General features: G+C 42.1%; 2 protein-coding genes across 3 annotated transcripts in view; one reads left to right on the forward strand and one right to left on the reverse strand.

The window, feature by feature from the left end:
• The window catches only part of rdm1 (RAD52 motif containing 1), a 4,984-nt gene extending 375 nt beyond the window's left edge, over positions 1 to 4,609 (forward strand). Inside the window, exons 1-7 of the mRNA XM_080775734.1 lie at positions 1 to 92; positions 618 to 797; positions 1,657 to 1,788; positions 2,051 to 2,207; positions 2,910 to 3,008; positions 3,690 to 3,769; positions 3,940 to 4,609. The exon at positions 1 to 92 is cut by the window's left edge and continues 375 nt beyond it. Of these exons, the coding sequence (XP_080631860.1) occupies positions 1 to 92; positions 618 to 797; positions 1,657 to 1,788; positions 2,051 to 2,207; positions 2,910 to 3,008; positions 3,690 to 3,769; positions 3,940 to 4,011 (812 nt within the window). The 3' untranslated portion in view covers positions 4,012 to 4,609. The remainder of the gene's footprint in view (positions 93 to 617; positions 798 to 1,656; positions 1,789 to 2,050; positions 2,208 to 2,909; positions 3,009 to 3,689; positions 3,770 to 3,939) is intronic.
• Positions 4,610 to 12,758: 8,149 nt separating this feature from the next.
• On the reverse strand, positions 12,759 to 51,591 carry LOC308324105 (retinoic acid receptor alpha-B-like). Of its 2 annotated transcripts, XR_013964880.1 has the most exons (10): positions 50,424 to 51,591; positions 31,101 to 31,255; positions 23,281 to 23,422; positions 22,521 to 22,681; positions 21,908 to 22,084; positions 20,343 to 20,547; positions 19,586 to 19,653; positions 18,766 to 18,856; positions 16,521 to 18,554; positions 12,759 to 16,456 (listed from the first exon to the last, which is right to left on the reverse strand). XR_013964880.1 is itself a non-coding variant. In XM_080776027.1 (9 exons), the coding sequence occupies exons 1-9, from the start codon at positions 50,629 to 50,631 to the stop codon at positions 18,211 to 18,213; spliced, it is 1,551 nt and encodes a 516-aa protein (XP_080632153.1). In that variant the 5' UTR covers positions 50,632 to 51,591; the 3' UTR covers positions 12,759 to 18,210. The 2 variants fall into 2 exon arrangements, 1 of the variants encoding a protein (XP_080632153.1); XM_080776027.1 differs by having other exon boundaries at positions 12,759 to 18,554.
• Between the last annotated feature and the right edge of the window lie 20,498 nt (positions 51,592 to 72,089).

A 72,089-nucleotide genomic window follows, 5' to 3' on the forward strand; every position in this document is an offset into this window, starting at 1 on the left:
TGGATATTATAGAGTTCCAAGTTCCAGTGGAGAACAACAAAACTCTGTTTGTCTGGGACATCCAGCCGTCCTTCACCGAGGCTTTCATCTATGTGAGTTCACATAATCTTCTTAACGACTTAATGCGTTTAGGTCTCATTGTTGTAGTTTAACTATCATTTAACTGACTATCCTGGCACTGTCTAGAACAGCTGTATAGGTTCCAAACGGAACAGCTGATATTCCTAGCCATGGTTCATATCGCTCATGGCGAAACTTCAGCCTGTATTTTGGAAAGGCTACAGAGCAAACGTGTACATACACGTTCATATTTCAAATATAAAGTACTCACCACGGATGCCACTTGTGTTAGAATTGTCCTGGTGCAGCGATTAGCACTGCAGCATTCCACGTTGTTTAATAAAAAGCATTTTTATCCGAGCTGTTTTTGAGTGGTGCAACCACTCCAAGGAACAGCAATGTCCGCGTTGTTCACCTATGACCTATGTGACGTTCACCTATGTATGTATGAGCACGAGTATGACTATTAGTACCAGTAGGGGCGCTGTTGTACCAAACAGAGAGAGAGATAGTGCTGTACTGTTGCCTTCATCATAATGATTCCCTGTGTTATTCAGGAGAGGTTATGGTCGGTCTTTTCGTCCTTCGGTCCGCTGTACCTGCTCAAAGTGTGCCCCAATGCAGCGGTGGCCCGTCCCGGCTTCTACGCCATGGTCAAGTTCTACTCTGCAGTCCAAGCCTCCAAGGCGAAACGGTCCACGGATAAACGAACACTGTTCCAAAGCACCCCAGTAAAGGTAACGACTAGAAAACAAATCATGTCGTTCCTTTAGTGTGTGTATTATGTATCATTAGTGTTTCAGAGCCTCTGCCTGATATCTCCCCCGGTCAGGGGGGAATTCCCCTTGAAGCTAGTGGTGAAGATGTTGGCTTTGCACGCGTGAGACCTGGGTTTTATATGTACATTGTGGCAACCCAGGGGAGAATAGGCAAGATTCACAATAAAATAAGAGGCTCAGAGTCAGATTCAACAAAACGTCAATTTATGGTTCCTCCTGTCAGGGGCTTGGGCTTCTATGCACAGTCCTGTGGGCAGAGCAGAGAGAGAGAGCTAGTGACTAATGTATTTAGGTGGGGGAGTGTGCTGTATGCTCTCCCTTGTGGAGTTCAGTCAGCCTAGGAGGGAGGGAGAGAGAACAAGACCAGGTGAGCCACAATACACGCACAGCACATCCAAGTGGGTCCAAAGGTTTGTGTTAAATCTTGTACTCACTTGTGAGATATCCCTCATACCAGCCTCCTCATGAACAGAGTGATTCCTGCTTCCTCACTCCTCCATTAGTCCAGTTGCTGAGTCTAAGCTACTAGCTCTTGACAAACACACAAGGCCCATTGTCATGTCCCCCTCAAAAAGAACGATAGGATTCCCCATTTAAGTGCTGCACAGGGCAAGATACATAGTAGTTGGGTTTAGGAGAGTTCCCTTGCCCTGGCAAAGGAAATGGTCCGTTGAAGGGTTATTGGGTGATTTCAGAATTTGGGACAGGGACACTTATTAGGGTTAGGGAGGTGCCATCCGGCTCAAGAAGAGCCAGCAAGTTAGCAAAACAACATTTGCACGTTCACTCATAACATTGTGTAATGTGTATGTTTCAGGTCCAGCTGAGCACCACGAAAAACAACCCCTATTCAAACCCTCACAACATCAAGCCACTAGGTCACTCACGCTGCACGGAACTAGCCAATCACTGCCTGGGGTTCAACGGATGGTGCACCCGCATCCTGACCGTAAGCCCGTCTTTGCTGATTGACGCTCATCGTCGCTGTTGAGCATAAACCTTGTATCTCCATATTTCATATTATTTCGTTTTTTCCCTCGTAAATGAAGACATCTAATATCTATGCTATAGATACATTGAAGATTTGCATCTGCAGACACGTTTTGCTCCGCTTAAGAGGGTGGTTCAAATTCACCCTAATATTTAATAAATTAAATATGTCATTGTGCTGAAGAGAGGATGTTAAAAGCCATCACATTTGTCGTCCTCAGCTGAAGGAGCTGTCAAGTGATCCAGAGGATGACCAGGGCAGAAGCCAGGAGGAGAAGACTCTTCGCTACGGATGTCTGGTGGAACTGTCCTTCCCTCAACATTCCTCAGCAACAAGTCGAGGAGTAGCAGTGGTGGAGGAGACCTATAATAACACTGGTAGGCACTGGGCAGAGGGGAAAGCAGGTGACAATAGGAAATAAGTATTGTGGAGGAAGTTTACGTTTTTGAGTGGAAGATCATTTAAAGAGGAGAACGGAGAGGAGGATAATTAGAGCCCGATCAACATATTGGTTTGGCCGATATATCTATTGTAGTGGTTCCCAAACGTTTTCATGTCAAGGACCCCCAAATTGACACTAATTAGCCTGTGGACCCCCATTTGAAAAGATATGCCAGAGACCCCCATAAGAAGATATTTACGTCTCTAGCAGTGATTCTCAACCCATTTAATTTCAAGGAACCCCAGTTTGACATATTAGTCTACCGACCCACATTTAATGGCATTTCTATCTCTGGGACCCCAATTTATATTGTAAAATCAATGTTAATTAACGTGTCCATTTGGTTCTATTTGTACACTCAGACCCATAAGTGTCCATTTGGTTACAAACTGTCATTTAGCTGGGGACCCCCTGGAACTCCCCCAAGGACCCCTGGGGTCCCACTTTGGGAACCACTGATCTAGTGGATGGGCTTTTTCTTTCATCATTCATTTGATTAAAAAACTGATTAAATATGGAAATAGAATGTTTCCAAATGACAGTGACAATATAGTAGGACTGGAATCAAGACTACAGGAGGAAATGTTTGATAGAATGTCTAGTAAACTTGACTGATTTGCGTGCTCTCTCTTTCTAGGTCCTGAGATATGTGGCCAGAAGCATAGTAAGCTGCGGAGATGGGTGAGAGATAAGGCCGTTGTCCAGGCTTTCAGCACTGTGCTAGTGATCATGCTAGGTAGTGATATACCACTATTACTGTACTAATACTACTACTACTACCTCTCACAAACAATTGTCACATTTATGCTATATGGATTATGGAATCATGTGCCAACTGCCAAGGCGTCAGACCGACATGCTAACGCGCCGCAAGTGGCAGCTGTGCCCCTTTGCTCTATAAAATAGAAGTGTGCGGGGCATGATGGTTTTAGTTGCACATGTGTGGCTGACTGTACCATTACGCAAGGTGTGCTTACTGTAGGTGTAAAGATGGGCAGTGTTTCTGGTGGTTCTATCTGTTATGTCTCCGACATTATCCACTTCCGAGTTTAGGTTATTGGGAATAACAGTAACAGAACCTGTCCAATGTAGTTGAACAATGGTAGTTTGAAGCAGGTGGTTACCGCTACCATCTCAGTACTGTACTTATAGTCACTGGGACAAAACAATGTGCAACACGTCGGTCATTACAAAAGACTGACGTGTAGAATCTAGAATGATGTTTTCCTGTGCGATCAAAATAAGCAATTTAGCACAAGACCCAGTGCGCACGGTCAGAGCTGCGCTGCACTCTGGATAGATGTTATGTAATTTTTCACATGTACCACTTGTTATTGGATAATATCAGATTAAGGTAAGAAAACGGTTAATCCTTTAACAATTCTCTGGTTTATAAATTGTGTCTCTCTGTTGCTAGGTAATGGTAAGGTGCTGATTGAGGTGAGAGAGGACAGGGACCAGCTCCAACCCGAAGATAACCCAGAGGGGGAAATTCAGGTCTGTCTCTCTCTTTTTCAGACATATCTCTGCATTTTGAGTCATTAAAACCACTTAAAACCTATACAGTTTGTTGACCGGAATCCCTAGAGCCATTTTTGCCAAATGTTTGCCCTTGCGCTGCAGTGAATGATAGGCTAATGGTTGCTCTCTCGACACCTCTCTCACAGGTAAATGAAGTCTCCTGGAGTGATTTGAACCCAGAGCAGGAAGAAGAAGATTGGGAACTGACGGTGTCCTGAAGAGATTTTATCTTTATTTATTTTAATCAAAATAGGTAACATCCTTCAGCGGTCTGATACAGGAGCCCTCATAAAGTTTACAAAAGAACCATTGCACTGTTTTACGGCATCTCTTGGCTACATTTTGTAGAACTGCCTTTGAAAATGAGGAATATAATTTAACTTAATTCCAATTGGAATTGCTTGTTATTTTTGTCAGGATTGCTTTTTATTAGAAAGACTAATTCAACAATGTTCATTAGTTTTGTCACAAACGTATCTTATCCATTTTATATTTGTATTGTTTTATTTGCAACATGTTTTCTGTATTACTGCAATGTTCTTCTGAAAATTTAATACCATGCTTTACTGTTATATAGTAGTGTAGTTCAGCCTCTTTCCTGAGACAATGGTTTCAAGCAGTGTTCATGTCTGCTTATTATTATGTGACTTTGGGCTTGTTTTTCTGGAAGGTTGCTTGTAAATATTGGTATAGTTGCCAGTTGGTGGTTTAGGGTTTTTGGGCTTTTTTTTTCCAAAGTTGAGTTGCTTCCTAATGTTTAACCCATGGTTATCAAACATTTTCATGTCAAGCAAGGTCCCCCAAATAAATATGTATTTGTCCACGGATGTCTTCAAGAGTTTGTGCCAGGATCCCTTTTTTTCCCCAAGATATCTTTGAAAATGGCAGAAATGGTGCCATAGTGAGGATGGACCAATTTATGAATATAATGTAACAGGCAATACAATCTCACCATGTTTAAATTTACAAATGTGAATTTACCAATTTCAATGTGAAATGGCGTTTGGCCCCTTCCCATCTGAAAACAAAACAAAAAACTTTTTTTTTTGTAAATCAGCCACAATCTATATGTTTTGAGGAATGTTCTACAACCTACAGTACATTACCTCAACATTGACACAAAGATCACCATCAACATGTCTTCTCTTTCGAGTCTGGACGGAATTCTTTCCATATCAACATAATTGACCATACCCCAAATCTCTCTAAACGTTTTAACAGAAATGAATGGAAATTCTACTTTAGCCTGGTGTGTAAGTGTTGATATATCATGTTAAAATGGAAATCTGATCTGAACAGATAACTAGTTTCTGTCACAGTCAGGTTTTGTCTTATGTTGACACAGTTCCAGACTGGACTCATTGCCGAAACACTGGATACTAAACTGACTTTCATGTTCATCACAAGAAATGTGAGTAATCAGGAGTGCTCCGAGTAGGCCTGTCACCATTACATACTCTAATCTCATTATCTCAATCATTTAAAAAAATGGAAATAGCTGATCTATACAAGATATTTCAGCTATTAAAAATACAGCTATTATAAATATATACATTGTAAATATGTCAGTAATTTCTTTGTATATTTCAGTTATTTCTCATATCTGCCCTATGTGAATTGTTTGATTAGGAAGCCTAAAAGGCAAACTGAAAATACATTTGTATTCATATGTTCCAATGTTCAATGCCAAAAACAATTAAATTGGTAGTCACAATTATTTGTATGACAATTAATGGTCAACTAACATTTTGTAATTGAGAGTGGTGGTCCTGGCTCTGAGCTGGTCCACAGCCAACCTCTACAGTACACACCACCTCAGCATCCTTCAGGTCCCAGGCAGTCATCATCACACACTGCCCCCTGCTGGCCATCAAGATACACTTCCACTAGGCCAGAGAGGGTCATAAGATCACATAATTAGTTGCAAAGACTTGTCAACAACAGTAGGCCTAAATGATGAATGGTGTCGCATGCAACGATTAACTAATATCTTACTGTGTGTGTACCAGGCATCTTCCTAAATTAACAATATTTGGCTACAGCGAAGAGGAAGTGATGCCCACATTTCACACAAAGGCTCATGGGATACTGAAAACAGGTGGAGACATTATGACATGCATGAAGAACCCAGGGTAAGTGATACCCTCTAGAAAACTAGACCCTAGCTGTACCAGAGTCTGCCCCCGAATTTCAGAGGCTGAATCAAGAAGACACGACACCACATACAGTGGAACTTATGAACAAGCAGATGGGGCAGATGAGCCCTATACAGATTTTCTGCACAGGGTCCCAACAGAGGAGGGGTGCAGTGCTTAGTTTAGACAGTAGTTTAGACTAGTCATTTGGTTACACCAGTCATTAGTCCTACAACTACATCTCTCACCCTAACCCTAACCTCCCACGGGGCAGCACACCTAAACCACACCTGTCTATAACAATGACTAGTCTGAACTAAGTATGCACCCCCAGAGGAGTCTGCAAATGTTTTTGGCATGAGATCTACTTAGCCATTTTTCCAAGGCTGTTGAGATCTACATTTGTCATTTACCAGACAATTAAAATCAGTACTACTGCTTTTACTGTGTACTGCTATTCAAATAACTCAAACCCAGAATACGTTTCTTTAACATGAGTAATTAAGGTGAGATAAAGTATGCGAAAGTATAGTAACAAATATTTATGTAAACTTGACATAGGACGTGCACATGGTTGAGATTTCTGTTTTCGTTTGGTCAGTTTGTTGTCTGGAAAAGTCTAGTCAAATGATTTGTGGTGTGTCTGAAGGCATCGCTCCAAGTTCCCTTTCATCACCATCACTGTGCAGTTGTTGCCAATAATGCTAATACCTAAAATACTGATGACCGCACTTGCCTTTATTTCTTGTATGGTACACAGTAGTATACTGTACATATGACTGAGATTAAATTTCCAAGGCTGGAGCAGTCTTGTCAAATGTTTGTGGTTTGTCATGAAGTTCCCTTTCTTCACCATCACTGACACGTACATTCCTAAATTCTTATTTCATCTCAGGTCAAAATGGGTTAAAACACCTTATCATGTCATTATTATCTAACTGTTACCCAGAAGTCCTATATGCTATGGTTGTTGAATATCCTGTGTCCATTTTGCACCCTGCAAGTGCAGGAGGTCCTTCACGTCAGTGTAGCCTTTAGGTCTAAAACTATTTAAATGCAGAATACAGACACATTTTCTCATTGCACAGTGTGTGTAAAGTACAATGACAACGTTCACATAGTCATCACCTTTTCCTCTATAAGTTAACATAATCCTCTTCCTCATCCTCATCTTCCATATTGACGTAGTTCTCTTCCTCCTCCTCGTCTTCCTCCCCCACTTCATCCTTCTCATCATCATGTAGATTAACATAATTCTCCTCCATGTTTTCTGTATTGGTGTAGTTATCTTCCTCATCTTTTAAATTGATGTAGCTTTCCTCCTGTTCCCCCTCCTTATTGTCTATATTGATGTAGTCCTCTTCCTCCTCGTCTTCCTGATCATCATTTTCTATATTGACGTTTTCCTCCTCATCACCGTCATTGTCTTCTACATCTACATTGATGTAGTCCTCCTCTTCCTCCTCCTCATCATCATCATCATTTTCTATATTGACGTTTTCCTCCTCATCACCGTCATTGTCTTCTACATCTACATTGATGTAGTCCTCCTCGTCCTCCTCGTCTTCCTTCTCATCATCCAGATTAACATAATGCTCTTCTTTCTCCTCCTTATCTTCTATATTGATGTAGTTTTCCTCCTCCTCCTCCTCATCATCATTTTCTATATTGACGTTTTCCTCCTCATCACCGTCATTGTCTTCTACATCTACATTGATGTAGTCCTCCTCGTCTTCCTTCTCATCATCCAGATTAACATAATGCTCTTCTTTCTCCTCCTTATCTTCTATATTGATGTAGTTTTCCTCCTCTTCCTCCTCCTCCTCATCATCATTTTCTATATTGACGTTTTCCTCCTCATTACCGTCATTGTCTTCTACATTGACGTAGTCCTCCTCGTCAGCTAATACCTCGATGTATTTCTCCTCCTCATCTTCCATATTGATGTAGATCGCCGACGACTCCTCATCCTCCACCACATCTGGCATCAACTCTCCTTTTAGATGTCCCTCCTTTTTCCACTCCTTTGTGTTCATGATGACTTCTTCATAACTGCCTTCAGAAAAGTCCCTTCCTCTGACGGTCACTGAAATACAAGTGTAAATAAATAAATGTAGTTCAGTTTAGTATATTTTCACATTTACAACATGTGATAAAACAAAATGGAAAAAGATAGAGCACTACATTTAAATGGAAATAAACACAAATAAAAATCTAAATATGATGTGCTGGAAAGGCAAAATATATATTTTAGTCTTGAAACTTGCTAGGCATAAATACACACAGTCTTGTGAAAACTACAGTCAGTCCAGGACTGGACTAATACCCTCACTACAATGTCAGTAGATTCTATAATTCTGAACAGATTTCTGTTTAATATTCAACCTAATATATAGGTTGAAATATAAAGTGTTGGGGTTTTTCTGCTGCCCCACATTCGCTGGATAAGTTCTTCATTATTAGGCAACATGGGTCAGTGCCAGTGGACAGTGGACAGTTCACAGTAGGCTTGTCACTAAACAGACATATCATCGTTATAATCTTCACAAGAACAATGTTGATGTACCTTAGGGATTTGCTGACATTTTCATTTACATTATTAATAGTGCAACATTTGATGAAGTGTACGGATGTTTGGGGTTGGATTTTTGAAGCTTATTTAGCCTACTGCACAGTGCACACACAGGCAGACAGACAGTCAATTAGTCAAATAGTCAGCAGCCCCTGAATGAACAGTTCTATAGTCTATAGCACCTATTTCGAAAACGGATGGAATCATGGAATATTTATAGAAAATTACTATATGAAACTAATAAAACGATATATTTGTATATGCAATAATTACTTAGAACCAGACTTTGGGTTTGGTCTTGGTCTTCAACCTGTCTGGTGTGATGTCTTCTCCTGAAGAGCAGATAGATGGCCACCAATGACACCAGGAACAAGCCTGATGTAACCATGGAGACTAACACTGGGACAATGGGACTGGGAGTCCTGTTGTCCTGTTGTCCAGTCCTGTTGTCCAGAGATGTCCGGTTGAACGTAAACTGTGTCACATTGCTCATGTTGTTTGGCATGGATGTGTTGTAGATGAAAACTGTCTGTCCTCCTGGGTAGAAGGCAGAATGATGAGTGCTTTGAGGTCTGGCTTGTCCAGGTTTTGTTCTGTTAAAGGACCACTTCACCACTTTTCAACTTTTCAATCTTCATATAATAGGTCCTCAGTAATAATCTGTCTGTGTCTCGTAGGAGGGCTGTGGGCAGTTCAGAAACCTGTCCACCAGTGACATCATTGATGGGGAATCCAAGCTAATAGAAACTGCAGGCTTTTATAGTCCTGAAAAGTTGCAATGCGAAAAAGGGGTGTTCCCCCACTAAAGTTGGTATTTTGGTTACCTGTCTAAATCCCTAAAACACCTCCGTTACCCATTATATTAAGCATAGGTGTGGTTTGGGAGTTACAATAATCAAACCAAACACCGGTCCACGTGCCATTGTCTTTAAGAGATCCCATATCCGTTGCCCGTTATGCCCAGTTCTATATATTGCTTCATAGCCTTATGGTCTATAGCCCACTGAAGAGTGATGTGTTGCTGCCTTGAAGTCTCACTTGTGCTGCACCGGTGTTGGCAAAACAGACCAAAATACCATTAAGGGATAGAGCAATCTCCTATATTCGTACATTTCGGGCAGCAGCTGAATTGCGGGTTGCGTCGTGGGTAAAGGCGCCGACTTTACTACGGTGTAAGTGTTCAGGTTTTTGAGTGATGCAAGGCTTTACTACTTAGTTCCTAGTGTGTTGCGAGGCATGTGCAGTACTAGGCAGTTGCTACGCCTATGGTAAAGGAAAGGAAAGGTACTATGTTTACCCAGGGTAACTGGACTAAGCTCAAGAACTTGTTTACAGCCAGGCCCTGCTCATATAAACATTTCATGGTAGAGGTTCAATGCCTTGTCCAAGGGCACTTCAGCGGTGGTAATTTTAACGTGCCGGTCCGGGGATACGAACTAGCGACCTTCCGATATCAAGACCACTCCGCAAACCGTTCAGCCACCGCTGCCTAAACCGCTGGTTTAATAGACAGTCAGTATAAGTGTAGCAGGGTGTTGCTAGAAGAAGAAAAAAAGATAACCATGTTCTGCTTTTCTTACCATCTGATATGGTGGTAGACTCGGTAACCAGGCTTTTATTTTCGTTCGCATTCATTATGGAGGCAAACAGCCCACAAGCTGTAGGAGAAATAAAAATTTGGCAAGTTAAAAAAATATATATATATTGTTGATGTTGTTTTAGTGTTTGCATAAAATGAGCAACCAAAAAAGCACATTTGTGCCCCTGCTTGATGCTCTGCTCGATGGAAACTCCAAATGTCACCCACTTCCATGGTTAAACCATGGGGTGTGAACATTTTCACAGGTATTGATTATGTCTATTCCACTCACAGTGCAATTGTTTGGCTTCAGAATACTGTGGTGGAAAAAGTACTCCAATTTACTACTTAAGTAAAAGTATCATTACTGCAATGTAGAAATAGTCAATACAAGTAAAATACCAAAAGTAGAAAGTACGAGTACAATTTTTTTACAAGCTCACAGTCACAACTTGTTGCATCGCAACTCGTTATTAGCTTGTATATTAATTGGCTACTTTCAATTGGCCAAAGTATATACAGTAGGGCGGAAGTGGTTAATGTATGTTTTGTAATAGGCCGCCTAAGGTTAGGGTTAGTTAATACAAATCTGCAAAGTAACTATAGTAACTCAAGTTTTCAAATGATAGTAGAGTAAAAGTAGGTACAATATTTGGATCTAATTTGTAGTGGAGTAGAAGTCAAAATATTTAAACATGAAAGTACCCAAGTAAAGTAAAAAATACTTAACATTTTTTAATGATGTACAATACTTGAGTACATGTAGGCCTACTTTCCAGTTATTTTCAATTTCCACCACTGGTGAGTACTGCAGATAATGACAGAATTATCTTTTTTTAGGTGAACTATTGTCTTGATGCAATCATTCAGCATTCAAGTAGTTATAGTAGTAACTTAACTTGAGTCTAATGTTGGAAAAATGAGAACACTGTAGTCTGCATGCATGATGCATCCCTAATATTATTAGTCCTTCTAAATACTTAGAGAGGCAAAAGTTTATTCATATTACCAGCCATGAGCGTTAGTTATCTCTATACGTATACCACTTCCTCTAGTCTACGCCTACAGAGATCTGTGGTTCACTAGATCCATTCTGTCAATTCAGCAACTCAGTAAGTAAGTAATATAGGGTTGCAGCAAAGAAGAAAAACGCAAAAAACAATATATAATATACAGTAGTCACTTAATTTTCTACATACATTTGGGGACCAATTTAAACTGTATAGTAAAGGTTACTGTATGTTTTAGCATACGGTCCTGTTTTTCATGTTCTATTAACCAACAGTTACTGTAAATCCTCTTTAACCAAAACTAACTTTTGTAAGGCACACAAACTCACCATAGATGACTAGGAACAGCAGCGTCTTCATCCTGGACTGATGTGCAGACAGCTAGAGAACATGTAGTACACTACATGTAGTTCCTGTCACTTATCTGGGTGACACTCTTAAAGCGTGGCTGACTGTGTGAACGAATCAAACTTGCTGCCGTTCTGTGGGCCGTGCAGACTGAGAGCATGCTGTGAGCACAACTCAACCACAACCGCTCAATCCTCCATATCAGCTTTAACCAGTGATGGAAAGTCACTTTCCATCACAAAAATGCTGTACTTTTGGTAACGGTGAGTATATTTCGATGCCAATACTTTTGTAGCCTACAACCGGACAGTATTGATACTTTTACTTAAGTAAAAATGCCAGTACCTTTTCCACCACATTTGTTTCTATAACTCACAACTAAACAAACAAGTACAAAAGAAAATAAATAACAGTTTTTTCTTAAAATAAAAGATTTTTCAGATTCAGCTGACATCATCCTCATCCTCTCAGGGAGGATATAATACGAGAGAGAGAGAGAGAGAGAGAGAGAGAGAGAGAGAGAGAGAGAGAGAGAGAGAGAGAGAGGATATGTCCTAGAACAGAAATTATTAACCACCTGTTATTTACGGTATATGTATAGCATATCTCAGAAATGCTCTGAATGCTTTGTTTCTGCACAAAATCTTCTGACATTTGAGTGGGTGTTAGGTAAAAGACATTTGAGTGGGTGTTAGGTAAAATACATTTGAGTGGGTGTCTTTTGAGTGTGTGTTAGGTAAAAGACATTTGAGTGGGTGTTAGGTAAAAGACATTTGAGTGAGTGTTAGGTAAAAGACATTTGAGTGGGTGTTAGGTAAAATACATTAAGAGTGGGTGTTAGGTAAAAGACATTTGAGTGTGTGTTAGGTAAAAGACATTTGAGTGGGTGCTAGGTAAAAGACATTTGAGTGGGTGTTAGGTAAAAGACATTAAGAGTGGGTGTTAGGTAAAAGACATTTGAGTGGGTGTTAGGTAAAAGACATTTGAGTGGGTGCTAGGTAAAAGACATTTGAGTGGGTGCTAGGTAAAAGACATTAAGAGTGGGTGTTAGGTCAAATACATTTGAGTGGGTGTTAGGTAAAAGACATTTGAGTGGGTGTTAAGTAAAAGCTACTGTGGAATTATGGTTTTTAAAGCTATATACCACAGGAAGAAGTTGAACGGCGGCAGCTCGTCACTAGTAGGCCTACAAATAGGAAACTGGACTTCACACACACACACACACACACACACACACACACACACACAATAACAACAGAGACATGCAGTTAAAAATCACTGAGGTAATTTATTCAGCTTCATTTCTCACATAGTAGCAAAGTGTTGATGTTGGATACATCATGGTTGGATTCAGTTGTGCACTGGGGGTGGGGGGGGGGACAGAGACTATCTACTCTAATGGTCCTTTTTTTTAATAAAACAAAACAATATCCGTCTAGAACATTTTGTAACACCGGGAACATTCTGGAGCATTCTGGTGTAACACAGAGACATTCAGTGTTGATTTCATCGACTAATACTATGACAAAAAATGTTCGTCGACTACCTGTTTTCACTGATAAATTAAATGGAAACTAAGCTACCATGACTAAAACTAAAACTATTGACAATTTCGTCAACAAATTAAAACTAGACTAGAAATGTTAGGAAGGGACTAGTGGACAAGAGATCCAGTATAAGTCATTTTACACATGGTTGCATGCTAAAAATAGCAGATCTACAAGTGAGCTTATAGATCGGCTATTTTCATCAAGTGTAAATCAGTCATTACGACGGCATCAAAGACCGCCAAAATACATTTTAGTCGACTAAATCAACTGTAGATTAAGTCAACTTTAGTCGACTAAAACTAGACTAACACTAAAACATTCCAGGTGACGAAAATGTGACTAAAACTAAATGAAAACTATTCAAGCGACTATGAATAAAACTAAAATCAAAAGTTGCTGTCAAAATCAACACTGGAGACATTCGGGTGTAACACGGGGACATTCTGTCTCCACCACTGTCTCAAGATGGGACAGTTATAACTATAACAATCCATAAATCCATGGTGAGACCACATTATATTATAATAATAACACAATGTGAATGAGGGAAAAGCAACGACCCCTACAGGTATTGAGTTGTGTTGTGATTGTGAAATATTATATTACATATTCTCTCATACACACACACAAACACACACACACACACACACACGCACACACGCACACACACAGAGTGATTGGTCACACATGAAGCCAAGTGCGGTCAAGTAAACTCGCCATTCAGTTCTTGAAACAGAGTGAGGAAAAGTAACTTGTCAAGTCATGATTCAGTTTTAACTGCATAAAAAACCATCCAGTCTGGTTCATGTGTGTGCAGCACGCACGTACACACATGCACACACGCACACACAGCTTCATTCACGCGTTCTGTCTGCATATGGATACACACAGCACAATCCAGAGAGTAACAAAAAGCATGTCATAAATTTGTGATAAGCTGCCACCATGCTCGCGGTTTGCACTTGGAACATTTTGGACGAACTGCATGGATGGCTATCACAGGGTGTGACTGTGAACGTTTAGCCATTTCTGTCATTCGTCGTACAGTTTATTTAAGTTGCATATCGTCTGTCGGGTGGATTCATATTTAAAAACAGCAAAAGTGGCAGATCGACAAGCTCGAGCTTACAGATCCGCTACTCTGATGCTTTTGAGCGACGCTGTAGTATTATCATTCTAGCAGGCCAGGGCATTAAAAAACACAAAAAGTTTAAATATGGACACGAGAGGTTTCTGCCCAACGATATGTAGTTAGTACAGTGTGTGGCTGGTAGACCAACGCTCACATCCGTCTATGTGTCATGATAGTATAGATGTAATTTATATTGAGGCAGTGCTGGTTCTGCTACAGTAACCTGTTACAGTATTGGAGTAGAAACTGTTATACAGTGGCAGTGTTGTTGTTCATATGAAGAGTTTAATTCTAACGTCACATGTCTTCCACTTGGAAGGAACTATTATATACCTCGACTTAAAAAAATTGCTCACAGCACACATTTAAAGCAAATGTCACTTATGTACTGTATGTATAAAGATAGTAAGTCATTTGAGACATCGGAAGCACGATACCAAACTTTGTATAGACTACATCAACCATATTGTAGAAATATTGCATGACAAAGTGTGTGCGTGCGTATGTGTGCGTGTGTTTGCATTTGGTCCAGATGTGGGGTCAAATCACTTTCTGTTCAATCAATTCACAGAGATCTATTTAGCTGGTGTACTGCATATTATTGTGTCAGTATTCAGTGGAAAGACCAAAATCAGTTTGGTTCATCCTCACACAGCACCAATGCAATCCAAATCATGACATTGAGACAGTATGATATCTTGTTTGGGAGTGATGTGCCATATGGACCAACCAACCAACCAGCACCATCCATGTACACTATCTGCAGCTTCACGTCTAACAGGGCTAAAGAACTGTACTGTTATTGGCATAGTCATAGGCTGTTTTTATATCCAATACCTTTGTTACATTAGTGAGGAAAGCTCAACATAAACCAAGCCCTTCTACAAATTCAACAAGGGATTTTCCATTCTTCTGCACTAGGCAGATTCTCCATTCTACAATGATGGAACACCTAAGACATATTACGGTACGTTATATTTTATTTGAACTAATTTACTTGAGATGTACGGACATGTACCTGAAAGCTGTACATTTCCCCTGTCCTTGAGACCTTGACATGAAAAGGTTTGAGAACCACTGTTATAGCAACATATGTTTTCCAGAAAACTGTTTACAGATTTAGAAGACATTTTTAGAATGAGCCTCAGGTCTTAATATAATAGGTTAACACAATAATGTCCCCAGCAGTACGCTGTGGTTCACAAGACCCACAAACAGTCACTTTTCATTGGGGAATTATCATGCCCGAGTTACACCTAGTTGCGTGTGATTGTGCGAAATGTAAATAGCTGATCTACAAGCTAAAAGAAACTTGTAGATCGCCTATTTTCAGTAGATTGGATCAGGCTTAGTTTAGGGCCCATGTGACACTCATACCTGGCTGAATAGATCAGCTAGCTCAGCTGTGGTCTGGAGCAGTGTTTCTCAACCAAAGATCACAGGCGTAGGCGTGGGGCCTTGTCTGTTTTGAGGTAGACAAAAAAAAGTTAACTCACTTTCCTGACAATTTCTAAAAAAAACAAAAAACATCCTCGCTTTCATCCACCGTCACTCATGTGATATAATTAGTCCAACTCCTCATACAGTCATTGCAAAGTACAGTAATAACATGTGTTGTTTAATTGTCTGAGAAACGTGCGTGTGTCCGTGCGTGCATGCCTGCCTGTGTGTGTGTGTGTGTGTGTGTGTGGGGGGGGGGGGTCTCAGCTGTTGGCAGGTGTAAGAAGGCCAAAAGATTGGGAAGCACTGGTCTGGAGACCCAATGAACGATTACTATACTAACAGGAAACTATCTGTGATCTGATCTGGGTCTTTGGGATGGGTGTCGAGAACCACTTGTGAAGAGTAAACATGTCACTTGCACATTCTGTTAACACATTTCGGTGAACAACACTGGAGACATGTGAGTGATGCCCTTTGTGCAGCGTGCTAAGTGTGTTCGTAAAAGGCAGAAGTAAGAAAGATAAACCGACTTGTCGGTTTTGGTGATCAAAAACCACAAAGAGAGCTAATCAAAACAGACAGTTTCACGACTCCGGGTGCGTGTGCGAGTCGTGTTATCACCAAATAATTGCTTTCACTTTGACAAGAGGTGACAAGATGCGCTTTTGTCTGTGTGCACAAACTGAATCTATATAAATTGTAATATATATTCAACTGGACAGAACAACAACAAAACAACCCATTGTGAAGAGAGGAGAGAATAACATAATTAGAAGGCACCTAGTCTCTCGAGCCAGACTGTTGGCTCACACAACTTTAAAAGGCTTTCAGTCTGAAGCAACGAACGGGCCGAAAATGAGACCGGAGTGAAGCGGATGTCTCCTGTACCACCACCTCTGTGTAATATTATATTATTAAAATGAGACCGGAGTGAAGCGGATGTCTACTGTACCACCACCTCTGTGTAATATTATATTATTAAAATGAGACCGGAGTGAAGTCTCCTGTACCACCACCTCTGTGTAATATTTGCAGTTGCGCAAATGTGTCCTAATGTAAATCAAATTAGTCGAAGCCTATACAGCTCGCTGCTTAGTAGAAAAGAAATTTCAAAAATATATTTTTAAAGTTTTGTTTGGCCTCAGGTCTTCTTAATGGGTTAAAATTTGTTTTAAAAAATATTTTAGTGAACACAAAATGACGGACAGGTGACAGCTCCCGCCATCTGCCTTCAGGGAGACCAGATGATTATAGTTACAGACTCTTAGTGTAGCATTTAAAGATTATGAAATGGTGGTCTGGCTTGAGAGACTAGAAGGCACCTAAACCATGGAGGTGAGCTACCTGATGGACTTCCTTGTAACAAGTGAATGAAATGTATACATACTGTATTGTACTGTGCATTTGGGCCATGGCCTTGTTTTTCCCCATATATACAATATATTTCACGTTCTCATATACTTTACATGTTTTGTTTATTTCATAATTTCTTTTTTCTTCTTTTTTTTAAATTGGAAACGAAACCTTTGAGTAAAAGTAGAGGAATGTTGTTTCCGACAACGAAGCTGTCCGTCATTCCTCTTCTAGACAACATCCATTCACTGACTGTATGAGGCCTGCTTTATGATTGGCTGCGTGCAGGAACACAAAACATAGCGGATCTACAAGCCCAACATTCTAGTGGTCTTGTAGATCATCTATTTTTCCGCGTATCACCGCGGCCGGCACGCGACCAAGTATAACAGGGCTTTAACTATGTACAATTCTGTATGCGCAGAAACTGTTCCACTGAAAACGCCCCGTGCAGGGGGGCCTTCCAGCTCTCCGTCTCAACTCCGTCCAACTGACCAGTACAACCAGTCCTCCAGGTCGCAATGGGAGCACTCAACCAACCCAGTGCAGCGCTCGGTCCACCTCAAACAGGACTGTGGCCATTTGGGTTCTGGAGTTTATCAGCAAGGTGGGAAACCGCCACTTTTCCCCCCACTATCCACACACACACACACACACACACACACCTCATGGATTTACCAGCCACTTGTTTGATATGTGACCATCTTTAACGGTGATCTTGTACCGTAACCGTGAAGGGATCTCCACATTGTAGACGGTAAAAAGTTTGAACACACTTTATGGACTAAACTGGGGTCTGGAAAATGATCCACCCGGGTTCAGAACACTCCCAGAGAATCGTCACTTTCCTCGGGCTTCTAGTCAGGTGCTGTATATGAGGTTGAGATCATGACACGTCCAGCGCACGTTCCGGCTGTCAGAATAAACGCCAACAAGAGAATCAGTCGACTGTGGAATTGTTCCAGTGTCACAGTTCCAACGTGTATAGCATCAGCAGTATTTTGAAGTAGGGTTGACATTAACCCTTTCCGGAGGTGCAAGTCCCTGGTTCTCCCTGACTGGGAGCCCGCTCCGGATTCTGGTCCAGTTTTTATTTCATTTTTTTTCCAGTGCCACGTGTCTTCCAGACTGCAGGTCGTATGGGGGACAACTTATTGGTTCTCGTTCAGTTCAGCCCAGGGCTGCGTCTGGGCTGGTGCTCTGGAGCAGGTTACATGTGTTTGGGCGTGCGTGCGTGCGTGTATGTGTGTGTGTGTGTGCGTGTGCATGTATGTGTGTGGTTGTGTGTGTGTGTTTCAGGTGGATGATGACGGGGTGGTGGAAGGAGAGGGCGAGCAGGGCACCGAGCTGGGGCTGGGCGAGGAGGAAACGGGTCCGGGCGACGGGCTGGAGTGGCGGTTTCCGGACTTGGTTTTTTCGCGTTCTCCTCTCACTCCCTCCTCCTTTTTTCCTGCTCCCTCCCCTCCTCCCCCTCCTCCTCCTCCCCCTCCTCCTCCCCCTTCCCCCTTCCCAGCTTTCCCGCCCTTCCCCCCGCCAGCCCCCTGCCCTTCCAGGCCCTCCGAGTTCTCCAGCATCTCCTGGATGAGAGGAGGCATGGAGCCTGGGATCTCCATCTTCAGCGTGATCACCCGCTCCGCTCCTGGACCAACGACGGAACCAATGGAGAGGGAAAAGAAAGTTATTAAACATAAATGTGACTGTGTGTACTGTCAATATGTTTGCGTGCGTGCATGCGTGCGTGCACGTTATAACCCCATTGGCTACAACAGTAAAACGCTGTCAGCGCGGCAAAACTTGTTCACGGAAGTGAAGACGCAGAGAAATTATTGAAATCGCCATGCATATCTCACCCTTCACACTGATGCTTCTGAGGTCGGTAATCTTCATCAGCATCTTAGGAAACATGCTGGGTTTGTCAGGCCTCCGCCTTCTCACGTAGATCTGCACAGATACATATTATTAGCTGTTAGAACATTGAACATGGCCTGGGCCGTGGCTCAGCGTTCCAGGCACCTTGGCTGGTAATCCAGTCTGGCAGTGTGCCGCGGGTTCGACTCCCGATCCCGACGGTCTTTACTGCATGTCTCTCCCCCATCTCTCTCCCCATTTCCTGTCAGCCTACTGTTTGTCCCTCCATAAAATATATAAAATAAAGGCGAAAGCCACAAAAAAAACATTAAAAAAAAGAACATTGAACAAGTGCTCTTCAGTGTAACATAGAAGCAAAAGAATAAATAATAATAAAATAAAGTTCTACTCGAGTGTGGAAACGTGTCAACAGAGGGTCATCCTCTGTTGCCTTGCTGAAAGAAATAGATTGCATTTTTCACCTGAAGACGGAGGAGTGCCTAAGTTACTGTTTTCCCTATACAGTCTGACTCACCAAAAGCAGAACATCAATATTTGTTTGCTTCTATCAACATCTTCTTTAGAGATTTAGTCTATCGATCCCTTTTTCTAATAATCAGATAATCGATATGTATAAAATTGCTAATTTGGAATGTAATCATGCCAAAGAGTTGATAACACAAGAGCAAAAACATGTAACTTCAGGGATCGATTCACAACAATAATTCTGTTTTCTATCGATTCACAACAATAATTCTGTTTTCTAGACTAATACAAACATTTTTCACATTTTTACGATTCGACAAAAAAACTCTGTCCGACCTTCAGGGCTTCCAACAACGGCTCCTGCAGAACGTCCACCTTGTCTGACTCCTCCAGGTCCTGACGGTCTGCACACACACACACACACACACACACACACACACACACACACACACACACACACACACACACACACTTTAGTATTATGAAAAACAACGTCATGGCATTCAACATCGTGCTAGAAGTAGCATAGCATCTCAGTGTAGAAATGACCAGGTCTGTTCTCACACACCGCCATATTGTGATCGTGCTTAATTGACAGTTTGAAACCAAGTTACTGAGAATAAGAACTTAGGGAGTTTATGCATGAACATAGTTCACCTGTATGTGCAATTTCCTAAAGATAACCTGATGAAGGATCGTATTATTTTTCAGGGAACTAGAGCGGTGCCCGTTGGGGCCTCTACAGCGGTGTCCGTTGGAACGATGCAAGTTGGAAATGCATGGCCCACCCAGATATTATGTCTGTGTCCCTTTTATGCCCATAGGCCAGCTCCATATATGTACAGGGCAGGGCTTAAAGCCAAAAACAATCCCAACTGAAAAAGTTTTTTTGCAAATCTGCACTGATCTCATTAAATGACCCCAATGAGATCCTCAGGACTGAGAACTTTAAGCCCTGCGTGCGCACACACACACACACACACACACACACACACACACACACTTGGTGCATTTATAGTTAGATTGGACAGCTGGTAAAATCCCAATTCCTTTTTTTTATGACATTGCCAATTTGCCAGCCAGGTTGCAGTACCTCCACAGAGCAGGCAGATGGCGCTGAGCAGTCCCGTCTCGGCGTCGTCCATCTCCAGAGGCAGCAGCTGGTTGGCGAAGGAGAACACCAGGTCTGTGAGCGGGCCGAAGCCTGCGTTGTGCATCTGGGTCCGGTTCAGGGTCAGGCCGTCCGAGAAGGTCATGGTGTCCTGGTCCGGGGTGTAGCGGGTACAGATCCGCAGGATCTGGGATGGGGACGACAAGGGACACAGTAGAATCACTGTTGGGAAAACAAGCAACCGTAACCCATTTAGACCGGAGGACGATTCTACAAAAATGTCTTCTAAATACTCAAAGTTTTCTGAAACCTATATGTTTCTATGTCAGTGGTTCTCAAACATTTTCATGTCAAGGACCCCAGAAATCTTATGAAATTGGCTGCAGACCCCCATCTGAAAATATGTTGTTCCAGGGATCCCCCCCAGAAGCAAAGATTTGAGTTAAAAATAATAATTTGGGGACACCCCAAAAATAATTTCGAGGCCCCCCCAAGGGGTCGCGACCCCCAGGTTGAGAACCCCTGCACTAGGACACGTTAGGCACTTATGGATGGCTTGGGTTAAGTGTTAAATTACACACATACTGTACACATCACATCACACAACACAATGGAAAAATAAATAAATAAAATAAATTCAGAAACAAGCCCAATAACCTGCAACCCACAAATAAAAAGCAACTTAAAAAAAAAAAAAAAAAAAAAAAAAAACAAGCCCAAAGGCGCTCATAATAAGCAGACATGGCAACACTGAATAGAATACATGTTCCATGTAGAGGAGGAACCCTTTTAAATAAGTAAACAGAACCAAACAATCATAACGTAAACATTGTCATTCTTTACAACAGGACCATAATGGCAAGGGACATAACGGATACAGATCAGTAATCATGCGTGCATAAGTAACTATGTATATACAGTATACTTTATGTGTTGTATAACCCAAGTCATCTATTATTGACCCATGTCAGGCAGAGATGCACATATAGTGTGTGTGCACGTGGCTGTGATCAATAAAATATGACTTATATCCCTTATATTTCACTTAAAAACATGTTTGGGGTCATTTCGATGTCTTCTACACAGGCGCTTGTGAGCACCCACCAGACCCACCAGTTTTTAAGTTGCTTTACTGTAGATTCGATTTTTTGATATTTAGGCAATTTTTTTATCAGACACACCCCACCTTCCTTCCTATACAAACCCACTGTACCTTAAAAGTTAAAACAACATTTTCAACGATTCATTGAAAACACACGTCCTTGGTTCTGGTGGCGTATATTGTCCTTCAATCTAATACATCAGAGGGTGTTTTTATCGATTACTTTTTTAAGCATGTGTGCGTGTAGGTGTAAAGTAAACCCTTACCAGGGTGTACTGTCGAGGCAGGCTGCTTTGAGCAGGGTAATCTGGTGTGTGTGTGTGTGTGCGCGCGCGGCCGCTCGCGCGTGCGTGTGTGTGTGTAAACCACTCACAAGTATGTCGAGGCAGGCTTCTTTGAGCAGGGTGATCTGGTGTGTGTGTGTGTGTGTGTGTAAACCACTCACCAGGATGTCTAGGCAGGCTGCTTTGAGCAGGGTGATCTGGTCGGCGATGCTCAGTGTGGTGAAGCCGGGCAGCTGCTTGGCGAACTCCACCGTCTTGATGATGCACTTGGTGGACAGCTCGCTGAACTTGTCCCACAGGCTGTGGTCCAGAGCCACGCGGTGCTCCGAGCTGTTGTTCTGCAACCACAGGACAGAGAAGACCATATGTTATTCTTTAGACCTGTACACGCTGGATGCACCAGGACCATTCAAACCCCTATAGTCTCTCCACTGTGGTGGGGTAGGAAGTTCCTACCACGCAGCAGGGGTAGTTCCTACTATGGAACACGTACAGTATAGTGGAGTTTGAGAGACAGACAGTTTTCCTAGTCCTCTCAAGAGAAATCGTTATCTTATGGAATCAATTGGCGTAACAACTAATTTAACTAAAATACTTAAAATGACTAGGAATTCTCATATAGTAAATACAAACTGCATCCATGCATGTGCATGGATGTGTGTATGTGTGTGTGTGTGTGTGTGTGTGTGTGTGTGTGTGTGTGTGTGTGTGTGTGTGTGTGTGTGTGTGTGTGTGTGTGCGTGCGTGCATGTGTGCGTGCGTGCGGTTGTGTACCGTTGTGTATTTGCCCAGCTGGCAGAGCGAGGGGAAGGTGTCCTGGTGTGCCCGTCTGACTCTCTCTATCATGCCCTCTTCATCGGCCGACAGGACGTAGCTCTCCACCACCTCCACCCTCCGCTCCTCCTTCTTCTTCTTGGCTCGGTCGTTCCGTACGGCTGAGGGCGGACAGAGGAACACATGCAGAAACCTCTTATCTCCATATTCTGACTTTTAGTGTTTGTTTGTTTGTTTTTCCTCATACATTGTCCTACTTGATCATGCTACGTTTGATGTTTTTGAATTTTAATCCTGAAAAGTAACAGTTTTTGGACAGTTTCCACCCCGCAGAGATGATATATGAATCAAACTTCTTTTGTATTAATCAAGTAATCGGTGTGTTGTTTTTACATATTGCATATTGTTTTTAAATATTGAAATATATTTTTTGATATTTTATTAAGCCCTACTTTGACCTTTTTACTAAAGTAGCTATTCTTTGGAAAATCGCTAGTGTGGGTGTAGCTAGTGACCACCAGTAGAGGGAGACAAATATCAATAGTTTAAAATCAGGGGAGTAACAGAGGATGATCAGAAAGTGAGAAAGTGCTTTGAAGTGAGATCTGAGGACTGATGGCATGTGAACACACACAGAAACACACACACACACACACACACACACACACACGGACAAACACAAAGGCGCGCACGCACAAACACACACACACACACACACACACACACACACACACACACACACACACACACAAATACTCACATTCTTTGGACATGCCGACGTCAAGACATTTCTGCAGCCGACACGACTGGCACCTGTTCCTGGTCACCTTGTTGATGACACAGCCCTTCTCCCTGTGACACGTATACACCATGTTCTTCTGGATGCTACGGCGAAAGAACCCCTGAGAGAGAGAGAGAGAGAGAGAGAGAGAGTCATAAAAATTACTGCCATGAATTCTTTCATTTGTGTTTGTGCCATTAAACATTATCGTCGCTGTCGGGAGCCTCTTATCTCCACATTTTAACTTCACCAGTTTAGGTCACGCAAAACTATCAACAGCAGCACATCACTCAACAAATAATCACCATCATCATAATGGACTAATGAACATCGCTGTCTCCATATTCTAATCTTTTCAGTTTTTTAACGTCCTACTTGATCATACTACAGCATCACACAAAAGTATCAAAAGTAGCAGTTCTGCAAGCTCAACGCGTTTGGTACTTGTAGTTAACCGTTAACCGTTTTGGACATATGAGGTTTCCACCCGACAGAGACGACGTGCAGTAAATAGCCTTTGTAAACACAAATTGCACAAGGCAGATAAGACAATCACTTTAAATATACAATGATATAAAAGACAACAATGGCCAAAATAAACATACACATACAACATACAACATAAATAATGTACTATGGCCAAAACGGGCCATAAGACAACAAGCTATACATGTGGTATTTTGGGTAAAAAGTTTGAATTTAAAGTGTTCTGACATTTCTCGAACTGTTTAAACCCCAGCATCCGTATTGTGGGGAAAGTGTTAGCAGAAAATAGCAGATCGACAAGCTCACAATGCTTCACGATGTGACGTCCTGTGAGCTGCTATTAAAAGGCTTTCCCCCAATACTACAAAACAGAAAACACACTAGCATAATATAGCCCTGACAGACACCCAATTCAACCATATATGGGGGTTCAAGCAGTTCATGTATTTGCCCTATTTGTTCCAAAATAGTGACACTAGGTTGAAAGTGGGTCGAAAGAGCATAGACAACGACGTGGAAACAACGAGGGAAAATGAAATTAATGGAAACGATTATAGCGATTATGCAAAACATATTTGCAATTAGCTCAAATAATTGGGATCAGGCGATTATGTAATAACTGTGACAGAGAGAGAGAGAGAGAGAGAGAGAGAGACATAGGAGACAGAGACGGGGGGGTAGCAGGAAAGTAATGAATTGGGTTGTGACATTGTTACAGTGTGACTCTTGTACACCATGTTCGTTTGCACCAGAAACCATATTTTAACTTTTTGTTTTTTTCCCGTAAATTAGCGCACCCTACTTGACTACAGCGCCACAGAAAAGCATCAAAAAGTAATATTACATTTTCTATTGTGGACGGGAATCCCTTTGTGTTTTAAGCATCATGTTATACTTTAGCTATTGAAAAATAGCAGATCTACAAATCCCTATTTTTGAAAAATCGTGAAAATGTGGCGCAAATCTTTGAATCTATATTCTTTCAGAGCGAAAATGTTTAACTCAAATCTTTGCATCTGGGAGGTCCCTGAAACAACATATATCAGATATGGGTCCACGGCCAAATACAGAAAATTCTGGGGGTCCTCAACCAAAAGGTTGAGGACCACTGATATAGAAAAATAGGTTTTTCAGAAAACGTTTAGGATTTAGAAGACATTTTCTTTAGAATCTACCTCAGGTCTAAATGGGTTAAGGGTGGAGGGGGCTGTGTTTGGGGAAACATAACATTTCAAAGAGTTATGAATCCCTGACGTTTCTGAATGTTATCTGGTTTGGTGGGTGTGTAACAGTCCTGACTCATACATCCTCTTTAACGGTTACCAGGAGATGTGTGGCATTTCTTCTAGTGACATCCCCTCACACGGATGACAACCTCTGTTTAGGAATAACATCAGAACCAATTCGTTGCCGTTGGGCAGAAACCTCTTATCTCCATAACTTTAACTTTGTTTTTCTTCATAAATGAATACCCTACTAACTACCTACTTAGTGCCCTACTTGCATCATACTACAGCATCACAGAACGTGTGATGCTGAACGTGTCGGTCAGCTACTTTTGCCATTTCTGAACATGAATCCGGGCTGAAAAGTAACAGTTTTGGACAGACATATGAGGTTTCCACCCGACAGAGGCGAAAAGTGTCATAATCGCCACAAATGTCACTGGGGCAGACATTCTTTCCCATTGTCATCGCTAGACTTGCATCTCTTGCCAACGGGAGAGCACAGACGGACAGAAGTTCTTGTTTATTGGTGGTCATAGAGACAGTGATAAACATGATGGGATAGTGTGGATACGGTAACTCACTGAGAGACAGAGCATGTACACCAATGAGGAGCTTTATTACTAGAAGTAGAACACAATAACACATGACTTAATTACCCATTATGAATATGAAAACAGATTCACACACCACTCTCCACCACAGCATACAAACGTCAATTGAGCAATATAACTCATATGACAGGTTGCAGTTAGGACTGGGCAATATAACATATTGTTATTATATCAATATCGTGATATGAGACCAAATACCGTCTGGGATTTTGCATATGATAATGTCTTGAATGACAAAAAATATATATTTTCCTTGTTTTAATACATCAGCAAAGATCTACGAGCTCACAATGCATATGTAGACAGGTTATTATTTCCTATGCCCTAGTTGTGCTATATTTTGATTTGCGTAGGACTGAGCAATAGCCCTTAGTGATATAATCAGGATTCGAGATTTTATTCCCACAACAATGATTGATTGCTAGGACTTTGTTTTCGTACATACTCACAAGACAGATAACATTAGCAAAACAAAGCCAGTGCATGTCATCCTTCTACGTGCAAAACTACGCGCAGCGAGTCAGCGACTTCATATAAAGTCAAAGGTGCGCACTGTGCAGGAGGCAAAGATTCATCAAGATTTGTGGAAAAGCGAGTCAAAGCAAAAAAGGCATGTTTCAGATGAGCTGAAAGGCTTGTCAAGTCAGGTTACAGATGGGTTCCGACAATATAGCAATAGATGGTTAGAGTCCCATTTTGAACATCTCTAAAGGTTTTGACATCTTTTTCTGAACATGGCCAAAATAGGGACCAGAGGTAAAGCGAATAGCGAACTTGAAGTTTGCCAATTTCATCTTTCCGCGGCCGTTGTCTTTTATTAGAAAATAAAATGAGGCCCGGACGGTTAGCTCAACCGTCTGGGCACCTAGGCTGTGGAGCGGGTTCTACTCCCGAGCCCGACAGCCTTTGCCACATGTCACTCCCCATCTCTCTTTGCCCCTTTCCTGTCTGACTACTGTTCACTATCAATAAAGGCATTATAAAAGCCCCAAAACAAATCTTTAAAAGATAATAATAATAATTAAAATAAATGACACATGCACTGCTTCACTCCTTCATAGCGGCCATGTCTTTCCGGCACCCCAGAGCTCCTATTTTGAAGGAATCCTGGCACCGATTGTGTTAAAAAAAACGTACAAACAGATTAAATAAAAAAACAATAATGAAGCTTGCACACTAATCTCTAAAGAGTTTTGCAGTAATAATCCACTGACCTGATTTGGTAATAATATTCCTTCTTCTGCGGGTGTCAGTTTTCACCAGGTCATATTATACCTCTACTCTCAAAGCAATTACGGCTGACTTTAAATCATTATCATGATTATTTCACACCAGATCTACAACCTCACAATGTGTCACGCGTAGTGAGCTTGTAAATCAGCAACTAACATTGTGTGTGATTGGAGCTACCTACTTCATAAAGGGACAACAGACAACTCAATATATACAGTCCAATTACAAATACCAGGCCGATATGACCTTTGTGTATAGAAAACTAGTCCTATACAGCCAACAACAACAAGCTCTTGCACACACATTGACAAATGTCCACTGACACAGAATGCAGCACACACACATACACACACACACACATACACACATACACAATCGACATATTCACACACAAAAACATGAACATAGTCGCACACACGCAATTTGTTTACGCATGCACGTCCCTGCATTGACATCATCAGCGTGTGTGCGAGTGATCATGTGTCTGTGTGTGTGTGTGTGTGTGTGTGTGCATCGATCTGTGTGTTTGTGTGTGTGTGCGTGCGTGCGTGCGTGCGTGCGTGCGTGCATGTTGTGTGTGCATTCATGCGTGTAAATGCAAATGCGTGAGAGCAGTGTGTGTGCAGGATTATGTGAACTGCAAAGAGGCTTACAAAGCCTAGGGGAAGTGTAAAGGTTGTGACCTGCTGGTCACTCCATCTCTCTGCTGTTTCTCATGGAATGTTTCTCTCTCTACTGTTCGCTCTATTCTGTTTCTCATGGAATGTTTCTCTCTCTACTGTTCACTCTATTGTTTCTCATGGAATGTTTCTCTCTCTACTGTTCACTCTGTTGTTTCTCATGGAATGTTTCTCTGTACTGTTCACTCTATTGTTTCTCATGGAATGTTTCTCTCTCTACTGTTCGCTCTATTCTGTTTCTCATGGAATGTTTCTCTACTGTTCACTCTAATGTTTCTCATGGAATGTTTCTCTGTACTGTTCACTCTATTGTTTCTCATGGAATGTTTCTCTAGTGTTCACTCTATTGTTTCTCATGGAATGTTTCTCTCTACTGTTCACTCTATTGTTTCTGATGTAATGTTTCTCTCTCTACTGTTCACTCTATTGTTTCTCATGGAATGTTTCTCTCTCTACTGTTTCTCATGGAATGTTCTGCGCAATTTCATCGCATAAAATCAGGTAAATACCTGCATAGTTCATTTCAAAATCAAGGATTTTAGGCCGCATAATCAAGGATTATGAACGGCATAATCAAGGATTATAAACGGCATAATCAAGGATTTTTGCCCGCATTTTTTCTGGAGGGTCTACATTACACACAATACAGAAGATAATCATGTCAATTTCGCTTGAAGTGACATTTTCGGCATGCACGCGCACACACACACACACACACACACACACACACACACACACACACACACACACACACACACACACACACGGATGATCATTACATCATCCATTCATTGTCATTCATTGTCATTGTCAATTTGTGTAGGACAAAAATAACCGATTTGCGCGTCCACATATGATGTAAATTCTCCATTCATTGGCAATTTGTGTAATATGAAAATCTACACTATAGCTGAATAAAAAACAGCAAAAGTAGCAGATCTACAAGCTCGAAACGTGTCATTTTGTGACGGATTTCTAGCTTAAGGATCTTCCACTTTTGATGCTTTTGTGTGACACTGTATTAAAATCAAGTAGGACATTAATTTACTAAAACAAAGTGAACATTTTCTTGGTGTTGCATATGTTGACGTTGACATTTAATAATGTCCCTCAGAAAAAAATCACATCACATCCACAATGGTATGTCTCCTTACTTGTTGCGTTCACAGAATATTTGTCGCTTTGTATATGTGTTGCTCACACGGGTGATGGTGATGTCATCAAGCGTACGTCCGTAGTGACGTGTGTCGGAGGCGCGGTGGCCGACGGGGGAGATTGAGAAAAAAAACCCGACAACAAAGCTTTGTAGCTTTGCATCTGGAAGTTGAACTCAGCTTGGCTTCAATGTGTAGCTTCGTATCTTTTGCAGCAGCTACAAACATCGGATTTGCTCCACGTCGCTTCCCTTGACAATGAATGGTAGACTGTATCCATCTGCCCGTGTGAACGCACCATCTCTGTCTCTCTCAGTATCTCTATGGCTTCCTCTCTCCATTTTCTTTCCGCCACTACTATTACTTTACACACACATGCGTGTGTGTGTCACTCTATTTTTAGCCATTAAATCCAGGTCTTCTAGCAGTGACCTGCATCTGCTGGCCTCGGGCCAGCTTAACCAGAATATACTGTATTTGTGTACGTGTGTGAGACTGTGTGTGTGTGTGTGTGTGTGTGCGTGTGTGTGCGTGTGTGTGTGTGTTTCTTTCATGTCTTTCAGACACTGAAATTACACACGTCTCATTCAAAATCAAGAGTGTCATTGTTGCATGAAGTATATCTAGGTGTGTACTGTATGCGGGTCAGTGTGTGTGTGTGTGTGTGTGTGTGTGTGTGTGTTAGTGTTGATGTGAACGTGTGCAGTTTTTGTGCGAGTGTTCATATACGTACATTATACTGGTACATACTGTACAGTACATATTTACATGTGATCTTGCAGACTTGCATGTGCACACACACACACACACACACACACACACACACACACACACACACACACACACACACTTTGTGCTGTCAGGCAAAAACCTTGTAACGTAATTTTTAAAATGTAAACAAAATCAACCTCACAACATGTCGCATGGCGTCACATTGTGAGCTTGTACATGGTTTTAAACTGGATTAAACGGGATCGCGATTTTTCTTATTTTTTGTAGGTTTTCTGAGCTCAACTGCACCCAAAAAACCTGAACTTTTAACATTCAGTAGATTTTCTGTGGTTGAAATTGATGTCATGAAACCGCGGATAATAAATATTGAACCAATGAAACGTATTAGCACGAGCTTGTGACTAAATAGTTAATACTGTAGTAGTACTGTGGATCCACTGGAACACGGGTTATTTTAAATAGTTAATACTGTAGTAGTACTGTGGATCCACTGGAACACGGGTTATTTTAAATAGTTAATACTGTAGTAGTACTGTGGATCCACTGGAACACGGGTTATTTTAAATAGTTAATACTGTAGTAGTACTGTGGATCCACTGGAACACGGGTTATTTTAAATAGTTAATACTGTAGTAGTACTGTGGATCCACTGGAACACGGGTTATTTTAAATAGTTAATACTGTAGTAGTACTGTGGATCCACTGGAACACGGGTTATTTTAAATAGTTAATACTGTAGTAGTACTGTGGATCCACTGGAACACGGGTTATTTTAAATAGTTAATACTGTAGTAGTACTGTGGATCCACTGGAACACGGGTTATTTTAAATAGTTAATACTGTAGTAGTACTGTGGATCCACTGGAACACGGGTTATTTTAAATAGTTAATACTGTAGTAGTACTGTGGATCCACTGGAACACGGGTCATTTTTTACATGTCCTAAAAAGCAACACTTTTGGACATAGGTTTACACCCGTCATTGACGACTTGTATTTGAGCTCATACCTACCCCCTCCACATGGAGATTGTGGAGCAACTGAGCAGGAGGGGAAATGGTTATGTATCCCGAGGGGAAATACCGTATTGTGCCGGTAGCCATGCAGATTTATAATGAGGCACGCCGTTGGCTGCTCAGCTCGTTAAATAGTCTAATTGGCTCTGAAGTAACAACAGCTCATTGCAGTAAGGACAGATCTGACTTGGTTAGCCTACTTTTTTTCTCTTGTCCTGCATAATGCATACTTTGTTGAGGGTGTATACTGGAAAACCTCATATGTCCAAAACTGTTACTTTTCAAGGTTTAAGTTTTAAAACAGCTAGAAGTAGCAGAACCACAAGTTCAAATAAATCACGTTGTGACATTTCATGCTCTTGTGCATCAAAAGACGGTGTAGTATGATCAAGTACCGTAGGTCGTTAATTTACGGGGGGGGGGGGGGGGGGGAAATATGGAGATAAGGTTTCTGCCCAACAGAAACAATATTATACAGTTGTATATTTACTCCATTATTGATGGTGCTTCTTTTGTGTGTGATGTACTGCTCTGCTGTACAGTACATTTTCTTGCCCAGAAACTGTATCTTAACTGCTGGACTGCCCATGATGACTGGATTTCCCTCGCGGGATCAGGAAAGGTCTCGTCCTATGTTATCTCATCTTATCTTATCTCACCTTGCAGCCCTCACAGGCGCTGACTCCGTAGTGATACCCGGACGACTTGTCCTGGCAAACGAAACAGGGCTTGTAGATGCGAGGAGGGGGAGGCGGAGACGGGGGGCTGGGCACCAACAGGTCCTCCCCCGAGCTGCTGCTTCCTGTCTCGATGGCTGCGAGAGAAGAAGAGAGAGGAAGAGGAGGAGACGTTACTACAGGAAGGACTCGATGGCTGAGAGAGAAGAGGAGAGAGGAGGAGACGTTACTACAGGAAGTAGGGGCCGAACATCCACGTGAAGACCATCCTTCCTGAGGGAGCTAGCTAGCCACCGTTTGTAATTAGACAGACAGACAGACAGACAGACAATTCAATTCAATTCAATTCAAAGGGCTTTATTGGCATGTGAAAACAGACAGACAGACCAATTAAAATATCCAGATATAAAGGGTCGTCTTATGGGATAGCCAAGGAAGGAACCACTCAATGTCTCCTCAAATCTATGCCAAATCTAGGATGTGATCAGCCATAGGATGAGATTGTGTCCTGCGCTTCCTACGGTAATGAGACAGTACGGAGAAGACCAATATTTCCTCCCCAAAATACCAGAATTACCTAGGAAGCTTCTTTGCAAATAAGATATCTTGAGATAACTTTATGAAGGTGCTTTTGCTTGTGCATTTCTTAAATATATATTGTTACGGCGAGTCGGCGACCAGACGTCCTGGATTGGATTAAACTGTCCCGGTTTCAAGCTTGGTGTCACCGAGACGACCCGGCCAATATCTATTAAACACAATAATTGTCCCAGTTTTCACCACGGTTAAAATAATAACACTTGCTGCTTAGAGCTAGATGTTTACCATGTGCTGTTCTGTTGGAAGCTACGGTCACTACAGTTCTAAACAAATGTCAAGAAATTGTCAAAGAAATACAAGCGCTTCACTTTGTGCAGCGCTGTGAGTTTGTACATCTGCTATTTTTGAAACTGTTGAAAAATCTTCCAAGTGTGCAAACTACTGATTTAGAAGGAATTTTGTAGAATCTTCCTCCGGTCTTGATTAGGGGTCCCAGTTTGGATTTTTGAAAACATGTTCACCCTCTGTACTTTTGGGGGGTTTCTACTTAATTACAACAACGTTAACACACACTGATGTCTCCACACCAATAAAGCTCTCCACGTGAACTCAGGGGAGCAGAAGGACATGAAGAATGGTGACATGGACAGAGTGTCCTGTTTACAAAGAGAGAGAAAGACTGACTGAAGGCAGGGGGGAAGGGAAGGAGAGGCAGAGGAGACACAGGGAACGGACATAAACAGAGAAAGGGAGGTGGGGGTGGAGAGAGAGAGAGAGAGAGAGGAGGCCAGGTTTTGTAAGCTGTAAGCAAAGTGACATACAAGTTGCTCTGTCTTTATTTCCTTTACTCGTGCTTACATTTCTTAGTTATGATTGTTATAAGTTGACACTTGCTTTGGCAATGTGAACGTATTTTTTCCTATGCCATTGCCAATAAAGCTTCATTGGATTGGATTGGATTGGAAGGAGTAATGAGAGAGAGGCAGTCAGCTGTGCAGTTTAGTACTAACCTGGACAGGGAAATGTGTGCTAGAGAGTGTGTTGGGGAGGGAGAGACTTATGTATTCTATGCAAGTGTAGGGTATGTGTAAGTACGTGTGCGTGTGCGTGCGTGCGTGTGGAAGAAACTCCCATCAATCCCTGATGTAGAGGCCCCCTGCTGAGCCGTATTTCTCTACTAGCACACACCATCCCTGTAAGCCACCGTTTCTCCTGTTCCCATCACTCCCCCACCACACACACGCACGCACTCACGCACGATAAAATAACACACCAGAGGTGAGGACTTTAGCCTTGTAAACTGTAAAGGACTCACACCTGCAGAGTACAGAATGTGTATAGTGTCAACACTACTACAATATACAGGGTCAGCAGCACGTTAATTAAACAGTGTGACACACAAGCTTGTATGTCTGCTATGTTTGAGTATAAAACAATGATTAAAGTGGCTAAAATGTCAAAGGACACAGATCCGGCTTTAACGTGTTAAATGCTAACATGTAGCTGCTAATTCACAGCAAGTGGATAATAGCTATGTGTCGATTCACTATGGTATTTCTGAAAGACTGGACGTGACATGGTAGCTCAGAGATGCTGCTGAGGGAAAGATCAAAATGCTTGAAGCACTACTTCACTGGGTTTAGTTTGTCCCCTCCATTGTGTTACCCTACCTACAGTACTTACTACACCTGTGGTTGTCAACCTGTGGGTCGGGCCCCACTGGTGGGACATGAGGGCCTTTTAAGTGGGGCAGTGGGGCCCCCAAATATTTGGCAAAACACTACGATTTTAATGATAATAGAGAGTATGCACATGCATGATTTTCCCATCAGGACACGCCCCCCTCATCTAGACTGAGTGTCAAAACATTGAGCAGCATGGAGTGTTGGAGTTTGGAAGTGCTCGTTGGAAATCACTCAACCGTCCTGCGTACCACCTGTACCAAATGTCATATAATGCAGGAGGCAGCAAAATGTTGTGTTATTGAAAACAAGCACTTCCAAACTCTGACACTTCTTATATAAAATAATCAAATGCAGGGCATTTCTTGACAGAAAGTAGTTCATAACGTTTCTATGGTGGATTTGTATGAAACAAAAAGCTTTTCGTACAGCTGCAATGTTGGTGAGTTTAACATTGTTTAATGCAATCAGACAGGACTTTTCTGTTTGGATGAATGGGCAGGCAAGGCCAGAAATTTGTCTTTTGCCACTCAGTGGGCATAACTTCCAGGTACGATGATGCGCATACCCTCTCTATATAACATCAATAGAAAAAAAGTGACAGAGGGCATGCATAAAGTGAGTGGCAAATCTAGTGGCAAAGTGAGAGGGAAAGTGATTTTCTTTTTTTATGCAATCAGATATGACTTTTCTCAAAGCCAGAAAATAGTTCCAAATCCATCCGTGCCAAAGTAGCTGATCAACAAGCGCCACACAAGGTATCGCCGTATGATGCGATGCGTTGTAGATCTGCTGTTTTTCACCTGTTGTGACCAGGACGGGCACGGCAGGGTTAACGTGGTTAACCCATTCTGACCTGAGATCAGATTCATACGAGGTTTCCACTGGACACACACTGGTCTGATTAACCCATTCTGACCTGAGATCAGATTCTAAAAATGTCAGTCGTTCTTCGAATTTTTCAAAAATAGCAGACCTACAAGCTCGTATCGCGCCACTCGGTGGCGCGATATGAGCTTGTAGATCTGCTATTTTTCAATAGCTAAAGCATAACATGATGCAAACACCAAAATGGGTGCCCGGTCAGAATGGGTTAAGTGAGAGATGAGAGCATGGCCTGTGGATAATTCAGGTCAGGTGTTTTCGATGTGGAAATGGGATCATGGGGTTGTTGAGCTACAGTGTAGGGCTGCAACTACATCCATTAGCTCGGCTTAGTGATGATTATATTGATGAGTGATGACCATGATGACCTTGTCGGATAATCGAGAAGTGTGGATTCTTTATGTTTGCATGTCTTAATATTCTATTCCAACCACTTCAGCGTTCGTTTATTATACTGCGAGTGGGGAATGGACTTTGCGTTTGTGTAAGGACACACTGTGATTGGCCAGTGCACTTGTGCAAGGATACGCTGTGATTGGCCAGTAGGGCACTTTGAGTGGCAAACGCAAATGGGTGACGGCCAATCAGATTCGTCTGGAATATGGTGCGGGACATTGAGGGAAAATAATTGAACACTGAGAGGGACGAGACTAATGTCCACGCAGTGATATTAGTATTGCTAGACGAGGCTAGGTGACAGCGCCACCAGGGGGATGTGGCGAGGGCTATGGTGGCTGTGGTTGATATTAGTATTGCTAGACGAGGCTAGGTGACAGCGCCACCAGGGAGATGGAGGCGAGGGCTATGGTGGCTGTGGTTTTATTCTGGAACAGACATATTCCTCTCACTCTCTGTCGTCGTGTGATGAAAGGAAGGAAGGGACCCTGGAGAAATAATCCCATGACCCACTTTAGAGTCCTCTGTTCAAGGAACCAGGTTCTTAACAGCATCTCTCCATCCGCCACCCCTCCTCCTCCTCCTCTCTCTCTCTCCCCCCCCCCCTCTCTCTCTCCCCCCCCTCTCTCTCTCCCCCCCCTCTCTCTCCAACCCCTCACCTCTAACCTCACATACATTACACACAGGCAAGACATGCACACGCACAAACACACACACACACACACACACAATACAGGCACGTACGCAAACACAAATCACAGGCACATGAGTGCACGCCGCACGCACACACACACACACACACACACACACACACACACACACACACACACACACACACACACACACACACACACCTCCCTTCCCCCATGTGCTAGTATCCATACCAGACATTCCTCAGTTCAGGAGAATCAGCTCTACTCTACTGCACTCCTCTGTTTAGAGAGAGAGAGAGAGAGAGAGAGAGAGAGAGAGAGAGAGAGAGAGAGAGAGAGAGAGAGAGAGAGAGAGAGAGAGAGAGAGAGAGAGAGAGAGAGAGAGATAACGAGGGGGTTGAGAGACAAACTGAGAGAGAGAGAGAGAGAGAGAGAGAGAGAGAGAGAGTTGGCTTAGATTTAGTAAATATGGTGTCAGTCGTATAGACTAAGCCTGTCTTTCTCTCTTTCACTATCTCCATTCTCCAATGTATCCTTCTGGTTTGTCATCCATATATCACTGTTCTGCTAAGCCGTCGCTCTCTTGTTCCTTCACTCCCCCTCCCTCTCTCTCACCCTGCCTCTCCCCCCCCTCCCTCCCCCTCTCTCTCTCTCTCTCTCTCTCTCTCTCTCTCTCTCTCTCTCTCCCCATTTCGTACACTCTCACCCTCCCTCTGTCAGTAGTGGAAGACGTACTATGATTATTTTAAAGTAAAAGTAGCAATACCTAACAACTTACATCTTACATACTGCAAAGTAACCGTTATCTAAAGTTCTAAAATGATTGTAGTACAGTTAAAAGTACAATATTTTCCTCTGAGATGTAGTTGAGTAGAAGTATGACCACCGTGGGTCCCCGAGTGCCCACCCTTAAGTATCAGGAAAAGTTTACTAAAGTAAACTGGGGAAAAAAAACCCTAAAACATGTACTTGAGCAGTAGTAGAAAAAGTACTACATATTTTTACTGCAATATAGAAGCACTCTGTTACAAGTACAAGTCCGGCAATCAAAATCTACTTTTGAAATCTAGTTAGAAAGTAATGGCATGAAAATAAACTTAAAGTACCAAAAGTAAAAGTACTCATTATGCAGAATGCCCCGTTTCAGAAGGTACCATTATGTATATAAAATGTATTAAAATCTGTAGAGTGGCTATTTTCAAATAGCCAAAGTTTAAATAGGCCTGAAGTGGTTAATTGCGCCTGTAGGTTGCAGTTTACTATGACAACCTGCATTTCATGTCAGTCACACTTCATGTCAGTCAGTCCGTCAGTCACACCTCGTGACACACTCCATATATGGCCGTCTCCATTATGAAGATCACGACACAGACCTCATCAAACCCTGGATAGCCATACATGGAGAAGACTGGATCATCACCTAGATCTGCATATATGGAGCCGGCCAGGAACTCTACATCTGACCTCACGGACACCATATTGATCTCCATATATGGGGCTGACCTGTTCTCCATATGTTTATCCTATCCCACCCGTGCTTCCTCTTCGATGTCTTCCTTTTGACCGATACCTGTCCATTCAAACTCTAGATGCCGGCGAAAACTAGAGTTCTCAACAGGCCCGAAAATGAAGGCCTAGCCATACCTGGGCTGGCCGAGGCCCCGCTTGGACTTACTAATTAATTAGCACACATTTTACGCCCTATCCGGCCCGAAAAACATAAATAAAAAGAAAAGAAGACAAATAAAGTCCATATATGGGCATTCCCAGACCTGTTGTTTTAGCGAGGTGGCTTCTTTCCCTCAGGGCGTCTTACTGGTCTATGTTTTGTGATAGTAATCCAAATCTACAAAGTTGTACTTTGTAGTGGAGTGAAAAAGTACAATATTTGACTCCAGAAATACCCCAGTAAAGTACCTCAGAATTGTACTTAAAGTACAGTTTACTTGCCACCACTGTACTAGAGTACAGTGCTTGAGTAAATGTACTTAGTTACTGTGCGTCTCTGTGGTCTGTTCTCACTGACACACTAGCCAACAGTTCCCCGAAGCACTGTCTGACCTCATTTATACTCATCTCATCCCCCTCCATATCAACACTCTTATGATCTCTCTCTCACACACACGCAATCTCTCTCTCTCTCTCTCTCTCTCTCTCTCTCTCTCGATAGTTTCTCTCTAGACACCCAAACCGCGACTCTTACCACTTATAAGAAAATAGTAGATCACAACACGTTGCCTGGTATATTGGCCATTTTCACTATTTCATTTTTAAACTTTTTATTTTATTTTTTAAACACAATTACGCATGATATTTTGATGGGAGACAATTATTTGTGTGCTTAGCAAGCACACTATAATGACTGCACTTTGCATGATATATATACGTCACAACAAGTACTATTTTCATCGTGGTGAAAACCGGCCGGGACATGCTTAGAAGTGACTGTTGAAAACCGGGACATGTGTTGGGCCTCGGGACACCTTGCTTGAAACAGAGACAATTCCAGAAAAACTGGGACGTCTGGTCACCGTATCTCTCTCTCTCCCTCTCTCTCCTCTCGGGTCTCACAAAATTAGCCACTTGAACCCCAGCATCCGTATTCTGGGGGAAAATAGGGATTGCCTTGCGACGCGTTGTGAGTTTATAGATCGACTACTTTTGGTGAAGTCGTTTGGCATCCAGTGAGAAAAGGAAAAAAGGTACAGTTGCATCTCATCATGTCCGTTTGACTAAGTATAGAGGGTTTAAGTCAGTGGTTAACCACTTAAGCCCTATATACTTTATGGTACGACACATAGTAGAGATAGTGGATCTACAGGAGAATATGTTGCAGCTTGATCGTTTGGGGGCTTGCAGATCTGCTATTTTTAAATTAAACATACATGTTATGTTATCAAACATAAATATCAAACATATCAGATTTCCAAAAGGCAATGCATGTATTTAATCATATCCCCACCAGGCCATGACCAGAAGATGATATTAAAAGCAGAGATATGGATACGTCCCCTGTCCCCCTAGCAAATCATATGAGTGATTGTCATAACTCATGGAATGAGTATATAAATAAATACATTCGAATGCATGGTTGTACATGTTGACTGGGACAACAAGGTTACAGCTTCGGCATACAGAGGACACAATGAAAGTGGGACCTGCTTTTGTCTATAATAAAACTTGAGCACTTGCACCTGCAGGGTTTGATGTCAAATTAAGCTTTCATGGCTATATTTACCGGTATTTAACCCATCCTAGCTAATCATCATCATCATAGATTATTTTGGCTGTTATTTTTGATCATTTATCTATATACGCCATCTATCTAGCCGCCGTTCGTTCATGTAAAATGAAACTGATGGATAGGTTCATATTTACCCATCGCACACTGTCATTTATTTTAATAGTTCAGAATGTATTTATTAATCCGCCTGACCTCTGTGTAAACAAAGGCCATACTGGGGCAAAACGCTCCAATTACAGATTAAGCCATAATCCGTTTAAGGATTAAGACATGCCACTTTTTACCCCCCTTCACCTTTCTGTCTCATTTCATTTATTGCATAACAATTTTATTTCAGCCAGGGGCCGTTTCCATTAACAAGGTTTTGACATTCTGATATGGAGTCCCATTTCCCTTCAAATGACTGAGTCAGAAAGGTCACCTCCTGACATCATACACCTTAGTGAAGCCCAAAGAAGAAGAAGGAGTGTGACAGAGTGACAGAGTCACAACCACAGAACACTGGGGGTATTGGTCAGCATGACTGGACCTGTAATGATGGGAAGGTTACGGCAAGAGCTAAAGTGCACTCACTCACATACAAGTCTTTGGGTACGCTTGAACGGAATATGGATGATATGTTAGGGCTGGGAAATATGAATATTGATATCGACAGCGATATCGTGACTGATCGTCTGGGATTTGTAATATTGTGAAATGGCAAAAGTGATGCCTTTTGCTGGTTTCAATCATTATTTATATATACTTTCTAAAATTGTTTAAAATTGTCCAAAACTTTTGAAATTCATACAAGTATTTGGTCAAACACATGATAGTTGATTTTGCTCATATAGCCCAGGCATATGATAAGAAATGAATAAAAAAAAGCAGCAGAACTGTACTATCTCTCACCCATTCTCAAAACCGCAACAGCTGTGAAAACACTGAGCTCTTAAATTGTTCCAGGTAGGCCATATAGGCTCGCATGCTTGCTATGACAACATTTCAAAGGATATCGTATGACGTTTTGAATTGCATTATTAGTCTGTCCTCAATTTTTTGAATCTAGGTTGTTATTCCATCTCGATGAAACCGGCAGCAGCCTGATTCAGCAGCAGCTGTGTGTGAGTTCAGGCGTACTGTAGCTTAGTTTGAATGTACAGTAAGGGTAGAGACTATGCTACAGTATGAACCGGTTACACCAGAGTGAGTTCCAATGTAGAGATAAGATATAACGTAAACTTCACATCCACCCTCTACCAAGTATAAAATCATTCCTAAATCAACTGTTGACATATCCAGAGCAGTTATACAATGGGGCGGCGCGCCAAAAATAGCTGATCTACAAGCTCTCATTAACTTGTCACAATGCGGTCAGTGGTGACAAGTTGACATATTACACTGGCCCCACTGAAAAGTTTTATTTTTATTTTTCATGATTATCAGTGCTTTAAATGAGAAAGACCAGCCTCAAAGTATGTTACTCATTATGAATTGAAAGACTATTAAGGGGACATTCCTAAATTCTTGTAGGCTACTGTATGAATACCAGGCTAATAAATTGATGTGAAACAGATTATTGTATAACACACATTCATACACATTCATACACAGAAATATAAAATATTAATAACTGTAATTATAACCCCTTAATGTCATTGCTAGGATAGCAAAGAAGTTGTTAATAACCTGCTACTTGATGTCAAAATGTTTTGACGAGGAGCCCTGGAGAGCCCCTAGCTTCACTTGAGGGCACGAGTTTCATTTTAACCACATGAATGAACCCTAGCGTGACAGCGTCCCAAATTCTCTGCATGCCATAATGGGAAACCACAGGCAAAAATAGCAGATCTACAAGCTCACAATGCTTTTGCAAACGTAAAATAAAGGGGACCAAGTACTGACCCCGGTCATCCAAGTAAAGGGTTTAAGCGGATTCAATGCACGTCGCCCACAGACAAAAGGATCATGTCAAGTGTCACCATTTTGATTCTAGAGAGTCATTAATGATGGTCCAAGTAAATAACGTTACCAAAGGGGATAGCTATAGCTATAGTTAAAAATAATAAGTTACAACCTTTGCTTTAGCGCCGTTGACATAACAACACCCTCCCAAACTTACACATACACTACATTGCAACAGGCTGCTGGGTTGGGTCATTGATAACAAGGGTTGTGGTCAACAATGTGGAAGTACACAAACACTGGTGCGCTCAATGGGACCAGCACTCATTACCAATATAACAACCACACATCAAAATCACTGGCAATCACTGCTCACCCTGTGGTTGCCAGATGGCCACACTGGAGTTGAGGAGACGTGGTCATTGTCTTCGGCTCGGTATCTAGTAACAACCGTCACCGAATTGAGGAAGTTGTTGGGTAATTCAACAATGTTTCTTTTATTTGGAAATCGTAGAAAATTCTTAGAAAATACTACATAGGCTAGAGTAAAAGACGTCAAAAACATTGTGTAATATAGTGTGTCAACTGTACGTTTACACTGCTTTTAAAAGCAGCCTGTCCAGGAATTCAGTTGGTGTTATTCATATTACTGTTCAGAATCACCATTTTAAAGATGAAGTTAGTCAACTATGTTTAGGGGCCACGTCATAATGGTAGAAATTCGTCTCCGTCAGGTGGAAACCTCCAAAACTGTTATTTTTCAGGATTCAACTTCAAAAGCATCAAAAGTGGTCAAAATGTGTCGCTCTGCGTTTCGATCTTGTGGATCTTCTACTTTTGATGCTTTTGTGTAATGCTGATCAAGTAGGGCGCTAATTTACTCAAAAACTGTAGTGATAATTGCAAAGGTGTTATGTTGCGTTTATGTAGCTTTGTATCTTCATGTCTCTGAGCTTCCATTGATAATGAATGGTAGACTGTATCTTTGTATCTTCATGTCTCTGAGCTTCCATTGATAATGAATGGTAGACTGTATCTTTGTATCTTCATGTCTCTGTGCTTCCATTGATAATGAATGGTAGACTGTATCTTTGTATCTTCATGTCTCTGTGCTTCCATTGATAATGAATGGTAGACTGTATCTTTGTATCTTCATGTCTCTGTGCTTCCATTGATAATGAATGGTAGACTGTATCTTTGCATCTTCATGTCTCTGTGCTTCCATTGATAATGAATGGTAGACTGTATCTTTGCATCTTCATGTCTCTGTGCTTCCATTGATAATGAATGGTAGACTGTATCTTTGCATCTTCATGTCTCTGTGCTTCCATTGATAATGAATGGTAGACTGTATCTTTGTATCTTCATGTCTCTGTGCTTCCATTGATAATGAATGGTAGACTGTATCTTTGCATCTTCATGTCTCTGTGCTTCCATTGATAATGAATGGTAGACTGTATCTTTGCATCTGCCCGTGTGAACGCACCTTTACGCTGTAGGCCTAGTCTGAGTAATGTCCAACATCACAGAGTCTCGGCTGTCAAGGAGATTTAAGCTTCATGTTTACAAACATTGCCGGGTGCGCACTTTAGGGGGCAAAACCGCTTTGACTGAACCGCACACGACACACTCTAATCAGCTGTGTGTGATTAGAGCCGCCTAGAGCTGTGAGCCGCAGTGCGTGACCACGTGACCTTAAGTACAAGTCTGTCTCTCAGACTAGAAAGATGTGTTCCAGATAACGATGTAAAGACTGCTGCGTTGTGAGTGTGACCCCCCTAGTTGAGCAGGAATCCCAGTTTGATCCCAAATTGCAAAGAAAGCACAACCTGCTTTGTAATATTGCTTTTGATGTGTGTTTGAGAATATCACTGAGGCCGATTGGATACTAGTGTTGGCAATCAGAAATCGTTATTTTCATTTAAGAACGAACGGCACAAATTATGGTATGTACTGTAGACTCAGAGACATTCATCTCTATCCCTTTTAGCTCTACTGACTAGGCCTAAGATATATAGTTTAGAATAGTGGTTTTATCTCTACTGACTAGGCCTAAGATATATAGTTTAGAATAGTGGTTTTATCTCTACTAACTAGGCCTAAGATGTATAGTTTAGAGCAGTGGTTTTCAACCCTTTTATCTTTACTAACTAGGCCTAAGATACCGGTATATAGTTTAGAGCAGTGGTTTTCAACCATTTTATCTCTACTAAGTAGGCCTAAGATGTATAGTTTAGAATAGTGGTTTTATCTCTACTAACTAGGCCTAAGATATATAGTTTAGAGCAGTGGTTTTCAACCCTTTTATCTGTACTAACTAGGCCTAAGATGTATAGTTTAGAGCAGTGGTTTTCAACCCATTTCATATCAAGGTCCATTATTTATTCAGCTTTTGAGCCACGGACCGCCCTGATGACATTTAGCCTCTCAGACCCAAAACTAAAGAATATGTTGTTCTCGTTGGATAAGATTTTGTCCACAATTCCATGCTGCATTGATGTTGGTACCATTAGGAGAGATAACAGGCAAACGTTGATCAAAAGACCAATTCTTCTACATTCTCTTTGTGTCGACTTCTTGTAAATTCAGTAATGCAGATGTTTAACAATAATGTAACTCTTGAGAGCATCGAATTAAACTCAAAAGTTAAATACTTACAAGGGTCCATTTGGTTATCAAATCAGTCCATCATTTAGTTGGGGACCACCTGGAACCTTCTCAAGGACCACTGGTTGAAAACCACTGGTTTAGAGTAATGCATTCTTAATAAGAAACAAAATGATTGCATGTGTGCAGTAAAAAGAAAGAAAATTATACATATAACCAACAATATAAGACAGGCGCTCATGTGGTCCCTTTTCACCATGAGGAAAACATCCCTATGCAGAGTTTATGACCTTTTGAGTGCTGAGGAAGGTCTCTTCTTACACGTGTTGATAACATTAGCCCACTCAGAGATAAGACCTTGAGGAACTCAACAAAGCATAGATCTGCCTTGCATTTAAGCCCCAGGCTAAATTTAGCGCAGAAAGCAAATTAGCCGGGCTTCCTCGTGCTATCTTTATACCAGTAATTAGTCCATAAATAGATAGCGGCGTGGACGACGCCAACACTACTTACACAAGGGGGGATCTTTCAGTTACGTTGATGGTAATTATTGATTGTAGTCGGTACTCAAGATTATTGAGGAGGAGGGCTAAAGGTTGGTTTGAGATTTAGAGTGGACTTGTTTCACCTCTCTATCCCTATCTGTGACATCTGCGTACAGTTGGCAATATCAAATCAGGATTGCAAAACAGGTGGTTTCAGTCCAGGAATCTGAGTGGCCGCGATACTCATCTGAAGACATATTGATAAGGCCTCCAAAGCACTACTAGCCTTTAGTTGTTGCACGTACTCATATTCATGGAAATCGATAGATAACTTCATTGATCCCGTGGGAGAAATTCAGGCGCTAGAGATAGCACACAGCAGTAAAAAGTTACAGATACAACAGGGCAAAGAAGTAAAATCACTAGACACGCTCAAACTAATGTGAATAAAGGCCACGGGTGCTACATCTAAGTAGCAAACTACAGTATGTTTCTGCTCTCTTTTTTTTGAAACTTTTTGAAACTTTCACTTTTCAACTATCTAACAAAGAAGAGACGAATAATGAAGAAAAACGTTTCAGTCGGTGGCCTACACGTGTTGGCGTGTTAGCTGAATACAATCCAATATACCCTTAAGGAGGTTCTTTATTGTTATTATCAGCAGCACACTAGTAATGACAACATATGCACAAAGTAGAGTACTTTGTTCTACTTAAGTAGCACTGGCATGTCAAGAACTTAAACTGCACAACTTAACCACTTGCTTGGTATTGGTTATTTTTGGCTAATGTTAACCGCAGACAACATGGCTGATGGGGTTCAAGTGGCATTAGCATTAATTATACAAGTCCACCTAAGCTACAATACGTAAGCTTCATGTCCGTTGTTGTCTCACACTCGCCTGATGATGGAGAGGTGTTTGCAACAATGTCCGAACTACTAATACGGCATATCTAGTGTCGGGAGTGTATCTATGTTCCCCGCTTACCTAACCCTAAACCTAAGGTAATTGGGGAACATAGAACAGGAGGAGCATGGGGATGAGCTGTCTAGTGTCCAGTCTGATGCCTTTGACATGGTCAACCCGTCGGTCTGTGACATCCGTCTACATTTCTCAATTGAAGTGTGTGCACCTCTGCAGATGTTTTTGGTTATGCTGTACAATATGCTCTATACAGATTGGTTAAAATAACCTTTTATTCATTCATGTTGTTGCTTTAAAGGAACTACCCTATTGGCCTGAATATAAGACTACGTTTTTTTCTAATGGATAAAAACGGGGTCATATAATCATATTATAATCGGGGACTAAACTATTTGATATTCATTCATGTTCTTTTTCCACAAATGAAAAATGGGAGTCAACTTATAATCAGAGTCGTCTTATAATATTCGGCACAATACGGTATTATCCAAGTATTAAGTACCACTTAATTTGGATTTCTGCCTAGATGTGGACTTTAGCTCAGTTTGCACACACACACACACACACACACACACACACACACACACACACAGTGATAGGCAGACAAAGGCATGCCTTTCCAGAGGACTCTGTCTAGGACATATGAATTAATAAGCAGTTTTCCAGGCCTGCTGTTTTAGCATTTAATTATCTGATGACACTGCAGAGTGTGTAACGCATACAGGTGAATGTACACCAACACACACACACACACACACACACACACTCACGCACGTGCACGCACACACAGAGGCAGCTCCGTTCCCCTTTATACACACTCACTCTCAGGTCAAACTTAGCCAGTAGACCCTGACATTCCCAGACAAAGTGTGTGTTGGTATGTGACAGAAATGTGTGTGTGTATATGCGTGTGTGTGTGTGTGTGTGTGTGTGTGTGTGTGTGTGTGTGTGTGTGTGTGTGTGTGTGAGAGAGAGAGAGAGAGAGAGAGAGACAGAGGTCAGTCAGTGTGCAGAACTGATGACTGGGCAGCTGACACTGGAGAGGAGAGGAGAGGGAGGGAGAGACAGAGATATAGGTCAGTTCCCAAATGTCTGTGAGTCATTGCTCTGGATCACACCCAATCACACACACACTCACGTCGTACACACACACACACACACACACACACACACACACACACACACACACACACACAGCTATCCCCAAACCCACCCCCTGCCTGAATGCCGGTGGAGCAATAGCTGAGTGTGTATGTCCGTCCTGTGTCCATCTGGCCTATGTGTGTGTGTGTGTGTGCGTGCGTGCGTGCGTGCGTGTGTGTGTGTGTGTGTGTGTGTCTGGGTACATGGAAGGCCTTTTTATTGCAGTTTGACCCTTGAACCTGTTCCACTCTCCATTCCAGTGAGGCACACACACACACACCCAGGGTGGGGGGGGTATAGGGTCTCCCTATCTTTACAACCATAGTTTATGAGCACTCTCCTCTGTGTTTCTGTCTCTATTTAACTTCCTCTCTGTTTCTTTCTCTTCTCTGGCTGTTGAAGGAGGGTCTCTCGCCCAGCTTCCCAGTCACCCCCCCCCCCCCCCCTCCCACCCCCCTCTCTCTCTCTCTCCCAGCTATTTCTTCCTCCCAGACTGATACAGTCAAATACGAAGTTACGAACACACATTCGCAAACAAGCAAACAAAACAAACCAAATCAACACAAGAATGGCTTTCTGTCACGCTACATTTACTGTAGCTGAAGCTGAGATTGGGATCAGAACTCTACTCTACAGAGATACAACCGGGCCACAGTGTGTGCATGCAGGCCAGGCATGGAGGGCTCGACAAACTAACATGGACACAGCTTTCTTTCACCCTGGTGTGTGTCCCCATTTGATGCATGTCATTATAGGCTTTCCTATACTATATACTGTATGTGTACATCGTCTCTGTCGGGTACAAAACTGTTACTTTCCAGGATTCAATTTCAAAAACAGCAAAAGTAACAGATCTACAAGCTCAAAACGCACCGCTTCGCACCGCGTTTCAAACTGGCAGATCTGCTCCTTTGGATGCTTTTGTGTGACACTGTAGTATTATGGAGCGTTAATTTAGTAAAAAACAATCACATAAAGTCGAACATGGAGATAAGAGGTTTCTGCCCAACAGCAACAATGATTGTTGATACTTTGGCTCTTTATTTTACTATTTTAGCTTGTATTATTCTTTTCCTATACCATCTTATTTAATGTTTTATTTTATTTTGCTATCATCCACACTGATGTGGAAGCTTGAAGCACCAGACTGTCAGTCTATAATGCTGTGTTGTGTGTATATATGTGACAATGAACACCTTTCCCATGAACAGACCACAGTTGTGTGATAAATGCTGGTGAATGGTGCATTTATATAGCACCTTTATCCAAGGCGCTTTGTGCATTGTGCATTACATTCACCCATGCACACACACTTTCACACACCGATGCTGGAGGAAACCATGCAAGGCACCAACCTGCACATCGGGAGCAATTTGGGGTTCAGAATCTTGCTCAAGGACACTTCGACAGTCGACACTAACTCTGGGGGAGCCCGGGTTCGAACTGGGAACCTTGTGGTTCCCATCCGGTCACTCTACCCCTGAGCCACTGCCGCTCAGGGGTGTGTATTACATTCACTATGTGTTACACACACCTATGCGGTTTCATTGGGTTGGTTAGAATCGGTGCGCAAGATTACGAACAGTGCAAACTATTGTTCTCTCACACTAGTTAATACCACGTTAGGCAAATTATAGGCTATGTTGAGATATCGTCTGACGCAACCATGCTGAATGAAAACAAGAGGAAATACAGAGACCCAATGGATAAAAATGTAAACGAAGGGGTCAAGAACAACAAGATGAGAAGTTAACATTTCATGCTAAATGACAATCAGGTCCGAGAGTGGCATCTTTGACCCAGAACTGGTGTGTGATGTGTGGGACCGGGTTCTATCATATGCATACTGTTACACTTCCAAAACATGTTTTGTGATTTATAGGGAAATATAGCCTAGTATAATTTAGTCCGTTAATTGGCAAGCCTGTTTTATACCTGGTGCTGTAATGTAGCAGTGAAGAGACTAAATGCTTCGCCTCTGCCAACAGAGTTTAGCCTGTGTTTTCACCCCAATTGATTTGTTTGTCTGACTGTTGGCAGGGTATATCCAAATGTTGTTATCAGATTAAACTTAGTGGACAGTTTGGTCATGAGGCAAGGAAGAGCTGAAGGAACTTTCTGCACTGATTCCATTCAGAAATGTATCATCAGGTATTCATGGTCAACTGGTGGCCCCCCACCATCACTTAATGCGGCCCGCAGATTAATATCAGAATACTGATATAGTATTATTATTATTACAATTCAAAACATGCAAACATGACCTGCTTTAATTACTTCAGTCTATGTAGCTTAATAGAGTATTAAAATGTTATTGTTTTTTTTATGTCCAATACGTTTCGTTCATAAAATTAACATAACTACAGTATAACTACGCATTTGAAATTAAATAAAAAGGTTACTTTTCAGGATTCCATTTAAAACAAAACAGCAAAAAATTATTCAGGATTTGAATTCAAATATAGCAAAAATTGCTGATCTACAAGTTCAAAATGCATCTCAGTGCGACGCGTTTTGAGCTTGTATAGATGTTTGCCACGACAGAAATATGCAATGTGGCCCTCTGCCAGTGAGTATGCATGTACAGGTATAGTGGACCTTTTGGAGTGAGTGTGGGAGTATAGTGTCCCTCTCCATCTTCAAAGTTTCCCACCCCTGAGGTAGGACACCTTCTGGTTGACCATATTAGTACAATAATATGAATGATTACATATATTTGGAGCAGAAAGTGCAACGGAATGGACACTACTGTGAGCTTATACTGCACAGTCTGCACTGCCATCTTTATTCTACTACATCTTCAGAGAGAGTACCGACATAAAGCTTACGGATTGTACCTTTAATGGCCTCATAAAAACAAGATGCGTTTCCAGCAACTGAACAAATAACCAAACCGTGTAATGCCCAACTATTCGACACAGTATACAAATTACATAATCTTGACAACTGCATAGGACTGGCAGATGAACTCTTGGGTGTAATACAATTTCTCTAATAATCAGATATTTTTCCAAGAGTGGCTGATAACTTTAACCCATTAAAAGCACAAAATCATCAGATTCTGTCATTTTAGATTTTAGCGTTGGCCAAAATAGCAGATCTACAAGCTCACAGCGTAACACGAAGTGCCAGACTGCAGGTTTGCACATGTGCTATTTTTCAACATTTTTGAAAATGTTGTGTCTGATTTAGAAGGCATTTTGTAGAAATGGTCTTAATGGGTTCAAATCTGGTAGACACGTGCATTGGCAACAACAGTGTTTCCCAAACTTTTTCATGTCAAGGACCCCCAAATTGACACTAATTAGCCTGCGGGCCCCCATTTGAAAATATATGCCAATATATGATTTTCAATCATTTTAATTTCAAGGGCCCCCGGTTTCACCTGAATTAGGCTACGGACGCCTATTTCATGGCATTTCTATCTCTGGGACCATAATGTACACTACAGGTACATTGTAAAATCACTGTTAATTTAACTCTGAGTGTACAGAGTACAAATGTACAGAACCATAAGGGTCCATTTAGTTCCAAATTATCATTTAGCTGGGGACCCCCTGGAACTCCTTCAAGGACCCCTGGGGCCGGGTCCCCGGACCCCACTTTGGGAACCACTGGGCTACAAGAACAAGTAAATGTCAAGCCCAGCTGACAGTAGCACACAGACAGCTGTGTAAAGATGTTATGTCACTCCAACGGCATCAACTCAATCAGCATGTCTCCAGTCACATCAGGTGACTTTGGGCGGCTGTTTTATAAGGTCTGGGTGTCGTAAACACGACCCTATTGAACAGTGTTGCCATGTCTGCTTATTATAAGCATCTTTGGGCTTGTTTTTCTGTAAAGTAACAAATTGCTTGTAAATATTGGTAGTTGCGGGTGGTGTTAAGGCTTGTTTTTATAGTGTGCTAACTTATTTGGGCTTGCTTCCAATGTTTTTAATTATTGTTTAAAACAGTTCTAAAACATTTGCATGTCGAGGACACACTAAATGAATGGATTTCTCCACGGACCCCCATCCTGAAAAAAACAATATGTTTAAAATATATTCCAAATATTTCACTCTTTTCAAGAAGTATGGGTTTCAAGTGCTCATGTAGTTTTTGTATTTCGTAAACCTAGCTGCTTATTTCTCTCTGCCAACAGTGCTATTGAACCGTTGAAAGTACTACAATGATTTCTAGAAGAAGATCCATCTGAGGTCTGTCTCTGTCCACTCCTCCCATGCAGCCCCCACTCCCACTCCCACTGAGAAGCCCAGCTCCAGTGCAGCTTGCAGTGGGGTCTGACCCCACTGTCACCTTTGACCTACAGTGGGCCTGATGACACATTGCCGGAATCACAGTTGGGGTGGCAGCTCCCTCAATTAAAATGTAAATGGAAGCAGTAATTCACATGCTCTCCCTCTCCCCCCTCCCCCTTCTCTCTATAATATCCCCCTCTCTCTCCCTATCTCTCTCGGATTAATCTATTACTTTGGACCGGTTAAAAGAAACTTAAGAAAGTCCACTTTCAAAGCATTACATGTTTTAAAGTGAACACATAATATGTCATGGTGTTGTTGTTGTCAAGTTTCCAATTGCAACAAGTTGATAAAACAGTCTGAAAAAGCAGGTGTCAGATGGAGGGTGAATGACACTCTTGGTTGTCAACAGTGCTAAATGCTCCTCTACTTCTGGGGTCTGGGGTGCACTGCCACTGTGCCACAGTGCCACTGCTGGGAGCTTGGTAGCTAAATATGGGGTATCGTTTTTTATAGGCACCCTTAACCCACTGTTAATAGAAACATAATGTATGCATCTCCACAGTGAATCTATAGTGCGTTATAAAGTGACATAAAAAAGGCTATAGTACTACTCACAGTGGTTGGATCCGCTCCAGTGTCTAGCGCTCACCAGGGACCCTCCGAACGGCCTGCCGGGGAGACCTCCTCCGGACATGGACACCAGGCCCTTCTCCGGCCCGAGGCAGGAGCCCAGCCCCGGGGGTCTGTGGTAGTAGTCCATGCTCAGGAAGGAGCTGGGGCTCGGGCTGGGGCTCAAACCCACCACGTCCACGCTTTCGTACATCCCCAATCCCACGGGGAGAAAGAATTAGAGAGAGAGCAGAGAGAGAGAGAAAGAGAGAGAGAGACTCGCAACCCTCTTTGATCTTTTTTTTCTGTCAAAAGAACGAGAGGATCAAAGCAGCCCAGGCGGAGAGAGGGAGGGAAGATTTCACATCTTCATAACAGCCCGTCTCGTAGGATGGGAGAGAGGGGGGGGGGGGTGACCGGTCAGTCAGTCCGTCCTGAATGATGACCTCCCAGGGAACGTAGCCTACTGTGACAACAACTAGTTTGTTTACCAACTTTTTGCAGCCTGCGTGTCCGTAGCTGGATAAACAACAAAAACAGCCTAGTAGTAAGATGTGTTGGCGATTATGTTTGAGGGATAAACACAACGTGCCCCTGTGTGCTACAAGTCCATTCTGACCAGGCAGTGACCACTACTAGAACGCCCGAATCCGAGTGTCATTTAAGGGCGAATTAAACGTTAAAAAAAAGAAGAAAAAACGCCGCCGGGGTCAATTCAAATTATATTAATTCTAATTAAAAAGGTTATTCAATACGGTAGCTCAATGGCGCTTGTCGGCAAAACGCATACAAATGTATGTTCACTATGGTTGTGTTGCTAGACACTTCAATGTGTCAGAAACAACAACAGCACAATAATAATAATGTCCAATCCTATGGGAGCAGCAGAGCAGAGCTAAGCAGATCACTGTGGACTGGAGGATCCAGTGATCCACTCACTCAGCCAGTGAACAACTGAAGCTGTGCGGCAGAACGAATGGAGCCGCAACGCTACGAGTAAATCCCGTTTAGAGACAGAACAGAACCCCCCCTCCCCGGACACAAAACAGCCGTCAAAACGCTTCTCTCCACTTCAACTTCCCGACGATATCTTCCTTTCTGTCTGTCGCTGTCTGTGAACGTTCTTCACGATGAGGCAGATGGACTGAATATCAACACATAGTTTCAACTTCCCTCTCTGTCTTCTTGTTGTGAGTGAGTTGTTTAAGAGAGCGCGAGAGAGAGACTGAGAGAGAGATCCAACGAGGTTGTGTCGATGTCCTGTATTAACCTCTACCCTGCACTCGTTGGCTTCCCCCCACCTCTCTCTCTCTCTCTCTCTCTCTCTCTCTTTCTCTCTCTCTCTCTCTCTCTCTCTCTCTCTCTCTCTCTCTCCCTCTCTCTCGCTGACGACAGACGGTATCTGCACTCTAGCTCCACCTACCTGCTGCCTGTCATGCCTTTTAGTCAACCTTCTAAAATCTAAATACTGCTGCTGCTGCTACTAGAGTAGACTGTAACTGTTACTATTAAATATATTTAGTAATATTGCTAGTTCAATACAATGCAGATATTGACCTACTTATTTTACTCGCACATCAGGAGCCATTACCTTTACTAACACTATTGCTAATGTCACTGCTATTAATATCACTGCTATATTAGCCTACTAGTATTGGTTACTACTAGGTATTACAAACATTATTGCTATTGCTACTAATATTACAATTGACATAATTATACTAGGCTAGAGTTATTACTGCTATATTAACTTTGCTGTTTTAGTTTCTATATTAGTGCTACTATTACATAAATAATTGTTACAATTATTTTTACTATCTTGAGGACCCAAAATATAACATGGCACCATGTTATATAAAATATAACATGTCACCATGTTATATTCGCTTTTGAATGGTGTTCTCGTTCTCGATGACATATTAATTACTATTATGTACGAGGCCTATGGTTTTTGAAGGACCATAGCCCCTCCTATGTCCAGCTTTTAGTGTATGTAACCCACATTTTGTCCTAACACAAACATGAAATGCCATTGAAAATTAATGGATAATTTTGAGTGTTTGTGTACACACAAACATTGTGTAACACAAACGTTGATGACGAAGGTGACAAATTCAGATTTTCTGGAATTAGAGGATGTATGATGATGTACAATGATATATAAATATATATATATATATATATATATATATAAGAGCGCCCCTCACTTCACATGGGTGTGATTTTTACAATTAGGCCTACTAATATCACTGCTAGTACTAGGCTATACCTACATTTACTTACATCACAGATACTAGGATATCTATGCTGCCATTATTAATATTACTACCATTACAGTTACTAATATTACTACTATTACTCATTCTATTACATTCCTTACAGTACTGTATGTCTATTGTCTACCAATAGCCACAACTACTGTCACTATTAATACACCATGTAGCCTCTGCAGCTTTTCTAGACTGTAAATGTGTGCCTGTGTGTGCGTTATTATCTCCTAATACAACGCTCGCCCTAGGCGCTCGCACCAAACACTAATTTATTCTTACTAAGATGAAAGGACTGCACACACCACAAGACTATGCAATACTTTAATATATTTGGTGACTCTTTAGAACAGTGAGTGGTTCCCAGGCCTTTTATCCTTAGAACACCCCCTTCTTATACACAGTAAGATTCAAGGAGATTTTTTAAGGGTGGGTACTCGGGGCCAACCGGTGCGCCTGGTGCCCTGGGAGTATAGACCTATGTAATTTCCAGTATTCTGGTGCATTTAGGAAGTTTATTAGTTTTACCAGGCTTTACTAGCATAGGATCCATTAAAAGCTAAAAGTAGGTCTACAGAAATTGATCTGATGACTGAAGCAATTAAAGGGCCATCATTAATAATGACCACTAATTAGGCTACTTAAACGTGACTGTCTTTATGATTGCATTCGATTAAAATGTATCATATAAATCATTATATATACATGGGTGTATGTGTATCCTTTATATGGGACTGGACTTCATCCAAAAATACATAAAGTGACAGTATGGCAAGAGAGAGAGAAAAAAAAGAGAGAGAGAGAGAGAGAGAGAGAGAGAGAGAGAGAGAGAGAGAGAGAGAGAGAGAGAGAGAGAGAGAGATGGCATGCGAGTTATTTCAGCAAATAATTGCCTATTTTCACCTATAATGTTCCCCCATCATCATGGCATGCTCAGAATAGGGATGCTATCGTCGTCATGTGGTTTCATTTAGCTGCGTTATTACAGTACTTTACAAATTAGCTATGTAAAAAATTAAATTGTAGAATAATATATACTGCATGCATGGTGATAACACACAGGCAGAGACAGTGGGTGACAGCAAGGACTTATTTAGAAATGCTCAGGAAAATGTATGATGGTTTCATAAAACACGTTTTTGACTACCTTTACTCTAAACTCTCCATGTTATCTTTAGTGACCTCCCAGGGGACCCAGACCCTAGGTTGGGAAAAACTGCTTTAAAAGAGCAGAAGTAAACAGTTTAGTCTTAACGTAGATGTTGTGGTATGGTTAAATAAGGTTCAATGGGTGTTAACCTGTTAGCCGAGTAGTAGCCTGGGAGGCATACATTTGGGGTTCATGATCCGGTCGGGAGCGGATGATAACCTGCGTCATTTTGTAGTCTAAAGTTCGTAGTCATGGCCGGAAACCCAAACCCCAATCATAAATACCCCAAAGAATTCCCTGCATCATAATTTTAGAGCCTACCCTATAAAGAGCCTTGATGTGGCATATGAATCCAAATAGTTTCTTCAAGTACATCTTGGAATAGTTTGTTTGGTATTCCCATCTTTTATTCCAACTCGTAGCAACGGGTGAGACTAAAAACAAACAGGGGGGACCATAACTTTATTATTTCTTATCATCCGGTCTAAACCACGCCTATAGACCGGATCACACATTTAGGAACACAGACCAGGCGTGGAAAGTCTGGTGACGTGAGGTTGGCCTAGTAGAGAGTGAACTCTGTACGACCCGAGTCACCTGACACGGTGTGGTCTTGGGCTTCACCTGTACACACCATCACACCTTTACATCACCACACGCACGCACGCACGCACGCACGCACGCACGCACGCACGCACGCAAGCACGCACGCACGCACACACACACACACACACACACACACACACACACACACACACACAGTAGCGTATAGCAACTAATACCATATATGCTCCTACATACGGTAGTATTCCATACAGAGATTGAATCCTCTGGTAAGTGTGTCTGCGTCCTTGACATGAGGTCTACGCTGTATTGATCAGCCGCTGTTTAAAATATGAGCGGAGCGGCTTGAAAGAGCAGCCGTCACATTCATCGCCTGTACTTAATCAATACAGGACATTAAATCTATAGAAACCACACAGGGAGAGAGAGAGAGAGAGAGCGGGGGGGGGGGGGGGGGGTACTGGGGATGAGAGGAGGTGAGGGGAGATGAGAGAAAATAGCAAGAGAGGAGAAACGCAGAGAAAAGAGAGATGTTGGGAGTAAAGGTGGATGTGGAGGTAAAACAAGAGGGCTAAAGAGAGAACGAGTGAAGGAATGATGGAGATTAGGAGAGAGAGAGAGAAAGAGAGAGAGAGAGAGAGATGATGATGACAGAAGGTACGTAAGGATGAAGAATATGACACACATCATCACTAATGTCTACACATTAAATGATTGTGGTCGCCACAGAACGTACAGCACGTGTGCACAGTCTGCACACACACACAAACACACACACACACACGCACACACACACACACACACACACACACACACACACACACACACACACACACACACACACACACACACACACACACACACACACACACACACACACCATTGTGCTAATTTATCAACACAGAGTATCACGTAGACGTTGTGAATGATGTATACTGTGTCATACGATGGTGTCATGTCCAAAAATAGCAGATCTACAAGCTCCCACTGTGTCGGCATTAGTTATACTGTCAGAGGGACTCACACAGCTCATCTAGGAGTGTTAATTTTAGATGTGGGACCGTACCATGCACGCAAGCCCTAACACGGTTCTGAAACATTTTCATGTCAAGGACTCCCAAATTAATATGTAGTTCATGACTGGAGGACCCCCATCTGAAAATATTTGTGCCAGGGACCCTCATACAAGATTTGTGTTGTAAAATATTTCCCAATTTCCAGATTTAGTTAAAATGGCAATCTTGTATAGGTCAGCTATTTGAAAAAGAAAACGTTGAAAGAAGAAGAAAACATTAAACAACGCTCACTTTTGAGCTGCTTGAAGAATTTCAAATAGCTGATGTATAAACCACTGAACACACACACTTGCACACCCCGATACCCCCTCCCACACACACACACACACACACACACACACACACACACACACACACACACACCCCTCCCTTTTTCAGCTATCATTTCATTTACGCAAACCTCAAGATAAACAGCCTGATTACATCATTGAGCAAGTACACATCAATCCTGTGTGTGTGTGTGTGTGTGTGTGTGTGTGTGTGTGTGTGTGTGTGTGTGTGTGTGTGTGTGTGTGTGTGTGTGCGTGCGTGCGTTGCACGTGCGTGCGTGTCACTGGCAGAACAGGAACACTTGTTATAGGGCAGTTGTGGTTGATGATCCGCCCATCTCCAACGCCACCAGCTTGACTCAACTAGTAACTACTGTAACTACTGTAACTACTGTAACTACTGTAACTGCATCTGTACAGCCGGTCTCCCGGCCTCAACTGTAGGGATGCAGTTCAACTGATTGATCCTTTTAGGGCCTAGTTGATCAGATCAGATTAATTCAGAACGCTGCTGATCAAGTCCTTACCAATACCAAGAAAGTGGACCACATCATTCCAGTTCTTAGATCTTTATACTGGTTCCTTCTGTCAAAGAATTAATTGACTTCAAAATACAGTACTACCATTGTTTATAAAGCATTGATTTAACCGAATGCCCAATATACAGTAGGAAACAGGCATGTGTGTGTGCTGGTGCTCTGCATGTGCTTGAAGCCACGTTTTGATCACACCATCACAACAAAACAGTAGATTAAGGTAAACCCGGTTCATTGACTATTCGGTTTCGGCTCTAAAATCAACCGAACCTAATATGCATGTTTTGCCAGTATTTGGTCGAATAGTTTCGGTGACCGAATATTCGGTGCATCCCTAAGCTATGAACCGTCCCGACATCTCATGTCATCAGGGACAGGTGTGCTTTCTGTACCCAGAATCAGGACTAAACATGTTGAAAAAGGTTTAACGTTTCAGCTTTTATGCACCACATACTGTAGATCTGTGCATTTATGTCTTAATGCTTAACGTTTTCCAATTTAAAGCACTTTGAATGGCATTGTTGAAATGTACTACTATGCAAATGATGCCATACTAGTACACTAGCCATATGCCATATGGAGAGTAGACATCCATCAATATCTATCTAGTATTTATGTCAGTCAAGTCAGGAGGAACTGTGCAGGAATGAGGATCACATTAACTTCACTTTATGAACAATACAGATTAACATACAAATGATACAAAAAATTACACAAGACACCCACAGTATAGGCTACACTCAGAACATATTTTAAACAACCACTCATGTAACAAACTGAGACTGAACTCCAACATAACACCCACAACAAAGAACGTGACACACAACTTATGAGTGACCCAGCACCGAGCTGCAGCACATAAGAATGCAGTCTTTATAGTCTCAGGAGATCATCACCCAACCAGCCTCAGCTGGTCCTCACAGGTGACGGCATTCAGGGCAATCATACTCAGTTACATCAGGGACTAAACAAGCCATGATCATGACAGACAGTCAGCCAGGCAGCCAGCCAGCCAGCCAGACAGACAGACAGACAGACAGACAGCCAGACAGACAGACATACTGTGCAGACTGTGGCTGTGTGTGGCTGTGTCTGTGTGTGTGTGTGTGTGTGTGTGTGTGTGTGTGTGTGTGTGTGTGTGTGTGTGTGTGTGTGTGTGTGTGTGTGTGTGTGTGTGTGTGTGTGTGTGTGTGTGTGTTTCAGAGCTGCTCAGTAGGCAGGGATACAGGTCACTGGTGAAGGAATGTGTGAATGAGTGAGACAGGAAGGAGAGATCGACAGATCATGATGGACTGGTAGAGGGAGGAGGGGCCGGTGGGACAGAGCGAGGGAGGGAGGCAGGAGGCCGGGGGAGGGGGAGAGATTAATGAACAGGGGGAGAAAGGAGGTGTGAGAGAGGGAGGGAGGGAGAGAGAGATTGAAGTAAAGAGTGAGGCGGTGGGGAAGGAAGTAAAAGACAGAGGAGAGGGAGGTATTAGAGGCCTAAAAAGAAAATGAAGAGGAGGGAGTGGGACACATGATGGAGGGAGGAGAAGACAGATGGCCAGATAGGCCAATGAAAGAGAGGTGGAGGAAGGGAAAGACGGCGAGGTGAATGTATGATGAAGACATGCAGCCAGGAAAGGAAGAGATGACCAGGAGAGGAGAGGAGGGAAGAGTGAGGGAAGAGGAGAGGAGGCACTAATCACATGGTTGGAGGAATAGAAGTGAGAAAAGAAGACTGATGTGAAAGTGTGATTTAGAAGAGACAGACGATCGAAGGTTTAAAGAAGTGTGAAGGGAAGAGAGAGAGGGAGCGAGTTGGAGAAGAGAAGGTGGGAATAAAAGAGAGAGCAACCAAACTATCAGCAAGAGAGAGAGAGAGAGAGAGAGAGAGAGAGAGAGAGAGAGAGAGAGAGAGAGAGAGCAGTGGTAGAAGAAGTACTCAGATGTAAATGTATAAGCAATACCACAAAATAAAAAAGACACTTTAAAAGGCCTGTATTAATAATTCTACTTTAGAAGTATTGGCATCAAAATATATTTTACAGTAGCCTACCAAAAGTTAAAAAAAAAAAATCTTTCAAAATGTATAAAACCTTTACGAATACAGATCTACAAGCTATTTCATGAGCTTGAATAGTTGAAGTATAGGGCTTACATCTTATTTTGAAATTGGCTAATGGGAGGACCATTTATTTGGCCGGCCGGGAAACCATGTCATTACGATCATGTCACTATGACTCAGCCATAACCATATAAGGACTGCCCAATGCGGCTATACGACCAAATATGGAGAGGGGTTGTCTAATCATAACGTGTCATCAGGGCATCAGAGGAAAACACATCAGGCAGCTCCCCATTATGGCCACAAAAGGGGGCATGTCCTAATATGGGCATGCAGGGACAAGGACTGACAGATACGGATATCTCCATAATACAGTATGGGCATATCGGTCGGATCGGAATGTAGGCGAACCTCTAGTTATCTAAATCTGCAAAGTAACTTAGTAACTAGATACTTGGTTACTCTCCACCACTGAGAAAGAGACAGAGAGAGAGAGAGAGAGAGAGAGAGAGAGAGAGACTGAGACTGACTGACAGGCAGATAGTTTATGTCCAGGTCAGAGAGTTTCACATCTAATAAGGGCTTCTCACAGGAGATTACAGCATTAAGAGCCAGAACACCCTGCGGATACGAGACACCTTCAAGATGCAGCTGAGAGATAAAGATAAGATCAAACTTTAATGAAGCCAGAGGGGAAGCCCGTAAAATGAAACGCAACACAGATAGAGCTAGAGACCGTACAGTATAGCTTTTTACCATCAGAACATAATGATACCATTCACGCCTTCATGAGCAAAAGAAAATGGTTTAAAAAACAATGAGAAAACAAATGCCTATTTGGCCAGGACTTCCAAATAGCTATAGCTTCTGGCTGTGGGCCCCTTATTGCAAAACAAAAAAGAAGAAGGAATAATATTAAAATAGAAAAGCTCACAATGCATCACATCATTGCGACACAATTTCAAATGTTTGGCAGGTTGGACGGACGTAGTCGAAACTGGCACAATAATGTTAGGAACTTGTATATTTTATGATTTATCCTGATCTTTCCAATTGCCCTCCTCATCACCTCCTGGTGGCTCCCCTGGGGTCCATTCCCCCCATTTTGAAAACCTTGCTGTGGCAGTACAGTATGTGCCTATGCGTAGATGAGAGTTTTAAAAATAGCATGTATATATAATGTGCATGTACAATGTTTTCCAGCGAGGAGAGGAGAAGAAAGAAATGGAGATGCGAGCGTTGAAGAAAAGTTCAAATGAGAGGCAATGAGGCAACGGCAGAGACGAGAGGGATACAGGGAGAGTGGAAAAGTTGAGGGGGGTAGGAGGGAGGGATGGAACGAGAGACAGAGAGAGAGAGAGAGAGAGAGAGAGAGATGGGGGAGATGAAAGGCGGTACCCTGATGATGGAGACGTTGATAGTAACAGTCTCTCCTCCATTATTCAACAGCCAGCTGTGCTCTAAGTAGGTTAAACTTTACGCAGAGATGGAGAAGAGGTGAAAGGCTTCGTTCTGTGACCGTGTCCCTCGCTGAAAATAACAGATTTCCGGAACGGTCACAGCCATAGCATAGGCTGACACGGAACGCTAAACAAAAATGCTGCTGAATAGCTCTAAAAGTGGTTCTTTGGTCCATAATCATATAGGGGAAACGTCTTTTAGTGACATAAATAGAACCCATCTTAATAGCCATTAGAGGTGCCTATATTCTGCGGCTGAACCATGAAGAACCTCTAAAGAGGCATACAGGGGATTAAACCTGCATTGTCCTCCTCAACCACCCCAAGAACCATTGAAGAACCGCCGAAAAACTAAACATTGTTGTGAAGAAGTAAATTAAAAGTAATCCACACCATTCATTGTTCGTTCATTCAATCTGTCATTCACTTCAGTTAGAACTGTTAGAATTTCTAGATATTCTAGATAGAACTAGATATCACACTATTACGTTCTCAGCGTATACAGTATGTATGATTCATGATTCAACGACTTATGTATATGATGTATTGCCATGCTTATTGTTCATGCTTAATGTAAATCGCTCTGGATTAAGTTGTGCCTAAATTGGCACAACTTGCCTAAATGCCTAAATTGTAAAGACAAGGAAAAAGGGAGGTATAGAAACGGCTGATCTAGCCAACCGTGACTGAAGCGGGACGGTTCAAAGTGTCGCTGCGGGGGTGAATAGATGATGTGAATGTCAAACAGGAACTGAGAAATGAGCGCCTGCACTATGAATTTAGCCGATCTGCAAGCTCACAACGTGTCACATGCGCAATGCGTTATGAGCTTGCAGATCGCCTATTTCCATCGTACAGCAGAGCTTAAATTAGGCCTACGGCTGACATCGTGCATAATGGACGCCGGAGAGTTGAACACATGAGTGAGTTCAGTGGGAGGCTGAACACGTATATGGCTACAGTTAACTTTCACACTTGGCATGCGAAACTTAAAGCAAACATATACAGTACGGTGTACAGTGTCACGCAACACAGGCACTGACACGCAAGCAAACAAAATCTGTCATGCACACGCCATGTGGAGATGGTGATGTGTAACCATCCGTGATCCAAGCACATCTTGGCATGTTTTGTAATATGGCAGTTTGTTTTTCTGTTTTATTTATTTTAGTTTGTAGTAAATCTATTTTTGTTTTGTGGCTTTACATCTTTTTTGAGAAATACAATAAAAATAAAAACTTTGAAACTACTGATTTACAAGGCATTTGTAGAATCGTCCTCAAGTCTTTGGGTTAAATAAACAACACATCGTTTTGTTCATCACTTGTCTTCTCTCTGAAAGTAACAGAAACGATGCGATGGAGATTGCATAAAAATGAATTTCACACATAGCTGTAGACTGTGATGTGATTCTGATTCTGAACTTCTGCATTCTCATCTAAGGGCAACAGATCACATCTGTAAGAGGACAACGTTGTCAGAGTGGATTTGACTGCAAAAGAAAAGACTAGTTGTACTGTTGTACAGTAGGCCTACAAAAGGTTGTTTAGTGGCCATAGCGCATACTGTATCTAAACTTTATACAACATTCACAAGAGTAGCCTATATTTAGTACTAACAGTGAACAAAGATTTGACATGACATTATACAGTAACTTACAAAGGGTTGACTTATGTTAATAAGATACGATGTAGCAGGGCATATGAAATGTAGCAGGAATTGGACTAATGCGTGTGTGTGTGTGTGTGTGTGTGTGTGTGTGTGTGTGTGTGTGTGTGTGTGTGTGTGTGTGCACGCCTGACATTCCACAGCAAACCACAACCACACAGCATGATGCGGAAAGTATGTCACAGCACATGCAGGACAGTTGTTGTGCATGTCTCTGTGTGTGTGTGTGTGTGTGTGTGTGACTGTGTGTGTGTGTGTGTGTGTGTGTGTGTGTGTGTGTGTGTGTGTGTTTGTGTGCGTGCGTGCATGCGTTCGTGCATGCGTGCGTGCGTGCATGCGTGTGTGCATGCGTGTGTGTGCGCGATTGCACAATAAGCCACTCAGTGTATACAGCAGTGTGTGGAATGTGTGTCAGTGTGGGGTGTATTCATGCATGTACTGTATGTGTATGCATTGTTTATTTATAGCATGTGATGTTGATGATGGTGGTGCTTCCAACCTCTCCAGCCCCCCCCCCCCCCCCCCCCTCCATGGATGATGTGGGTGTGTGTGTGTGTGGGTGTGTGTGTGTGTGTGTGTGTGTGTGTGTGTGTGTGTGTGTGTGTGTGTGTGTGTGTGTGTGTGTGTGTGTGTGTGCGTGTGCGTGCTACGTGCATGCTGCGTGCGTGCATTTGTGCGTGCGTGTGTGTGGTGAAATGTGTTTTGAGAAAAGGGCTGGTGTGAGAAGGTGTATTGTGTGGTCAGATATTTTGTGCGTGCATGTGTGCGTGCGTGCGTGCGTGTGGCCTACGTGCCTGTGTGTGCGCGTGAGTGCGTTCCGCGCTGCGCTGGTGGAAAATCCCATTGTTCTAATCAGTCATGGGTCAAAGACAGACAAGTCCCAGGGGCAGACAGAATACAACATGCAGCGACACACACAGGGCCGCAGCCTGGCATCAACATGCAATTAAAAACCTCATCCTGTTAGAGACGCGGCAATGAGGCGTCCATGGCGGCTCAGAGCGCTTTGTGCATTGACCGCGCAGGCAGCGTACAGGCACCGACATCCTAAGTTCACATCTGACGTGCGTGGAGCTTAGTGTTGCGTGTCGTGTCCACTCTCTCTCTCTCTAGCCTCCTATGGTTTCTTGTGTGTGTCTACTCTCCATCTCCAAAGACTGCATGGACATGGTCAAATGAAGCTTAGATGCTTTCCGTTCACACTGGCAGATGCATAAGATTCAAATATACAAAGCTATACAGCATATTTGTAGCTTTGTATCTTTGTAGCTGAAGTTGAAACCAGCTCAACTTTTTGGTATAGCTCTGTAGCCTAGCTGTTATAGCTTTTGCAGCAGCTCCAAACATCAGATGTATCTTTGTTTCTATGTTCATGTCGCTGGCTTCCATTGGAAATGAATGGTAGACTGTATCTTAATCTTCCCGTGTTATGATCTATCCAGTGGTTCCCAAAATGTTAAGGTCGTGACCCAAAAGCGAGATTAGACCTTTTACCCCAAACTAGTGAAAACAGCAGATCTACAAGCTCACAATGTGTCGCTTCACGCTGCGTGTGAGCTTGTAAATCGCTTCTATCACAAAATGAACGATTGGTTTAGCTATGCTACCAATGCCGCCCCACTATCACTCTGTAGTCAACTGACATCATTTTTATACACAGCTGAACGAATGAACCTGGACTCTACAATGTCAAGGGGTGTCTTAAAGATACAACATGCAATAAATACATACACATACATATAGCATAGTATGATACCTTTAACCTACATACAATTACATAAGAAATCTCCATGAACTACCCACAGGTAAGTAATGATTCTTCACAGTACAACATCCTCAGCAATCAAAGACCATCACAACCCTGCACCCCATCCCGACTATGGTCTTAGCTCTAGCCCAATTACACTGGAAGACACAGAACAGGCAAATGTTAAAGGACCACTTCACCACTTTATAACCTATCTTCATATAATAGGTCCTCACTAATAATAATCGTGATAAAATTGCACCATTTCTTTCTACTCAGTCTGTGTCTCATAGGAGGCTGTGGGCAGTGCAGGAACCCGTTCACCGCAGTGGTCATTTAAGCATTTAAGAAATAAACCAAAATTAACATCATTATATTGCACTTCTCCATATCGCATATTGCATATTACACTTACAGTATTGCACTCAGGTGTAATTTGTATAATTGTATGATCTCTCTCCACAGGTGGACCGGCTGATTTGCCAATTCAGCTATAGATGGGAAAGCAAACTTAAATGTTCAGTTACAATGTATTCAATACATAATTGAAATAATGACTGGGCATTTATTAACTGCATATACAACTGTGCAAATTATGCTGGGCAAATAATCGATACTTCAATCAATCACTCTCAGGTTGCAATATGCAAGGGATAATCGATGGGGAGTGGGTCATTATTGAGAACTAAACCTTGACAGGGTGATTATCACCCTGAAGGGGTTTATTTCTCAATAACGACCCGCTGCCCACTGATTATCCCACATATTACTCCACTACTTAATAAATAATACATTGACCCAAAAGTAACAACAAAGGATTTCATTGCTTACGGTAATGAGAGTATAGCCTACCAGTATTCCATTAGTGCGTCCAGATTAGTTAGTGCCCCGCCCCAAATGTTTAGCTGTAAATGACATTGTGTGTTTTTTGCACGGCATTAAGCAGCGCAGATTGATATGAGTCAGTTGCTCTGAGCCTTTGATTAGACAGCGGCCTGTCATTGAGTTCAGTGGTCAAATTAGGCTATTCAAAAATAACACACCGCTGAATTCAGTGATTGATCAATCAGAAAAGCATTCAACCAACTGAACCAAGCCGTCTACTAAACGTGTAAAGGATCGGTAATGATTCGAAGGACGATCTTGGTTACATATAGTAACACATATAGACTCAACAAAGCACGTGGTGGATTCGAACACCAGACCATGCAGTGCTCCTCAACCTGCTGCTTCATGTATCTGCGGCCTGTCACGGTCATACCAATAAAGATACACTTTATTTGTATTGTATAGGTGTTTTATTGTTTGTTCCAAGAGAGCTGATATGGTCTGATTTCACTTACTTACTTACTTACTTACTAATAACATTTGGCCTTATAGTTGGAAATGTGGCTTTTTACTGTGTTTCCTTAGTTTTTAGACTAGTGATGTAGTCTGTTACAAAATACATTTGCAAATGTCCAAAATAGGACTTAGCTTGTGGCCCTTGGACTTTTGGTATTGCAGAGTGGCCACTGAGCCATCTTAAGTTGAGCTCTGGCCTAGATTTAGCCACTGTCACCCGAACAGCTTCCCCCCCAACGAATAAAAACTCTTTATAAAGACCAGTAAGACGCGCAAACGCGGGAAGCGAACGCAGCTCGTACATATTTGGGTTTTGGACGTATAGCTGCTTTGGGGACTCCTTATATGGTTATGGCTGAGTCATGGTGACGTAATCACTCAGCTCCATATATGGGCACAAAAGCGGGACAGACAGACACACAGACAGACATGATCTGCTAGGTCTCATAGTAAGTGCTCACTGCGTTCGCAATCACTGCGTTCGCAATAATTCTGTTCTGTGCTGTTAACTTAGTACTGTGAAGAGATCAGGATGGCCATAGTTGACATATGGTCACCCATGACGTCACAGATGTATGTAAGTGACAGAACAGCTGACCCACTGAGCCAGCCAGCAGGACTAAGTAACCAGTGGTATAAAGTCACTAAGTACATTTACTCAACTGTTAAGTACAATGTTGAGGTATTTTTACTTTTACTACACTACATCTCAGAGACAAAATAACTTTTATTACAATTATTTGAAAACCTTATATTAGTTACTATAATAGACTTTGAATATTAAAACATATAGGCTACATGAATCACTTCAGCCCTACATTTTGGCCATTTGAAAATAGCCGATCTACAAGCTCACAATGTGTCGTGATATAACATTGTGATCTTGTTGATCTGCTATTTTCAAAATATTATTAAACATTTTATAGATTTGTGAAATAGCACCTATTGCATAATGAATATACTCTTTTGGTACTTTAAGTAGCATACATTTTCATACCAATACTTTTGTACTTTGAGCTCGAGTACATTTTGAATTCCAGACTTTTCCTTGTAACAGAGTAATTGTATATTGCAGTATTGATACTTTTACTTGAGTAAAATAATGTGAGCTTCTTTTCCACCACTGTGGGTTTGTTTGATTGATTGAAGTATGTATTAACAGAAGTATATATTGCAGAATGGGTACATTTCACATGAAAGCACAACAAAGGCTGCATGTTACTGTGGACGACACACTGATAAAGCATTACACTTGTTTACAACAGGGTCCACCATGTTCAATTCATCAGAACATTTAGAGACGTACAAATATACACTTCTATATAACAGTAACATGTAACAGGACAGGTAACAACAGGTAACAGGACTTTTCACTATTCATGTATCTGTGTTTAGTGAAGTCAATGCACTAGAATCTAGATGGACCCTGGAGAGGAGAGGAGAGGGAGTGTGAAGGGAATGCTGAGAGATGCAGTAATCTCCAGACTGCTATAAAATAGACATCTAGAGAGAGAGAGAGAGAGAGAGAGAGAGAGAGAGAGAGAGAGAGAGAGAGAGAGAGAGATCGTGAGTAATGATCCAATCCTGGACAGGCGAGTTGGAACAGATTCATGATGATCAACCTGCTCAGGATGGCTCGCCGTGATTGGTTGGAGTGGGAGTAACGTGCAAGCTGATAGGTCCACAGAGTTTAGTGGTTTGTGTAGAAGCCATAAATAATGACAATAAAAAAGGACAAGTAAGTCACCAGAATGAGTGATAGAACACACGCACGCACGCACGCACGCACGCACACACACACACACACACACACACACACACACACACACACACACACACACACACACACACACACACACACACACACACACACACACACACACACAAACACACACACACACACACACACACACACACACACACACACACACACACACACACACACACACGAAATATCACATGCCCTGTCTGTGCGTGTGCGTAGTGCATTAATTACCAAATGCAGCTTGATCTTTTATTCTACTCTTCTCACACAAGGGACATACACATGCATCATTGAGTGTGTGCATGCGTGTCCTGTATGTGTATGCGTGCATGCATGCGTTTCCACTAGTAGTTCATATAATAAACCTGAAAGACATAATGACATAATGTAAGTCATAATGTAAATCGCTCTGGATTGAGAGCGTCTGCTAAATGCCTACATTGTAAATTGTTGATTGACTAGAGCACTGGTTCCCAAACAATTGGTCAGGATGTTTGAGTAAATATCCCCCTTTTTTCGTTTCCTACATTTAATATATATTATTATTTCAAAAGATTCTAAAACCTTTGCAAAGAAATCACAACTTTTCATCAATTAAAAACAACTAGACCGGTGCCTGGCTGTAGAGCACCGAGTCGGTAACCATGGAAGTTGGAGATCCATGCCCCACCCGGCTATGCAATACCCGTTATATACCCGTGTTAAAGTACCCGTTCCACCCATCTGCTGTGTCCCTTTTATGCCCATATATGGATATTTCTGTATCTGTCTCTCTGTGACCCTTTATTCCTATATATGGAGTTCTGTCAGGCATGCCCAAATATAGAGTGTTGTGATGTCAGAACAGGCCAGCTCCATATATGGAGCCTGGGCAGGGCCCGGACAGAGGCCTTTTGTGGCGGTTCTGGAAAGAACGAACCACACTTTGAGAACCACTGAAGTACAACAACAACAGCAACAATCAATTCATGAGAGCCATGGTCATTCCAACCACTCAGCACATATGCCCCAATGTTATACTATATGAAGTGTCTGGTGCCGGGAATCTGGTGCAACGCACAGGTCCTGGGTGCACCTGGTGAGAGCAGGAGAGGACCTGGTGAGGCGTAGCCTGCGGCCAGGAGTCAACGGAGGATACATCACTGAGGAAATGTCCCGGTTGCAACCTTGTGATGTTTTTTAGTTCTTGTACTATGGTGTCGCATAGCAACACGTTTGCGTTCTCTTTAAAAACGCAAAAATTATATATATATAAAATATATGATTGTACACACTCACACGCACGCACACACACACAGCACACACAGATATATTATATATTTTTAATAGCATCAGTATCGGAGGAACAAAGCATGAATTGTGAATACCGTGCGATTTTGAGGGGTTTTCTTTTCTCTCACATGCCTCTGATGCCTGTCACATTTGCGAGACAAAAGGATTCACAATTCGGAGGCCTATACTAAGCCCTTGATCATTTACTCCCTGGTGGAAATGGTCTCCCATGAGATGCACTTATCCAGTGCACCTTGCAAAGGATTTTTGTTAAAGCAGCACTATGTGACTTTCCTCTTCTACCCTGGATTTGAACCCGGTTTCCTGCTTAAAGTGCTGACGAGCCTGGCTAACCATCAGGTAAAAAGAAATCACACCTGTGTGAAGTGAGGGGCACTCTAATCTTCATCATACATCATCTCATTCAGGGCCAATCACAATTTGCGTCCTCACTTTTGTCTTCAATGTTTGTGTTTACACAATGTTTGTGTTTACACAAATATTCAAAACTGACCATTCATTGTCAATGGCATTCCTGAACATTTATTGAGATGTATCATCTGGTTTCCGAGGGGGTCCAACAGAAAACAGCAAATACAGTAGACAAAACAATACAACAAATCCAGCATAAATAAACAAGGACAAATGCAGAAAGCTTCCTCCCACTCCACCCACAGAATAAGAGACTTTGCAGTCTTCATGCATCAATGTACTCCTACTATAAATGTGATGAACATAAACCAAAAATAAACCAAAAAACAGACTACGGACTGCTCTGCTACGTACATGCTGCAGTATATATGCGCTATGTGTTATCATGCATTAACAACATACTTGAATGATTACACAAATACAGACTTGCACATTCAATGTTTGTGTTTGCACAAACACTCAAAGCTGGACATAGGGGGTAAATTGTGTAATGAGACATGACCTTGCTTTGACACAATCTTAATGTCTCAATAGAAGAGCATGGGAGACTAAATACAACTGCCCCAATTGTATAAGTTATAATGTGTTAACATACCATCAGATCAGACTAGTAAGACTTGCTCTAGCCTCGATGACCTTGCAAGCCTTATGCAAAGGCTAAAAATGTAATTTAGATAGCATGTTATGGATTATGGTATGTAGACACTAGACAGATGCCAGGTCATTATAGTGTTTAATCTCTTTATAGTTTTAATGATAGGTGCTTGGTTTACTTATGATCCTAGATGACTTCTGTAGTTCTTTGCATTTGACGTATTACCTTCTTATGTTGTTCTTGTTTACTATAAATTGCTCTGGATTAAGAGTAAGAGACAATTAATTAATTAATAATAATAATAATAATAATAATACATTTTATTTATAAGGCGCCTTTCAGGGTACTCAATGTCGCCGTACAGGTTAAAAACAGTACAAGAACACAGTTAAAATCAGAACAAAACTAGGGCACAGCTTTTCTTATTAATTGAAGAGTTACATATACAGTAGTGTTGCTTTAAATTATTTTTAGAATTGTAGTCTTTGCCAATTATTTGGGGGCCCACTTGAGATCCCCTCGTGGCCCACCGAGTGTGCTCCGGCCCGCAGGTTGGGAGCCACGGTGGAGAAGTGTCATGTTCAGTAATCATCTCTTGCAGAGTTTTATTTCCAGCAGGGTTGTACAGTAGCTCTTTAGATCGTGCAGGATGACTGCTGGCCATGAAGGCTTTTGGGAATCTAGGGGATTCCCACAAGCAACAGCTAATCATTGTCTGATTGTTAGCATCCGCTTCAGGCGCTTAACTTGTTCTTTTATACTGGAGGGGAGGGGAGGGGAAGGTGGGAGAGTAAAAGAGTAGAAGAGTAGAAGAGTAGAAGAGTAGAAGAGTAGGAGAGGAGAGGAGAGGAGAGGAGAGGAAGCCGTCTGGGAAGCCTGGCTATAGGTGCCCAGACCTACCATCCATCCCATCCGGGCCAGACTTCATTTTAACACTCAGGGGGGGTCATAGAACGATGGACGATGATGCAAGGGATGCAAAACGTACACATAAAACATAGAGCATAAGAAACCCTAAGTCATTGGATTTGATTTACTCTGCACAAAGAACAGGCCAGAACCAGATCTGACAACGGAGGCCTGAACTACCCCTTTGTGTTGAGGCAGCTATACAGTATACAGCAGCCTACGTAGGTACAGTGCATAGCTATGGCAGAGGGCGGATCTCTGATATACAACGCATTTTAAAATAGGAAAAGATTAAAAATACATTGCGTGGCTCCAAATTCAGTAAAGTATGGCAGCCTTTTCTGTCGCACGTTGCATGACCGCCTTACACTCGTGCCCCCGACTGAACCCGATTGTGTGTGTGTGTGGTTTGCTTTTGTTTAGTTTCTTGTTGTTTGTTTGTTACTCTGTTTGTGGCTCTCTCAATTTATAGATGAAAAAAAGCTATAGCAGAGGGCTTTAGCTTACAACATTGGGGAGGTCCCAGGCCAGAGGATCCCCAGCTAAAGGACTTAATATACAGCATCACAATCATTTTATAAGATGGTAATTTAAAAATAGCGGATATACAAGCTCACCGCATCTCAAAAATATTTTGTATAGTGCAGGTTAAAAGGCGCACATGTGGCAACTGCATGGGCGATGAGTAAACATCAGCTGCCGAAACATTTAGTTAAAGCCACATTTTGTTACAGCATTTGCATTAAAACCTTACTTAAAATGTACATTTGTGTTATGTGCTTTGAAATTATGATAAAGCAATGACACCTTATCTGTGACTTAAGTTGTTGTGCGTGCGTGCATGCAGTGTGGGTGGATGATTTCTCATCTTTCAGGTAGCTCTCTCCTAATGTTCAGATGATCCAATAGGATCAGGTAGCTCTCTCCTAATGTTCAGGTGAACCAATAGGATCAGGTAGCTCTCACCTAATGTTCAGGTGAACCAATAGGATCAGGTAGATCTCACCTAATGTTCAGGTGATCCAATAGGATCAGGTAGCTCTCTCCTAATGTTCAGGTGAACCAATAGGATCAGGTAGCTCTCACCTAATGTTCAGGTGATCCAATAGGATCAGGTAGCTCTCTCCTAATGTTCAGGTGATCCAATAGTCGGATGTTGTTTATCATGTTATTTTTACATGTTCAAAGAGTTACTCAGAGCTGCTTTTCCCATGAGCCTTTTCAGCTTTCAGCACTTCCTCTTCCTGCATAGGATGACGCTTTCAATAGGATGTCCTGTGTCACCAGCCTGTGTGTGTGTGTGTGTGTGTGTGTGTGTGTGTGTGTGTGTGTGTGTGTGTGTGTGTGTGTGTGTGTGTCCGTGCATCAATTACTGCAGTATACCATCTCAGTGTGAAACCATACAGTATAGGATTGTACTTCTCCTTTTCTTCTCTCTCTCTTTCTCAGAGATCACATGAGGACAAGGCAGCTCAAAAATAACCCATGGCACCATTCCCAAAAAGCTTTCATGTGAGTGTGCCGCACGCGTGCACGTCTATCCATTGAAGTTGTGCGCCTGTTGTGTGTGCGCCGTGTGCGTGTGTTTGATTGAGTGAATGATTGAGGGAGCGGTTGAATCTGTGAGCAGGATACGCACTGGTGAGTGAGCATGAAGTCTCGTTAAGACAAGTTCAAAGAAACTGGACATCCGTTATCTCTGGAGAAACAATTAACGAATTAAATGCTCCATAATTAGTTGTACGTCAAATACTGTATGCCTACGTAATATACTACACGTTTCTGCCAAATATTCGCCTATTATGACATGCCTAGAATAGGACATGAATAATAGAGGCCCTTTCATGTGGTTAACTCACTGAAAGATCTTTTCTAACATAAGTTGTTAGCAAAATGCTATTATAATCTAACAGTATCATTATCATTATCGCTATTGGCCGATGTTATCCAACCGTGCACAAGGTTGGCAACAATGAATGGCAGGTGTTAATTAATTGTATACATAGCCTGCCGTAGCAATATTTATAATACTTGTTGCTCTGATGTGTCCACATTAATAGAACCATACATTTCTTGATTTATACTGAACAGTATAATTAGAACATGAACCAACATAGTTTTAGTCCTCATCAGTAGAATCTAATACCGTCACATGCCTGTGGCTGTGTGCTAATGTTGCTTCTCGTTGTGGGATCCCGGTTGAGTTGAGTTGACAATCAGTGGGATTTCCCCAACAGTATGGACAGGGAGACGGGAGTACACATTCCCCCAGGTGGTGCTGGCAGGACACTAGTGTGTCTAACTGTCTATACTGAATGACAGGATTTCAGACCTGTTGGAAGTCAGATGCTATAGCAGCTGATCCTCCATGTCTCCTGGTAGAATATATAATCATCAGGCTGTTGGAACTCGACCTGGTCATTGCACAGCTGATCTATGTCCCCGTTAACCCCCCTCCGTCCCTGTCCCCCAGCAACCCCCCGGGTGAGAATTCTACCACACTATCCAAAACAACGGCAGAGGTTCATCCATGTTTGACTTCCTTAAGGACCTGATATGAGCACAGATTCT

Source organism: Protomyctophum bolini (genome assembly GCF_963924005.1).
Source record: "Protomyctophum bolini genome assembly, chromosome: 11".
NCBI lineage: Eukaryota > Metazoa > Chordata > Actinopteri > Myctophiformes > Myctophidae > Protomyctophum > Protomyctophum bolini.

Coding starts and splice junctions, on each gene's coding strand:
- LOC308324105 (XM_080776027.1), bottom strand. CDS start 50,631: ATGTACGAAAGCGTGGACGTGGTGGGTTTGAGCCCCAGCCCGAGCCCC. Junction 20,548..21,907: donor CAGCCTGCCTAGACATCCTG/GTGAGTGGTTTA, acceptor TCCCCATCCCAG/ATCCTGCGGATCTGTACCCG. Junction 18,555..18,765: donor CAGAAGCATCAGTGTGAAGG/GTGAGATATGCA, acceptor TCGTTGGTCCAG/GAGCGGAGCGGGTGATCACG.